The sequence below is a fragment of the Cupressus sempervirens genome, chromosome 7 (genome assembly GCF_028749045.1).
Source record: "Cupressus sempervirens isolate cs-2001-9-10 chromosome 7, ASM2874904v1, whole genome shotgun sequence".
Taxonomy (NCBI): domain Eukaryota; kingdom Viridiplantae; phylum Streptophyta; class Pinopsida; order Cupressales; family Cupressaceae; genus Cupressus; species Cupressus sempervirens.
Window position 1 is genome coordinate 810,391,444 of NC_143124.1, and position 72,089 is coordinate 810,463,532.

General features: G+C 33.4%; 2 pseudogenes; one reads left to right on the top strand and one right to left on the bottom strand.

Moving 5' to 3' along the window:
* Positions 1-17,089: 17,089 nt before the first annotated feature.
* Positions 17,090-25,134, bottom strand: LOC149549866 (UV-B-induced protein At3g17800, chloroplastic pseudogene; annotated as a pseudogene).
* A 204-nt stretch (positions 25,135-25,338) lies between these two features.
* Positions 25,339-36,881, top strand: LOC149549867 (putative UPF0481 protein At3g02645; annotated as a pseudogene).
* The last annotated feature ends 35,208 nt before the right edge of the window (positions 36,882-72,089 follow it).

A 72,089-nucleotide genomic window follows, 5' to 3' on the forward strand; every position in this document is an offset into this window, starting at 1 on the left:
TGTATTAATATCACTTTCTCTTGTTTTGTAGTCAAAAGTAAATCCTCAATCCTATCCTTCTCCTTTTCTTTCATTTCTTCTCTATCTTATGCTTTTGGTGTAGGTGCAAGATTGGCTTCCTAGCCTATTTGGACTATAAAAAACAAATTGATATAAGTATGATAAAAAAAATTCAATCATTGTTTTGTGACTGATGTCAAACCTACTATTTTCTAGTAAGACAAATGCTAGTATGATTTAAGTATTATCACTTATTTGATTGATGAAGATGATTTGATCAAAATGATGCAACAACAACACCTAGAGAAAAGGTTGGGTTATAATATGAAAAGGAGTAAAAGAATGAGCTAAGTCAGTGATATCATAGTGCATTAATAATCTACTTAAGGTTGCAAAGGTTGGTTACACTAAGCAAGTTCAGAAGAACAAGTTAAACAAAGTTTTTCTACCAAGCTTGACTAAATGGAGAAAAGGTATTGAGAAAAGTTAGTTCAAGCTAAGCAGAAAATCAATTGGAGCCAAGCAAAAGTCTATTCTAGTGTATGTTGAGTAAATTTTACTTGATGTCGAGAACCAGTAAACTTTAGTTCATGCCGAGTGATTTTATAGAGGATATCGAATAATGCAACTTGTGCTGAGCGTCAAAAGAAAGTTAATGTCGAGTGTTAGCATTATTTGAAAGATCATGAATTCAATGGATCTAAGTTGACAAGTTTGTTTTCTTGGATTGTGTGAAGCATTTGGAGTATAATATTGATGAGTTGGTGGCAAAGAATTTATGCTAAATTATTTTGAGCTGAATTCAAAGAGGATGCAAGGAGAAGTTTCTAGAAGGGATGAAATGAAATAAGGGTTAGATTCATTGAATCCTACCTAATATGTCCTAACCTTAAATTGTACGATGGAGAATGAACAACAAAATATCTTAATTCTCTATTTATAGGGATGGCTAGTCAGAAGAAAAGGTTTTCATGTGCAAGAACCTAAGGAAGACAAGGAGTCTAGGGTATTGCTTCATTTAGTGACCTAAGTGAAGAGTCTACATTAGCAAGTTAAGCAAGAAGGCTTAAGGGTATAGATGCTTGAAGGGTGAACAAGCTATCAGAACTAAATTGTGTGAAAGCCAAGTAGAATGGAGGACTGAAATAGAGATCTAAAATCTACAAATGAAGTTGTAAGTTTTTAGAAGATCAAGTCTTACTGTTACTCTCTAATAATTGTATCACTCTAGGGTAAATCCTTTGGATTAAGGTTCCCCTAAAAGTCATTTGTAAATCCTTTAACCGAGTGACATTCCAAGTGAATGGTGTAAAGTCCTCTAACAAGGCTCACTCCTAACAAGGTGATTGAAATCCTTTAACCAGGTCCCATTTAACAGTGTGCATTGTAACCTTTAACAGGGTTGGCCTTTCGCAAGGCATCACTTTAGAAGAGTGAAAAAGAGTAGCATGTTACTAGTGGTTTTTCCCAATTTGGGTTTCTATTCAAATCATTGTGTCAAGTGTTTTATTCAATCTATTATGTTTCATGTTTACATTTTTGCAAATTGATTTAATAGTAACCTAAATTTTTTAAGTGATTTCATAATCTTGTGGATATATGCATTATGATAAATGTTTGATGGGTTCACTAAGCTATGAAAAGTTTTATTTGTACATCTGGACCTTGGATAACTAATTCACCCACCTCTCATTTATTCTAAAATAAATCCAACAATTGATGTAAGTGCCATATGCTTAAGAGGACTAGTTTGAAGGTACTAGAAGCACAAAGATCAAGATGCCAAAAAGAGAAGTACCCAAGCTTAATAGATATAACTTTCTTGCATGGAAAAGTCTAGTGAAGCTACACCTTGGAGGACTTGGAGATCATGCACAATCTACCATTACTGTTTAGCATGCTGATCTTGCTGGAGCCTTAACTGCTAAAGATCTGAAAAAGAAGAAAGAACACAACCAGGCAATGTTCGAGATTACCTTTTCCATAAGCTATGTTGAGTTTGATGATATCAATAGTGTTGATAGTGAAAAGAAAATGTGGGATGATTTACACACCATCTATGGAGGAGACAAGAATATTCTAAGAGCCAACTCTAAGAGTCTCAGAGGTAAATTCAATGATACGAGAATGCAAGAAGGTGAAAATATTGCTCAATATTGCTCAAGGATAAAAGATGTTCTTAATGCAATAAGAGGAGCTACCAGTACAATAGATGATGATATAGTACTAAGAAAAGTTTTGAGAACATTGTTTCCTATATATATTATTAGAGTCTCTGCAGTACAAGAACTGAGATGTATACCAAGGAATGTTCTAACTCTTGAAGGTTTGGTAGGTAGACTCACTAATTTTGAGTTATCTAACTTTGATAATTACAAAACTGAAAAATATTGAATCTTCTTTCAAAGATAAGTTGTCATTGAAATAACCTAATGTGAAAAAGAAAAAGACAAAATATGTGTCTAGTGAAAGTGATACAAATTAGGAGGATGTAGATCAACTTGAAGCACTATTGACAAGGAGATTTCATAGAGCTAAAGGCAGGTTTAAAGGTAAACTACGTATCATTTATTTCAATTGCAATGAGATTGGTCATATTACTGCTAGATGTCTAGAGAAGAAGAAATACAAAGGTGGTGACAAGTACAAAAGTAGAAGAGATGAACATATCAAATATTACAAAGACAAAGGCAAGAATTCTTGCTACATTGTTGAAGAGGAAAGAAGAGATGAATCTGATGAACATGATGATGAAGTGGTGTATGTTGCAATGAAGGAAGAATTTGATGAAGATGAAGCGACTACACTTGTGTCTTGTGTGAACAAGAATGAAAGATGGATATTTGACCGTGGGTATTCACATCATATGGCTAGAGATAAAAGTAAGTTCATTGCCTTGAATTTTTATGATGGAAATAGTGTAAGATTTGGTAATGATGCACCGAGTTTGATAAAAGGAAAAGGTTCTATCAAACTCACAGAAAAGATTTTATGTGGCAATTCTTACTATGTTTAAGGAATTAACTATAATCTATTGAGTGTGTCAAAACTAAACAATTCAAGATGTAAGGTTGAGTTTGACAACAAGATTGCTAAGATATATGATACTGATAGAAAACTGATTGGAAAGGTTGATCAAACTAGAAGTAATATATTCTACCTTGATATAGAGGATGCTAATTGTTTAGTTGTAGAATTTGATAAAGTGTGGCTTTGACACAAGAGGTTATGTCATATTAATTTTGATAACTTGGTTGGTATCAGTAACATGAGAATAGTTAGAGATTTTCCTAAATTGAAGAAGCTTAATCATATAATGTGCAAACAATGTTAGTTGGGCAAAATGACAAAGTCAAGTTTTAAGAATAATACTCATACCTCTAATAGAATACTAGAGATTGTTCATACGAACTTGTGTGGACCAATTGAATTGAAAATGATGCAGGAGCATCTTGGGAGTAAGAGCAATCTTGCATCACCCAAAAATATGTTCATTTCAATTTTTTCTATTTTAATAAGGACTAGTAGATAGGGTGGTTACTATTTATGGAAACATGCTATTTTTAGTAAGTCTCTCATTTGAACTCAAAATGTTCTCATTTACTATATGAATGTTCATTACAACATTATAAGGCTACCATAAAAAATCTCATTGCTCCAGCTTAAGTATCAGAGAAGTTATTGAAGAATTTCAGTGAAAATTTTGTAGAAAAATCTTCATGCTCACCATTGGAGGCCTTAGAGTGCCCAGATGAGGTTTGAAAATATGATGGAAGTATGCTAGCACAATTTTGTGCTTGTAGATTAGGAGGTGATGTTTTTGAAAAGTGGTTATAGTAACCAATTGGAGCAACAGTTTGTGAGTTATGGCCGTCAGAAGTTGGGCTGCCAAAAATTTTATAATAATTTGTCAAAAATGTATTTAGCTGACTCTATATGTATTGTTAGGGTTTTTTAGCCCTAAGTATTAAGTTTGAGCATCTAGAACCTTCCCAGGTAGCATAAAATTGCCTATTTAAGAAAGGCCCAATCATTGTCTAGAGGAAATTTGGGTGATAGTTCATAGCACCGTCTTGCAGATTACTGTAATGAAGGTGCCCATTTGGGTTATCATATTGTAATTGAGAATTTTGTAATTTTGCATTTGCGGCGATAATAAGAAGTCCATATTTTATTCTCACATTTGTTGTTGTTTCTTTGTTTATGTTATGAGTTTATGGTATTAAGTGGAGTCCCCTACATCAAGTGGTATCAAATCCAGGTTTCTTGAGTGTGTGGATAGATTGTCGAATGTGAGGCAGTTTGCTCCAGGACTATGGTTTGGGCTGAGTGTGTAGACAGATTACTAATTGTGAGGTAGTTTGCACTAGGGTTTTAGCGGAAGCATGAAAATGCCTCCACAAAGAGAGCATGGCTGAAGAGCTGCAGGTGTTACACCTAAGGATTTTTGAGCCCTCCAAAGACAAATGCATAGATGAAAGAATCTTTCCATAAGACATGAAAGCGAGGATGAGGATGAAGTAGAAGAAAATGCCGAAGCAGAGGCAATTCTAAATCTAGAGGAAGAGAGGCTTTTTAGGGCTATCTACAAGATTGGAAAAAGACCTATGTTTGAGGTTCTCACATTTTTGAGAAATCTTAACCCAGAGGAGCTGATCGATTGGATCAATGAATTGGAGGAGTACTTTGAGTATGAAGATATTGAGGATCTTGATAGGGTCAAGTTTGCAAAGGAAAAACTGAAGGGACATGCAAAGATTTGGTGGCAGGAGGTTCAGTTGGAACAAAATCGAAAGGGAAAGGATAAAATCACTAAATGGGAACAGATGGTAGCTAAACTGAAGTGACAATTCATTCCAGTGGATTATGAGCTTGATCTGTTGAAGAAAATGCAAGCACTGAAGCAAGCAAGAAAATTTGTTCGAGTATATCGAATATTTCTATTGAGTTCTCATTAGAATTGGTCATGCAAAAGCTGATAAGGAGAAAGTGGCTCATTACCTTCATCGGTTAAGGCCAAGTATTCAGGATGAGCTAAGTCTGGTTCGAATGAACAATATTGAGGAAGCATACTAGTTTCCCTAAGAGTTGAGAAGAAACTAAGCAAGAAGTTTGACAATAAGAATAGTGGAAGAGGTCGAGGTGGAAGATCTAACAGACGATCTTATGGAGGTCGTAATGATGATCAAAAGAACAAGGATGAGGTTGGAAGTAGTAATCAGAACCAAAGGCAAAATAATCCCAATCATTTCCATGATCAAAATAATAGAGATCAGAGAGGAAGAGGTAGAGGACAAGGATTTGGAAGAGGAGGCTTTCGTGGGAAATGTTTTTACTACAGAGAAGAAGGGCATATAGCATTTGAATGTACCCAGTGCCAAGGAAGGACAAATTGAAGAATAGATGGCCAAGCTAGAGTTGCACATGTTGATGAAGATACCAGATCATCACATTCTGAAGATGCTAAAAGAGGAGAAGTCCTAGTTAACAGAAGAGTCTTGTTGAGTGGTGAGAATGAACCTGATCAAAGAAGGAGCTTGTTTCACACAAGGTGCAAATGTAAAGATAAGTGTTGTGATGTGATCATTGATGGTGGAAGTATAGACAATCTAGTGTCAGAAATGATGGTCACCAAATTGAACGTGAAGAGATAGAAACACCCGCATCCATACCATATTTCTTGGGTGCAAGATGACCACAAGGTCATGGTCAATGAGTAGTACTCTGTGAAGTTCAAGATTGGAAGCTACTAGGATGAGGTACTATGTGATATCATACCTATGGACATATGCCATATGTTTTTGGGTAGGCCATGGCAGTTTGACAGACATGAAGTACACGATGGGAAAGAAAATACCTACACTCTAACCAAGCATGGAGTAAAACATAAGCTAAATCCATTGTAGGAGAAAGAAGGAAAGGTATGTAGTGCTACTAGAATATGTGTTTTTGATAGAAAGGAGTTTCTCAAAGGTATGAAGTGTGAACATATGTGTTTTTTTTATAATTCCAAAAGATAGTAAAGAAGAAGTAGAGGAGGTACCTACAGAAGTTGCATATATGTTGGGAGAGTTTTTTGATATTGTATCAGATAATGTACCTGATGGATTGCCCCCAATGAGGAAGATTAGTCACCAGATGGATTTGGTTCCAGAAGCTAGTTTTCCAAACAAGGCAGCACATAGAATGACACCTATAGAAAGTGAAGAGTTGAACGGGTAAGTTCATGAGTTACTACAGAAAGGATTGATTCGAGAGAGACTGAGTCCATGTGTTGTACTAGTAGTATTAGCACCAAAGAAGAATGGAGAATGGAGGATGTGCATAGATTCTCATGCTCTCAACAAGATCACAATAAAGAATAGATTTCCATTGGCAAGGATGGATGATATTATGGATAGTTTGAGTGGAGCTAATTATTTCACAAAGATGGATCTGAAGAGTGGGTACCATCAGATTCATATCAGAGAAGGTGATGAGTGGAAAATTTCTTTCAAGACAAAGCTTAGACTGTATGAGTGGTTAGTCATGCCTCTTGAGCTAACCAATGCACCAAGCACTTTCATGAGGCTCATGAAGGAGGTACTAAAGGAGTTTCTAGGTAAGTTTGTCATTTTTTACCTGGATGATATATTGATATTTAGTAAGACATTGGAGGAGCATTTGATTCATATTTGCAAGGTGTTTGAAAAGTTAAGGGAAGAAAAGTTGTTGATAAACTTGAAGAAGTGTAGTTTTATAAAGAAAAAGTTGGTGTACTTGGGATTTTTAGTCTCAGGAGAAGGTCTAAAAATGGACCCAAAGAAAGTGAAGGCTACCCTTGAATGGCCTACTTCAAGGAGTGCAATAGAGGTAAGATCTTTTCATGGATTGGCTACATTTTACAAAAAGTTCATAAGAAATTTTAGTAGTATTTATGGACCTTTGACTGAAACAATGAGAGGAAATAGGAAAGAGTTTAAGTGGACTATAGGAGCATATAAGAGTTTTAATCTATTGAAATAGAAAGTTACTAAGTAGCCTATTTTAGCACTTCCTAGTTTTAACAAGGTGTTTCAAGTAGACTGTGATGCTAGTGGTACTGCAATAGGAGTTGTTTTGATCCAAGAAGGTAGACTTGTTGCTTTTTTTAGTGAGAAGTTGAATGATGAAAAAAGAAAATATTTTATTTATGATCAGGAATTTTATGCTATAGTTCAAGCATTGAAGAAGTGGAGAGACTATCTTCTTCCTAAGGAGCTTGTTTTGTATACTAATCATCAAGCTTTGCAATATTTGAATGGTCAAGGAAAATTGAACCAAAGGGATTTAAAGTGGGTTGATCTTTTGTAGAGTTATACATTTGTTTTGAAACACAGAAGTGGGAAGTCTAACAAAGTTGTAGATGTTCTTAGTAGAAGACAACTTTTGCTGACAGAAATGCAGATAGAGGTGTTTGGGTTCAAGGAACTCAGTACATTATATCCAGATGATCTTGATTTTAGTGAAGCGTGGAAGGTTTGTATAGAACCTGTTACACTTGATAGGACAAAGTGGTTGGATTTCATGATCCAGAATAATATGTTGTTCAAAGGAAGCCAGTTGTGCATTCCCAAAAGTTCAATGAGAGAGAATCTTATGAAGGAGAAGCATAGTGGAGGATTCACTGGACATTTTGGCAGAGATAAAACCATAGCTTTGGTTGCTAAAAATTGCTATTGGCCATAGTTACAGCAAGATGTGATGAAGTTTGTACAAAGTTGTAGAGAATGTCAGATGGCGAAAGGAGTGAAGTAGAATACAAGGTCATATCAGCCATTACCTGTACTAGAGAAGCCATGGGAGGATGTCAGCATGGGTTTTGTTCTTGGATTACCAAGGAAACAACATGGGCATGATTCTATTTTTGTGGTGGTTGACACATTTTCAAAGATGGCACATTTTATTCCTTGCAGGAAGACTAGTGATTTTGTTCATGTAGCAGAGTTATTTTTCAGAGATGTGGTGAGATTGCATGGTTTGCCAAAGAGTATAGTTTTAGATCGAGATACCAAATTTATTGGGTATTTATGGTGTACATTATGGAAGAAGTTGAAGATAGATTTGAAGTTTAGTTCATCACATCATCCACAGACTGATGGACAAACAAAAGCTATGAATCACAATTTGAGAAATTTGCTAAGATGTTTGGTTGGAGATAAACCAAAAGGATGGGATATGATTTTACCATAGGCAGAATTTGCATATAATAATTCTAGTAATAGGGGTACTGGTAGATCACCATTCTAAATTGTATATGGGAGTAGTCCCAGAAATGCTTCAAAATCAAGATAGTTGGATAAAGGAGAGATAAGTAGTGCTGAAGCAAAAGATTTTGTTGAACACTTGAAGAACATCCATGAGGAGGTGAGGAAGCACATCATAAAGATGAATACACAGTATAAGGCTAGGGCAGATGTGAAAAGGAGGTATAAAGAATTTCATATTAGAGATGATGTCATGGTTCATTTCAGGAAGGAGCATTTTCTAGTGGGTACATATAATAAGCTAAAGATGAAGAAGTTTGGCCCGTGCAAGGTAGTGAAAAGGCATGATTTTGGAAATGCTTATGAAGTGGAGTTGCCTATTAAATTAAATATTTCACTAATATTTAATATTTTAGATTAGACCAAGTACTATAAAGGAGGTGATGGAGATGAAGTTGTAGAAGTGCAGTGGAGCATTCTAGCAATGAGTTTAGCTACAAAGGAGATTGAAGAGATACTAGACAATCGTGTTGGTAAAAGTACCAAAAACAAGACTTATGAGAAATATCTAGTCAAAGGGAAGGGAAGACCAATTGAGGATTCATCATGGCTAGCAAGGGAGAAGGTGAACCATCTTGGTTTTCCTTTGAACACATGAGACGTGGTAGGGTCACTTCTAAAATTACCCTGGGTGTCTGATGCAGGAGCATCCTAGGTGTAAGAGCAATCTTGCATCACCAAAAAATATTTTCATTTCAGTTTTTTCTATTTTAATAAGGACTAGTAGACAAGGTGGTTACTATTTATGAGAACTTGCTATTTTTAGAGAGTCTCTCATTTGAACTCAGAATATTCTCATTTTCTATATGAAGGTTCATTGCAACATTATAAGGCTACCATAGAAAATCTCATTGCTCTAGCTTAAGTATTAAAGAAGTTATTGTAGATTTTCAGTGGAAAAATTTGCAAAAAAATCTTCAGGCTCATTGTTGGAAGCCTTAGAGTGCCTGGATGAGGTTCAAAAATGCGATGAAAGGGTGCTAGCACAATTTTATGCTTGTAGATTAGGAGTTGGTGTTTTCGAAAAGTGGTTATAATAGCAAATCAGAGCAACGGTTTGTGAGTTATGGCCTTTGAAAGTTGGGCTACCAAAATTTCTAAAATAATTTGTCAAAAATGTATTTAGCCAACTCTATATCTATTCTTAGGGTCTATTGGCCCTAGGTATTAAGTTTGAGCATCTAGAACCTTCCCGGGCGGCATGAAATTACCTATTTAAGAAAGGCCCAATCATTGTCTAAAGAAGCTCTAGGTGATAGTTCACAGCACTATCTTGTAGGCTACTATAATGAAGGTGCTCATTTGAGTTATCATATTTTAATTGAGAATTCTATAATTCTACATTTGTAGTGATAATAAGAAGTCCATATTTTGTTCTCGCATTTTTTGTTGTTTCTTTGTTTCTATTATGAGTTTATAGTATTAAGGGGAGTCCCCTGCATCAACAAAGCTATCAAGGAGATAAGTATATTATGCTGCTTGTTGATGATTATTCTAGAATGATGGTAGTTATGTTTCTAAAATAGAAATTTAATACTTTCTAAATGTTTAAGTGGTACTTAGCAAGGGTTGAAAAGGAAATAGGTAAAAGTCTAAAATGTTTGAGATCTGATAGAGGAGGAGAATTTAAATCAAATGAGTTTTAGATGTTTTGTAATGAAAAAAGAATCAAAAGATAGACATCTCCTACTAGAACCCCTTCACAAAATGAAATTGTTGAAATGAGGAATAGGTTTGTAATGGACCGTGCTAGGAAACTCATGATGGAGAAAATATTGCTTTGAGATACTAGAGAGAAGTTATAAGTATAACTGTTTATACCTTGAACTGTGTACAACTCAAGAAAGGTACTAATTCAACAACTTTTGAACTATGGTATGGATACTCACCCAATGTAAAATATTTTAAGATATTTGGAAGAAAATTCTATATTCTCAAATATTTTAGGAATGGTAAACTAGATGCAAAAAGTGAAGAAGGTATATTCCTAGGTTATTCCACAAGAAGTAAAGCTTACAAGCATTTAAATACTAACAATAACAAAGTTGCGGGAACTAAAAATGTTAGATTTGATGAATATATAGAAGTGTATGAAGCTGAACTTATGAAAAATCAAGTTACAAACCAATAACAAGTTTCAATGACTGTGGAGTCACATACTATGAATGTCGAGTTGTATTCAGGAACTGAGCTACATTCAGGTGCCGAGTTATAGAATGAAGTTGAGGCACATTCTAATTCTAAGATTAGTATACATGAAAGAGATGACAAAATACCTAATAGAGATGTATGTAGTGATTCAGAAGTTGAAAGACCAAATGAAGAAACCAGACCTAAACCAAGATTATCTAAATATGTTAAAAGACATCATCCTATTGCACATATCATTAAAGATAAAAATGCTAGACCAATGAGAAGGAACAAGTTAAGAAATGATACATGTTTTTTGAGCATGAAAGAACCCAAAATAGTGAAAGATGTGGATTGGAGTAAAGAAATGGAAGAAGAGATTGAACAAATTGAGAAAAACAAAACATGGACTCTAGTTCCTAGACCATAAGACAAAAATGTGATTGGTACCAAGTGGGTATACAAAAACAAGCTTTATGAGAATGGTGAAGTCACAAAGAATAGGGCAAGATTAGTCTGCAAAGGATATGCACAAGATGAAGGAATTGACTATGGAGAAACATTTTCCCCTATTGCTAGGTTCGAAGAAATAAGAACTCTGGTTGCTTATTCTGCATACAAAGGTTTCAAATTTTATCAAATGGATGTTAAGTCTACATTTCTTAATGCTATATTAGAGGAAGAAGTTTATATAGAATAGCCAGAAGGATTTGTTGATGTTAACAATAAAAATATGGTATGTAGATTACACAAAGCTTTATATGGTTTAAAGAAAACACCACGAGCATGGTATGAAAAACTTCATGATTATCTTGTGAAGATTGGATTTAAAAGGGTTGATGATAACAACAATCTGTATTTCAAGATAGAGAAAAGCAAAGGTATTTTGTTATCTAAAATTTTTGAACTAATGATATTAGATTTGGAGGTCAAGATACTTTATGTAAGGTTTTTGCAAATAAAATAAGGGAAGAATTTGAGATGTTTATGTTTGGAGAGATCAAGTTTTTTTTAGCTTTGCAAGTACACTAGATGAAATATTGTATATACATCACTCAATCAAAGTATGTTAAGGAGATACTAAAAACTTTTGGATTGGAAGATTTCAAGCTAGTAGGTACACCTATGGTAATAGGACATAAATTCTCAAAGAATGATGATTTAGATGAGGTGAAGCAAACATCATACAAGTATATGATTGGTAAATTACAATATGTAGTACATAGTAGACTTGATATTGCATTATCTATTGGGATAGTTGCAAGATTCTTTGCTAATCCTAGGGAGAATCATTTGATGGATATAAAGAGAATAATGAGATATCTAAAATGAACAAAGGAATATGATCTGTACTAAATATTGATGATAGAAAGAGCACCATTGGAGGAGCATTTTTCTTAGCCAAGGGCCAGAACTACACTTTTCAATCTACTATTGAAGTTGAATATGTTGTTGCTGCAATAAATCGTACAAACATTGTATGGATCAAATAGCTACTCAAAGATATGAAGGAAGAGATTACTAAACCAGTGATACTTTATTGTGATAATAAAAGTGCTATAAATATATTAAAGAATCATATGATGCACACAAAGACTAAGCACATTGCAATGAAGTATCATTACTTGAGAGAATTAGTTCAAGATAAAGAGGTGAAGATGGAATATGTTAACACAAAAGAGAAAATAGTTAATATCTTCACAGAAGCATTACCTAAGGATGCTCATAAGTATCTAAGAAGTAAACTAGGGTTGATACCCCTATCAAAGGCTATCTAAGAAACAAGAGGAGTGCCCTACATCAAACAAGTTGATTGACATATGTTACAAATTGATGTAGTGGATCTTACTTTAGGGGTTGCCTAAAGTAATCAAAGAGATGAAACTACAAATCAATCACAAGCAACATGACAAAGGAAGAAATTGAAGAAGTTCATATCTACATATTAAGATGATATGTCTTTGGCATTGTTGTCAAAGAGGGACATAGTAACTGATTAGAAGGGAGATTTACAAGATAAGGGAGATAGTAACTGAATAGAAGAGATATTGAAGATAGACATTGTTAAAGGAATTGAACAAAGAGGGAGAAATCCTAACACACAATATGAGAGAGAAATTTTGACTACTAAGAAAGAAAGTGTATCTGCTGATTACATCTACCTAGTAAGAGGAAGATAATGTAGAGGGAGATATAAGAAGTAATTCAGAGAGAGTCATAAGGATGAGTTGATTGTCTGTTGATCAAAACATAACAGAATTTTGTAACCTATTCAAAAGATGAAAGTTGTTGATAGAGGAAGACATTTCAATACAAGGAATTATTTTCTTTTTTTATATTTTGTTGGTCTTACTATTTAAACTCAATCGATTTGGTTTTCCATCAATGCCAAAGATGGTGATTGTTGAAAATAGATTGATATAAGTTTAATAAATTATGTGCTTCAATCATTCTTTTGTCACTGATGTCAAACCTTTTTTTTTTGGTAAGACAACTTATATGATTTAAGTACTATCACTTATTTGATCGATGAAGAGGACTTGATAAAAATGATGTAACAATAGCACCTATAGGAAAGTTTGAGTTATGATATTAAAAGGAGGACAAGAATTAGCTAAGTCAGTGATATCATAATGCATTAATAATCTACTTAAAGTTGCAAAGGTTGGTTACACTAAGCAAGTTCAAAAGAACAAGTTAAAGAAAGCTTGTCTACCGAGCTTGACCAAGTGGATAGTAGGTGCCAAGAAAAATTAGTTCAAGCTAAGCAGAAAATCAGTTGGAGCTAAGTAAAAGTATATTCTAGTGTATGTCGAGTAATACAGTTGATGTCGAGTAAAGTTTAGTTGATGTCAAGCACCAGTAAACTTTAGTTTGTGCTGAGTGATTTTACAAAGGATGCCAAGAAATGCAATTTGTGTCAAGCATTAGAAGCAAGTTAATGCTGAGTGTTAGCATTATTTGAAAGATCATGAATTCAATGGATCTGAGCTGACAAGTTTTCTTGGATTGCATGAACCATGTGGAAGATAAGATTGATGAGCTGGTGGCACAAAATCCATGGTAAACTATTTTGAGGAAAATTCAAAGAGGATGAAAGGAGAAGTTTCTAGAAGGGATGAAATGAAATAAGGGGTAGATTCGTTGAATCCTACCTAATATGTCCTAACCCTAAATTGGACAATCAAGAATGAACGAAAAAATATCCTAATTCTCTATTTATAGGGATGGTTGGTTAGAAGCAAAGGTTTTCATGTGTGAAAACCTAAGGAAGACAAGGAGTCTAGGTTATTGCTTCATTCATTGACCTAAGTGAAGAGTTTACATTGGCAAGTTAAGCAAGAAGGCTTAAGGGTATGGATGCTTGAAGGGTGAACAAGCTATCAGAGCTAAGTTGTGTGAAAGACAAGTAGAATGGAGGACTGAAACAGAGATCTAAAATCTACAAATGGAGTTATAAGTTGTTATTAGATCAAGCCTTACTATTAATCTCTAATAATTTTATCAGTCTAGGGTAAATCCTTTAGATTAAGGTTGACCTAATAGTAATTTATAAATCTTTTAACTGGGTGACATTCCAAGTGAATGGTATAAAGTCCTCTAATAAGGCTCACTCCTAAAAGGGTGATTGAAATCTTTTAACTAAGTTACATTTGATAGTGTGTATTCTAACCTTTAATAGGGTTGGCCTTTCACGAGGCATCACTTTAGAAGAGTGAAAAAGAGTAGCATGTTACTGGTGATCTTTCCCAAATTGGGTTTCTACATAAATCATTGTGTCAAGTGTGTTATTGAATCTTTTTTTTTTTCATGTTTACATTTCTACAAATTGATTTGATAGTAACCTACAAGTTTTAAGTGATTTCATAATCTTATTGATGCATGCATGATGATAAATGTTTTATGGGTTCCCTAAGCTGTGAAATTTTTTATCTATACATATGGACCTTGGATAACTGATTCAACCCCCCTCTCAGCTATTCTAAAATAATTCCAACAACTTGTGTCCCTTCTTTCTCAATTATTGTAATTGTTGGTACTGAAACATTTTGTAGCTTAGTGATGATATGTGAAGGCATAGTATCCTTCCTTTGATATACTATAATAGACATTTTAGGTTGCACTTTTGTAGATTGAGAGGGGGCAATAGATAATGCTTATATTTTCTCCCTTGCAGATGGCAATTTTGTCTTCTCAATCTCATCCACACTCACCAAAACAAGATGACTACATAGTTGTGCTTTGATGGTGGACTCGGTCAATATTTTTTGCATATCCTCTTTTGTTAAGGGATTGATGTTCTAAATGGTCGTATTAGACACATCCTTAACCTTTACTATATCTTCTTGTGGACTGGCACTCAGAATCTGTACTTCTAGTACATTTTGGTCTTGTTGTTTCCCTTCCTTAATGGTTTTCTCTATAGTGCCTTCCCCATGTACTTTCATCACAAATTCATCATTTGTTGCTTCAACTACCTCTTCCTCTTCTTTTTCTTCACCTGCTTCCTTAGGTGTTTGCTCAATAGCCTTTTGTGTTGTCGGCCCATAGATTACCTTAAATACATGTGTGCTCTACTGAACAACCTCTTCAATTTTGTTCTATGGAATATTAAAGGCTTGGTATTTTGGAGAAAATCTCCCCTAGTATTTCTTGTTAGCCTTTGTCATTTTAGATTTTTCCAACTCTGGCATGACTCTTGCAAGTGTAGTCTCTCTAATATTTCTCTCAGCTGTGAGACTATATTGCCACATTTTCTCAACTTTGTCTTATAGACTCTTGTGTAAAGAGTTGGCAATCTCAATTGGATTCTTCTTAAAAGTTTCCATCATGGAATATATAGATTCTTCTACTTTGTTCATATATATCTTCCCAAGTTGATCAAACTCAACATGTTTGAATCCACTTAAATCAACATTATTCTTGATATTTTCACACAAGTTGTCCAAATTAGAAGAGGGATTGTGACTTACCACTTTGAATTGGTTGTTGTCATCTAATTTGATCTCTCCTCATCTAATTCAGTTGGGGCAATATGCTTCAGGTTATTTATTTTTGCTCAAGTTCATCTTCTTTTGTAGTTGTACTAGCTCTCTTGCCTTTAGGCTTCTGAACCTCCTAAGTCTTCTTGATAGTAGCTCTTGTGCTAGCCTTGGTAATAGGAATTGTAGGATTTTGTTGTGAAGGTTTCACAACCTTTTTAGGTTTGCTTGCTGCCCGCTTTTTTTTTTTTTAATGGAAATAGGTGGTTCATTCGCTTCTTTTCCCTTAGCACCTTCATCAAATTCTTCTTCTTCTTCTCTTTGGTCCTCACCTTGGCCTTGTGAGAGAGAAAGTGGTGCTTGGGTAGGTGCATCTTTATCATCTTCATTATCTTCCTCTTCTTCTTCTTCATCTCCTTCTACCCCTTCACCAAATTGTTCTTTTAGTTTCTTCACAAGCTTATTCTTCTTCCTCATCACAGAAGTTGTCTTTAAGTTCATTGTGATCTTTGACTTTGCTACATCATAGTTTCCAAAAGTAGTAGCATTCTTATCTACTTCTTCTACCAGTAAAGAAGTGATGGTTGCAGATGCCTCATCAACATTAATCTCATAAGGCAATGGTCTGAGCCATCTCAACCTTGGAACAGTAGCTTGGACATGTGTGAAATCAACATCAACTAGAAAACAAACATCACTGAAATGCTTCTCAACTAGTGACACTGGAATCCTCAGTCTTTGTTTCATTGACATCATAAATTCTTCAAAATAGCTAGTCATTACAGTCTCAAAATTATCTCCAAGTTGCTCTATAAATTCACCAATCTGCACAACAATAGATTTCATGTCTACAATTACATTTACTCAATTTTAGTTTGCATTTAAATTACTCAACTCTTCTACCCTGGTTGGTGATTAATAAACTCTAATATTTGAACTCAGTTTCTAAGGCTATCAAACAACCAATTTAGCTATCTGAGATGAGAACTATTTTCATTCAAAATGTCATGTTTCCTAGGTCACTTGGATGAAGTGATCACAGTAGAATAGTTTTTTCAAATGCATCACTACCTTTTCAGCAAACGAGGTACAAGAGAATGATCTCTTATAATATATTACAATAAGGAAAAATATTCTCTATACATGTTGCTTCATCATCAGATTAATCAATGCCTCTTTTTGGAGTTTCATAGCTCACAAATATCATTGCAAAACATGTAGTTGCACACCTTAGAGAAAGTAGCAGATCTTGAATCTACTAATTAACAAAATGGTACCTTGAATCTATATAATTCTCAATATCAAGTAGGAAACTCCCAAAGATGACACCCTCTAGCACCAAACTATTCAACGATATAAAGCTTATCCTTATTATCTCATCCTTGGAAACAACCATTGACCCATCATGTGTAATCTGAATTTCAAGTCTCCCAAAAAATGTTTTTGCGTGCTTCTCAATAATGTTTACACCCTCCTTGAATCTCATTGTAGCATGTCTTTGAAATGTCTTGAGATCAAATGACGTGACATAATCCCTCAACTTACTGGGCTTAGCCTCATACTCGCAAGAAACTATAGGATTAGAATCTGGACCTGTAGGGACTGTTGCACTAGCCATTGCTCCAAGTGTTGCATTTGTTACTGCAGAACCTTGTGAAGTAGAATGATCAAGTTATATGAATAATCTTATAATTATGGTTGGGTACTCATTAAGTATTCTGCATCAATATCTTTATTTATCCTAAATAGAAGCATCTTCGTGTTCTTCTCAAGCTGAAAATGTTGATCAATTCTCCTAAAAAATTACCCATACATAACAGATGCCCCATAAACTTATCTAGCTTGTAGCCTGCTAATTTTAGAAATAGTAGCTAAATCTAATATCACATTACACTTTCCAAGAAAAAGATTTAGGAGCTCTTTTACCATCTCTAGAGCCTCTACAGAATGAATGGCTTCAAGCTCTGTATCCTGATTTGGTCATGTATCAACATTCCTAGAAGGATTATCATACATTGACATAGATGGTATCAATGAAACACCAGCATCCACAAACTTTTGAACAATAAGATCGTAGATGATTTCTTCTAAGGCCTTACATCTCTCTTTAGCCTTCAACTCGACACTTCTCCTATATAATACAATATATGTGCCACTTGTTGAAGGCAGTTCCTGCTTTGTAGAAGAATCTCTATTAGCTACAAGTGTCTCTAGTTATTGTTCAATTACAATAGGGTAAAGATGTTTGTGCCACTTATTGAAGGTAGTTCCCACTCTGCAGAAAAATCCCTATTAGTTGCAAGTGTCTGTAGCTATTGTTCAATTGTAGTAGGGAGGAGATGTGTATAGCCCCTAAGAATCTGAGACAAAATCTAGCCAGTTGGTGATTCCAGTTCAAGTGGGAAGACACTGCCAGAAGTTTTATCTTCGCTTCCATCAGCTTTCACACAAACATTTATTTTTCTTGAATTTCGTCAAAATGATGATTTCTTCTATGATTTGGAATGAAGAACCAAAATGGTCCCTGATGGGGCAATTTAAAAAGTCAGAGTAATTAAACCCATAGGAGACATGCACTCTACCATCTGAGCCACTACCAGTTACCAACCCACTGGCAGGCTTAACAATTCCACTTCTCTTACCAATAGCAACTAGGCCTTGCATCTTTTGAACTGAGGAAAGAAATCTAATACCTATCCATTAATCAACAGGAATTTGTTTCTTATTTAATGGATAATTTCAACTAAAGGAAAAGATATATATACTGATTGATCATTTGCACCAGGCCCAATTTTGAATCTTAAACCGATTGCAGCAGGTTTGGAGTTTACAAAAGAAAAAAGATCAAAATAGAAAAATTCTTGTCTATCATCAAGTATAAGTATGAGTAATACCAATTTTGGTCTACAATAAGACTTTTTGAAAGTAAGAAATATCCAAAATCAGAAATGGAAGAGCTTTAAAAATATTATGATGACATATATACATGTAGCTATAGTTATTGTTAATAAATAAAGTGATTGCCTACTTGGACCATAAGGATAATTTTTGGGTACCCCATCAATGAGGTTTTGAAGCCAAGACCGTATGTTTAGACCTTTTTTGCCCACTTCTTTGATTTTTGAGGCCCTCATGAATTTTTAGTTCCCCCTATTAAAGGAAGCCCTAACTTTCTAGGAGTAAGGTTTCTTCCTCTTCCCTTGTCCATATCTTTTACTTCCATGACAAATAGAATTGAAGCAATTAAGATAGTCCATAAGAGGAAAATTTCACAACAACAAAATACTTCTTTTAAATTTATTTTCATCCGCCCTCTAATTTTACTTTTCTTTAGCCACGAAGATTCCACTTCACTGAGATTCACAGAAGATACAGGGGCTTCTTCATCCATTGAAATGGCATAGATTTAAAACACTTTGGTTTGCTTCAGATAAGCCTTGACAAGTCACTCTCTTATGCTACTTTCAATACCATTAACCCCAATCTTGACATATACATGGAAGTTTAGGGGAATTAGGGTTAAAACCCTTGACAAATAAATGGCCTTATTATAGATTTACGAGCTTGACTAAGCTAATATTGTGCTTCAGGGAAGAGTAATGCCACACAAGGTTTGATGCCCAAGCAATGCATGATTACTAAAGAATACCCTTTCATGAATCCATTACGGGTTTAATCATCAACTAATTGGAAAACTCATGACCAACAAATTTGATTTGCAGAGAAATGAAGCCTAACTGAAGTCTATTGGAGTATTCTTTAAAGAAAAAATGTCTCTTTATCAAAGAAAATAAACTATGCAAGGGCACAGTGGGAGGAAAAAATACCTTCATGGGATAATCTTCTAGAGTAATGATAAGAAAATATGTCAAAGGACTGAATGCAATGAATATATCTTTTACTATTTCCACTGGCTAGCATTAACCGATTTAATCCCACAATTGGGTACTTTTCTCCATCATTGAGAAATCGCTTTCTTTTCGCCACTCGATTGTTCATGCATGGTTTCGACTCATTGCATCCTAATTTTTTGTGTGTAAATCACAGAACCCTTTACTCCCTCCCTATTTGTGCTCTCCCTAATCATGTCTAAAAATGTGATTCTCTTATGAAAACATTTCTAGTAATTGTCTTGAAAACATATTTCTTTCCCTCATGATGGTTCCCTCATTGTGACCTAGTGTAGAAACCTTGTAGCACTTCTAGTTTTGTGTGTATTGTGTAAGGACACATAAAATATAATTCTGTTGTAGAGAAGATGAAATAATGATTAATAAGATAAATTTAAATAATTCATTATTTTGAACTCAAATTTATACCAAATACAAATAAAGGTTTAGTGGAGGTGTGTTGAATAGTAGTGTTCCTATCTCTTCACCTAAATATACTTTCTATAGACTAAATGTTAACATTTAGACTAAGTCATATATGTTGAGAGTGGTAGTATGGGCAGAAAAATGGTATTGATAGTTCTTTTAATTTTTTCTGTTACAGAAAAAATATTTCAAATATGATTGGCTTAATTAATTTTGTGTTATGGGAACTATTTTTTGGCTAGATTTTTTGTACACATCTTGTTAATGATAATCTATTTTTTAACTATATAATTATAAAATATCTCTATTAACAATTTGCATGCCAGAATAAATATAATAAAATTGAAATCAATTAAAATTGATAATATATTATTGTTATATTACAAACAATCATATAATGTATCATGATTATACATTCTAAAATATTTCTTATATTAAACTTATAATATATACAATATGATAATTCAAAATATTTTGAAAAATATTGTTATGTAATATATATCTAGTACTAAATTATATAAGCAATTAATTTAGTATTCAATTAAATATAGAATTCAAAACTACTCCTTGGTACTACTTGTTTTTTTTATAATAGAATATAGTTGAGCTACTTGATTTCTCTCATGGGTACTTATAATCTACATCAAATTCATCTTTGTGCCATCTAAAGAAGTAAATTTAATTTATCATAAAATTTATCTATAGTTCAAGTGTTTTATTGTGGATCTAAAATTGAAGTCTAAATATTTTCATTCATTTTTTCAAAATTTTCTTATGTTTTCATGCTCTAATAATATTTAAATATTAATTAAAAAAATTAAATTCTCAAATTATATGCTATGGTAATATATATATATATATATAAACTCCATTCTTAATATTAACAAAGATAATTGTTGAAGTGTATAATAGATTTCACTTTCTTAATGTACTTATGAATCATTTAGCAATGTCTATTATAATTTTAAAAAAAAGTATTATATTTTGATATTATTATACAAATTAAATATCTCAAAAATGATTGTCTCAATTGATTTTGTGGTATAGGAGCCCCTTTCTTAGAAGGAACATAAATTTTTAATGATAATCTATTTTTTGTATGAAATAAAAAAATAATAATTATTATATTTTATTAAACTATAAAAATATATAAATATCTCTATTAACAACTTACATATCATAATATATTGAAATCAAAGTAAATTTATAATATTTATATATAGAGATAAGCAATATATTATTTTATATTTTTGACAATATTATAACATATCACTTATATTTCTTATATCAAACTTATAATATATATTTAATATTAAAATATGATTCTCTAACATTAAGCATACATTATCCTTGAGATTATATAAATTACAATATGAAATATTAACAAACTACAACAATTGATGTACATTGATCTAATTAATTCACTATACATGATATCTAAAGCTTCAAACAATAAAAAATGTAAATGCTACACACTAAATATTAAATAAAAATAGTAGAAAAAATTACAATTATAAATTTAGAAAATGTTAAAGAATGTATTAATTTGATAAAATATTCATCAATCATTCATTTAGTCATTTGTTTGAGTAACTGATTATGAGTGACCAAGTATTTTGTCATTTATTTGAATTTTGATTTAGTCACTCTTCCTTGTCTAACCTTGTGATTTTACTTGATGACTAAATTAGTCATTTCTTTAGTCACTTATATCTATAAAGTATAAAATATTACTTCAAAATTTGAACACTTTTAGTACATGACTAAAATTTTTAGTCACATAATCATTTATTTGTTACAATTCTACTAGTGAAAGAATTATTCCTTTGTCATTTTTATATAGCATCCTTGAATAAAAAATTTAAACCATTTTAAGATATAAAAACTAGATATAAAGTAAGAATATAACCCAATTTAAAGTTTGACTTTAAAAAATACAATGATCAAATTTTTATAGTTAAATTGAACCAAGTTGTATTGTGTGATGCATAATTGATCCATATAAACATAGAAAAATTAAATATTGAAACCAAATCCTATAATTATGGAAATATGAAATTAAACTATATATATATATATATATATATATATATATATATCAATTTTAGAAATATAAATACACTAGCCATACATTAATTACAATGTAAAGTCAACATAATTGAAATGTAGCCAAAATAAAAAATATTTTTAAAATTATTTCACACTTCAACTTAATACTAATAGCTCAAACAATTTAAAAGAAAAATAAAATTAACAATGCATAAAGAGGGATAAGAAAAATAAATATTGTAGAATTCAATATATTCAACCTACCTAAGCAACAAAGGAGAAAAAAAATTTATCAACAAGTTTGAGACCAAAAGTATTTTTCCTCTTATCAAAATAGCTTTTGATTTGTCTCTTTTATTGATAGTATAGAATGAATCTTTAATAATAACCAAGAAGATGAGATTCTACACCATAGCTATTATAAGTTGAAGTATTGAATTTTGAAAACTATAAAGAACTTTGTATATTCTTTTCTACAATTTTAAGGATCAAAAAACCTTTTTACCTAAGTAAACAATAACAAATAGAAATCTTTCTTAAAATATAAACAATCTCTCTAATGAAGAAGGTTTATATTTTAAATATAATCTATGAGAAATTGAGCCAAACTAGTAAAAGATAAATGCTAGATTAAAAGATAAAAGATTAATAGGCTCTTCATATACTTCAATACCATGTATATCTCATTTCTTAGACTTATAGAATCATTTCCTATCAATATCTGATACAATCATTGGACTTATAGAACAATTTAAATGAAAGTGCTAATATTAGTTCAACAAATAGATCTTGAATGACCATCAGTACACTTTTCAAAATGTTTAAAATAGTAAATTATTTACACACTTCTATCCCCATATTGAAATCCTAAAAAATGTCTAAAGTGGCTATTTACACTACAAATAAAGAACCAACAACAACTTGAAGACGGTAACCATACCTAGTAGCTACAAAAAAACTAGTGGACCCAACATCATAAACCCAAAAAAGGTGAGAAACGCCACACTGAGTGGGAGAAAGAGACCTTCATCTCAAAACCCTATACCCCACTTGAATATTTGATTGTTAAACCCCTATGTATAGGGTAAAAGCGTATATAAAGGAGATTTTTTTGAGCTTGTAAAGGAAAATTCAATTTTATTTTGGAAGAAAATTAGGTATTTTAAGGAAATAAGGAATTTTGGAGGTTGATGTATGGATAAAGACCTTTTATTTTGTGTTCCCTCAAGTGTAATTGGGATTGAAAGAAATTTTAACCCTGTATCTTGGATTCATGTAAAGAAAAATGCAAAAGAGCCTTTGGTATTGAGAGAGACTATTAGAGGAATCATAATGTTGGTTTGATGATTGGATGATGTAAAAAGTTATGTCAAAAATCTTTGTGTCATTAAAATGGCAATCCAACATTGAGAAGAAAACTGAGAGGCATAGCTCATGTTGATTGAACTTTATTATCAAGCTAGTGACCTCTCTCCTTATTTTTCTTATAATTCTCTTTCATTCCTTTCAATATTTGATTCCTTTTGGGCTCTAATGATGACATTTATGTCATTATTGAAAGTCACTAAATTTTGTTAAGGATTTAGTGAGATTAACTTTATAATTTCAATGGTGAATGAACATAACCATGCCCTATTGTAATTGGGCAAAGCTATAATTTGGGTTAAGTATAATTTATTTTTGTGAGCCTCTTAATTATGGATCATGAGAAGAAGTGGGTTTCTTATATAACCCTCAAACATAAATTGAAGACAAAAACATGAAGAGGGAAAATAAAAATTTACATTCCTACCAAACCATTGAGGCTATCCTCTAGTTCAAATTTTAGAGGTAACATTGTTGAATATGTTGACTTGGTCAACCTATCCCTAAGAATAGGATGACCACATTGGCCTATTCCCTACCCCCAGTAAATAAATAAGTTTTCCCCAATGTACTCAAGTTATGAAGGGATATCAAAATGAAAATAAAAATTAAATTTTGGAGTACCGAAAACAATTTTGAGATCCCATAAATGGTATAATGGGGCCTAACTAAGCATCTAGTTATAGGTTCTTACGATAAATAAGAGGGTATAATTAGTAATAAAAGTGAGGTTGAAGTAAACTTTAACATTCATTATAGACATTAATTTTGTTAGATAAGGCAACCTCAACAATAAAATTTAATAGAAATAATATTATAGAGGAAAATCATCCTTAAGCTCTTAATAATATCTTCCAATGCCAATTAGAGCTATATGTGATGACACTTTGAAGTATATAGATGCACATGTAGACATGTAGTAACCCTACAAAATATTTGAATCAACTAGAAAATTTATGTTGTGGATTCAATGTGCATTTAAGGGTAAAAAAGGGGTTGTTTCAAAGTGATGCCTGATATTTGCTTAAATATGTCCAAGTATTTGTGCACTGCAACCACCTAAAAAATAAGTGTGCAAATTTATGTTGTGAGTAGTAATACTAGATGTTGTGAGATACATTATGTGTTCAAGGGTCAAAAATTGATCATTTTAGAGTGTTGTGTGGCATCTACTTAAATATGCCACAATAATTATGCACTACAATTACTCAAGAATTACCATTACTTATGTACAAATGTTGCAATACTCACTCACTATGGGTACCAATAAAATTGTACAAATCTTCTAATAAATGTCTACAAATTTTAGCTACTAAGGGTATAAGTGTGCACTTATTGCCATATGCGAAATTTATTAATAAGTTGTTAGTTATAATCTTTTTTTGTTTCTTTAGAATTAGTGATTGGGAGGTTGAGAGAGAAAGAAGTGAACAATCATTAGAATATGGTCAGCTACTAAGCCCTTTGACCATTGAACATTCATGATTGTTTTTCTTTATTCATAAATTGAAGTATCAAATAAAAAATGATTAAAGATCTTGGTGACAATTCTTTGTTGGGAACCTTATGTTGGATGCGACTATTCTCTACAAAAAACAACACCTTCATATGCATCCCTACAAAATGTCATTTTTACATTCACAATAGATTTTTATGAATGCTTTACTATTTTGATCCTCATATTTAGTTTGCTCAATGATATAAAAATAGGAAAAAATAAGATAAAAATGTATTGAATTATGTTAATTTGTGTTTATCAAATGATATCATTATAAGTGGAAGATACAGGCTAACAATTACACCTCCTTTTTTCAGAAAAAATAAGATAAAAATGTATTGAATTATGTTAATTTGTGTTTATCAAATGATATCATTATATGTGGAAGATACAGGCTAACAATTACACCTCCTTTTTTCAGTGCATGTACATACATTGCCGTATTGATGTGAGATGCCAAATGCCCTCGATGCAAATTTCCAACCATGTAAGGTGTAGATTCGATCCATTGAATTCGGAGTGCATGGACAAATTTTGCAGCTTTAGTCTGTCTTATTTAAAGAGCGCCCGTACCAGAGACAGATATATGTGATCCAGCGAGCCCACGAGCATCTTCCACGAACAAGGAAAGCCAAAAGCAAGGAAGCGCTGATTATTAAGTGTCTCGGCAGAGAAGACAATCTTCCTAAACATTTCTGTCGGAAGTGGAAAATATGGAAGAATTAACAAAGCCTGAGAAGTTTACTGAGCACCATTGGGTTGTTGAAGTTGAATCAGAATTACGAAAGGAAGAGAGATCAGATGAATCCCATGATGGTCTTATTCATACCGTTCCAAAGTCTCTCATGAATGAAAAGACAAAGGTGTTCTATCTTCCTCAAGTCATCTCCTTGGGTCCTTACCATTTCGAAATAAAAGATCCAAGGTAAAATAAAGGAAAGGTGTGCTAATAATTTCAGCAGAGAAGGTGGCTTAAAATCGGTGATGGAAAAATTCAAGGAAAAAGAGATGCAAGATAAAATAAAGGAAAGTTATGCTAATAATTTTGAACTTAGCAGTGAAGCGTGTGCGTGGATGATAGTGAGGGATGCTTGTTTTGTTCTGGAAGTCCTCGATAGATTTGGAAAAGATGAAGATCAAGAGCAAAGAGTGAAGGGCTCCATTGATAGTACTCTTAGCAGGAAACGGCATCATCCTCTTTTGATAGAAATTGTGAAAGATATGCCCAAGATGGAAAATCAGCTACCATTCTGGGTATTGAAGGAAATCAGACATCATATTGTGCCATCAGACGATTATGACTGTTCTGAGCCGCGGTCAGAAGATTATGTCTGGGTTGAGTCTGCACTAAAAAAATTATCACCCATCGAAATGGCCGAAGTGGCAAAAGGAAGGGATCCGATTGACGAAGGAGATTCTCATATCTTGCAGTTGCTTCATGACAACATTATTGACAAGCCACGCGCCCCCTCCCCCAATAAACAGCCAGGTAGACATTGGATGACCGTCACAGCATTTCTGAAATTGGTTAAAGAATTTATTATTTACATGCGTCTATCCCCATGTTTATGCAGTCCTGAAAAATGTGTGAAGTGGCTATTTACACTTTTATATGCCATAGTCCTATTATTTCTGTTCCCAGTCTTTGTTATGTTTTTCGTTTGGCACTGTATTAGGATCTACATATCCCCTTCTGAGAAGGAGATAGGGAAACATGTTCCAACTGTAAAGGACCTAAAAAGAATGGGAGTTAGATTCAAGAAATTACAGGGTGATAAATTAGGAATTAGTCACATTAAGTTTGAAAAGAGTGATTCCATACTGTATTTACCAAAGTTCAAAGTAGATAAGAGATCAGAAGTTATACTCAGAAACCTGGTTGCTCTGGAGATCTGCTCTCAAGATGAAGAGAAACCCATTACAAGATACGCCATTCTAATGAACGATTTGATTAACACTAGTGGGGATGTGGGTATTTTGAGACGAGAGGAAATCATCACCAGCAAGCTCGGGAGTGACGATGAGATAGCACAGCTTTGGAATTCTATGATAACATCCACAGAAATGCCTAGATACAACCCTATTGATGAGGTTGCTGAATCCATAAGGGCCCATTTGGCAATGGGAATTCAAGTGGAATAGGCATATTTATATTCCTAAAATTTTGAATTTTCTGTTTGGATGCACCAAATTGGAATTGGAATAGGAATAAAATTGGAATACGTATTCCAATTTCGACCCAAAAATGAGGATTTTCTATTCCACCTAAATAGGTTGAATAGGAATATGTATTCCTATTCCAATTTTTTTTATTTTAGAAAACATAATTTTTTTAGTTTGTGTATTCCACATCAAATTCTGGGTGAACCAAATAAGAATAAGAATACGTAACCCCATTTTCTATTTGAGAATAAGTATTCCAGAATACGTTTTCCTATTCCCATTTTTATATTCTAGTAGCCAAACAGGCCCTAAATGCTTGCTGCAAAAAGTTGTGGAAAGTTTTGCGGTCTCAATTTATCATGGTTCATTGTTCAAAGCTATGGTTGTTTCTATCCCTTATGTGAGGACTTATTCTATTATTCTTAGGGTTTTCCTCTTTGAATTATATCAAGTCAAATAGACATTTTGTCTTCTATTCTACTAGGTGGTCACATGATGTCAAGTGTGGATGCTTAAACATCACACACTAAACTTGATTTCTAGACTGAAATTACTAATTAGTCAAAGTTGACTTAATCTTAGCAGGTAGGTGGATACTAAGTGATATAACTTTGTATGAGACATTATTATCTACAAGTTTTTAGAAGTTCTGTGTCACTAATTTATGTAGAATCTAAATCAAATGAATAACAAAACTTTAAGGAGATTTTAATGAAATTACATATTAACAATTAAATATGTCAATAAAAATGAGTTTAAATAAAATAAATTTTATTTAAATTATTATGAGACATATTTTTATTCACAAATATTTAATTAATCTTTCGTCTTGTTATTTTTTATATGTTAAGTAGTTGAATATTTATATCTCTATTTTATTATTTTCATTTCTCATCTGATACTAAAGGACTTGTAAGTGTTCTAATAATCTAGACACTTCGGAGAATCTAACATAGAAGAAAGCAATACGTGTATTTTTCATCTCTTTATTTTGAGTTATTTTGTATGGGTGTTTATATATATGATTCTTGCATACAATTTCTTTTTAGAGTACACTCCTTAACTCTAACTCTTTCCTCGCTCTATGATATTATACCACCTATCACAAAAAATACACTTGAGTTAATCTCAATAGCTTGCACTTCTTGAAATGTAGCATACATATAATTTGAAGCCTTGGATGACATTGTAGAGTTATACAATCTAAATTTCCACCTTCCAAAGTTCATAAGGAGATTTTTATTCACTAATATGAACACCATAATTCGTAACATGACAATCTAAGAGTGCATATTTAAAATAATTGAATCCTAGGGGAATTGCACAAATCCTCTCACAAAATTTTGAAATCAATTGGTTTGAAACATAATAATAAATATTTGACATTCATTAATGTCCTCACATAAGCACCTATGAATCAAAACTTGCACTAGTATCAGCTCACATAATATCTTTGCATTCAACTATCTTTAACATTATCAACACATAAGAAATTTTTACGACTACATGTATGTTTCTCATTATTGTGCAATCAAACTAGACATTGATTTAGTGTTAAGGAAGTGATGCAGAGAATAATGTAAATCCAATAAAGAACCCTAAATCAACTATAGAGTTCAATGATCAACACAATCTCTTCAACATGATAGAGACATGTTACCAAATGTGAAATAAACTCTATTTTGGTAATGCGAATATAATCATAAACAATCATCCATAACTCTTAAAATATTGATAACCACGCAAATCACACCATTCATATTGAATGGGTTAATATAAATCATTTCTCCAATTTATAGAAAGATCCAATTGTACAATAAAAGTTATGATTGTTTTCTCAAAACTAGTCACTGTGAATTAGAGTTTTGGGCCAAAACTTTGTTAACTTTCTCAATATTGCATGAAATCATCTCAAACCAAAAGAAATGGAAATATTATTCGATGTACTAACCTACCATAATACTAATACACTTTTTTCCATGTTGTACATGGTCATACAAGTCCTGAAAACAAGAGAAAAGACTTTCAAAACAACAAAACAATAGATTGAAACAACGAAAATGTGATACCAAAATATTTCCAATGCTTTCCAATTCTTCTCCAACTTTACATCATGCCTATTAATGACCATTATAGAGGTTTTTAGAGCCTTTACACCTTCATGTCAAAGTTACAACTACTCAATTGCCTCTTATGACCATCCAACTTCCCATTTTGTCTTTTTACAACTTACATTGAGAAGTTGCATTTTACAACTTTTACAATATTTGACTCAAATTACTTTACAACTTCATGAGAATATTCTAAACATATTAGAATGAAATAATAATTTATTTTATCACCATTTTATCCTTTCATAGGTATTTTATACAAATTTAACCAAATAACTAATTCAAGACCATATTAGGACAACTCATTAAAATAGGCTTGTTTAGGCTTACATAGTGGTTCATATTGACTCAAAATGACATTAAAAATGCAAATGTAATTGAATTTAATTATGAATGAGTTTTATCCCACTATAGACTCCTTTTATTCCTTTTTCTAGGCACTCTTGCACTAGAAAGATCCATATTTTAATAATTTTCCTTACATGTATCACATTTAGGTTTAAAAAAATTGTGAAAGTATCAAAGGTCATATTTTCCATGGAAAAAATCCATCTAAATAGATAGTGTCATCAATATACTCTAGTTTCAATATTTAAGTAACTTATAGGTATGTTTATCTAGGTCTATGATCCTCATTCCAATAATTTATGTTAAAAACTAATCGTTGATAACAAATTCCAGCCCAGAAGAATTTAATGGATCATTTAAATAGGCCATTTATGACATGGTATTTCTTCAATTTTATATTTATGAACTCTTGATAAGTAGAGTTTGTGACTTTTATAAATGAACTAGATGGTCAATGGTATTGTAGAATGGGGAAATATGAGCGATTAAGGATAGAATGTGATAATGTTGGTATGCCCATCATTGATGTCAACTTGTTTCTATCATTTGTAATTATTTTCTATAATTTGTCTTAATTATATTGTTCTCCATACTCTATATTCTCAAACATAAGTGATGAGATTTTAGCACATTTTTTTATTACTCTTTGGAGATATCTATTTCAAGATTTAGTGGTTCAAAATGAGATATAATGGAGTTGACATTAATTAGTATATTACTATGATTTATAGTAGTTCTATGAGAAAAATATGTTTCATATTTCTCTCCATGAGATTCTCCGATGGTGCACTCTTAGAAATGAGAATCTATTAATATCTAGGTTATCTACATTCATTTAAGATGACAAGATATTTTATTTCAAAGACACTTTCAAAGTTCATTATTGTTTCTACTCTAGGTATTGTCAACCTCGAGTATTTATGCTTTATTATTGATCTCGGTTAATGCAATATGGAATGTATTGTGTATAATAACATTTATAGTCCCTAATATGGTGTGTTTTGGTTCAATTCTCATTTCTTCCCACTATGAAAATGATTAGTGTTGGGCTATTTTCAAATTGATTTTGGTATTTGGCTTGGTTGACATTGAGAGACTTCACAAATTATGGATTAGTATTTATAAGGGATAAATCATTATTAATTTAAGTGTAGAGAGTGTAATTTGTGTACTTGGATAAGATTTTGTGCAAGTGCATACTTATGTAGAGATGACATATGAAAGAGGATTTGTCTACCTGATTGTTTGAGCTGAAAAGAAAAGTTTTTACGTATAGTGTGGATATTTGTGTGTTATCCATAATTATAGTGAAAATGAATTAGATGAATTGGTGTCGGTGTTGTTTATCACTACTATATTTATTTTCTTTTATCTTTCTTCTCCAACAATGAGTCATCTCAATTAAGACATTAAGTACTTTGGTAGTGCTCATATATTTTAGAATAATCTATGTGGTTTCCCTCTTAACAAGGTTTTCCATGAAAATATAGTGTTTTATGTGTTTGGTGACTTTTGTACTTTCATATTCTTAATTTTATGCTATTAAGGATTCCTATATGTTTCATGGAACTAGAAAGGTTATGTTGAGGATTAAAAATTTGTGGACTATTAAGGGTAGAAGCAAGAAGTTGGGACTCAAAAATTGTGGAAGTTAGCGGATTGAGATCATGCTCTTTTAGAAATAGGCACTCATTTATAAAAAAAAATGGGCACTCATATTAGGCTCAGTTACCTGATGCAAATTTTAAAAAATGGTTGCCCATTTTTTTAAAAATTGGGCACCCATATTTAATTTTCTAAAAACAAGTGTATGTTCCAAAAATAGGTGTTTGTTTTTAAAAAAATAAAAAAATTAAATTTTTGAAAAATGGACACGTATTTTTTAAAAATAAAAATAATGCACCAATTTTTCAAAAGATGGGAGCTGAATTTTATCTTTTAAAAATGGATACCCATTTTTTTCCTAAATGGATGCCCATTTTCAATTTTCAATTTTTATTTATTTTAGATTTAAAATGTGTTTTTAAAATTTGATTTTAGTTTTTCAATACGGGTGCCCATTTTTTGAATTTTAAATAATGGACGCCTATTTCTTACAACATGGAGTGAGAATTTTTTTCTCTCGCCTATGATTTTGGTTCAAGATAGGCTTGGTAGGACCTCTCAAGATTTGGCTAAGACATTGAACTAACAAATTCAGGCCTTGCCATAATTTTTAGAGGGTCTTCCCGATCAAATTTCTTGACCAAATGAAAACCCATTAGAGTTCTCACTATCCTGATTATAGAATTGTAAATTTTATAGTGTGATGATTTTATTTACTACTTTTGAATTATTTTCAATCAAAGATGGTACCTAAATGTAAAATAGCAAGGTTCACTAAAACTTTGATAACTTTTTTATTTTATGGGTTTTCTTAAATTAAATTATGTCATCAATCTACATACAATTGTTTTGAAGTTGAAAAAAATTTGAAAAGGCTGAAATTTTGATCAAATTATGGTGTTCGTACACAAAAGATTTTAAAATCTATCTTGATAGACAATTAAAAATTAATAAAACAATAATTATTGAATAATAAAATTTATTGAAAATATTCTCATCAATCTTTGGATTGTTAGGTAACTTCCTTTAAAGGGATTTACAAAAATTCATTTATTAGTGTCAAATTGTGGTGTCCATACACAAGTATGCTATGGTCCTAAAATAGGCATTCTAAAAAAGTGTTTTTAAAGATCCATACCAAAATATATATTTATCATAACGGTATACAAATAAATTACATATTCAAAAAATAGACTCCAAGCACTAAAATTTTTATTACTAAATTTTTTTTATAATTAATCGCTAAATGCCTCAAATTTTGACATCAATTGAAAAGAAATTTCAAAAATGGGAAAAACACTTCCACGTTTTGCCCAAAAGTGAGACCTAACTTCTCGCACTTACCCTTCAGTTATCCCATATTAATCGTATTTCATATTCAATAAATACATATTATTTGGCATGAGAATTAATTGAAAAGTGATGTAGGAGAATTTTCATATTTTTTGAAAAATATTCTTCCACCTGTGTACAAAATTTAAATAATACTTGAAGAAGGTGATTTATGACCCCTTATATAAAGGTTATTTTATTGAACTCCATAAGTTGACCCATACATGTGCTCACCCACCCACACACACACACACACACATACACACACACAAATGTAAATGGAAATAAAGGGAAACAATTTTATATGGGTAGGGAGTGAATGAGAGAACTAGAGAGGCCCTACCTATATAAAATTCTCTCTCTCTCTCTCTCTCTCTCTCTCTCTCTCTCTCTCTCTCTCACTCACTCACTCACACACACACACACACACACACACACACACACACACACACACACACACACACACACAGAGAGAGAGAGAGGTAAGGAGGGAATATAAGGGGGGGGGGGGGGGGGGGGGGGGGGGGTGGGTGGGTGGGGAGGGGGTCAGAGAGATCTAGAGAGGATATATATTAGGGAGGTAGATATCTCTAGAGTTTGGGGAAATAAAGAGAGAAAGAGAGTACTAATAGAAGTAAGTTGATTACTAAAAAAAAATCTATCTAAAATTTCTAATGATATTAAAAACTCTATAATCTAAATTATAACTCCTAGAGATCCAAAAATACTTTAAGAAATATTGGCAATATATACATGAAATATAACTTAAAGTGTAAGAAACAAAAAATACTTATGTTACATTTCATGTATATAATATTTCTCTAATATTGCATTTGACTTGAGTTTGAAGAGCTTGACCAAAGTGAAAGAAAAAGATAAAAAGGAAATACATGTTATCAATGCACAATTTAGTACATGTCATATATGTTTTTTGTTCTCGATTCTATTACTTAACATACCAAACCAAATGGTGTGAGCTATATAGGGTCCACTTCATATAGGCTTGGTGTGCACAAGCATAATGACCAACATGCCAAATCATATGGTGTATACCATATAGAGCACACACCACATGCTTTTTGGGGGACCAAAATAATGACTAGAATTTTTTTAGTCCCCCATCTTTGTGCATTTACCATATGGAGATAACAATATTGATCAATTATGACTAAAAATATTTTAATTTGATGATATTCTTGAAAATAATAGCTCTTTACTCTAAGGTCATTTGAATTGAATTTGAAGTGTTTTTCTTTCCCTGTTATGTTGAGTAAAGGTAAAGCCTTTTGGTACAATATTTATAGAATGGTTTGTCATGGCATTTTGATTATTTCTAGTGATTCATCTCCTCTCTCTTTCTAAATTGTTCTATTAACATGGGTGGAGAAAGCAATATGATTTAACCTACCTCATTTTTAAAAAGATAGGAAAGTTTCCCTATTTAAGATAAGTTATCAATGTGTAGCTCAACTAATTTCATGGAGAAGTTCTATGGGCATGATAAACATGTTACTAGAGAATTCCATAATGGGTTAAAGGATTCTATCTTGTAATTTTAAGGGGTTGAAATTTGTATCACAAAACAACTTATTGTGTAAGTGTTTAATATGATGGTCAAGGGAATTGTTTTTGTAGTAACCAAAAATCCTTTGATGAAGCTATTGATGCAGGAGCATCCTAGGTTTCCTTGTAATCCTGCACTTTTTGTTCATTCTGCCAGTTGCTATTGAGTTCTAGTTATCACCAAGTTCCACTTTCTAGTTATTATTGAGTTCTAGTTTCCAGTTATTACCGAGTTCCAATTTTCAATTGTTACCAAGTTCTAGTTGTTACCGAGTTCATGTTGTTACCAAGTTCTAGTTGTTATAGAGTTCTAGTTGTTACTGAGTTCTAGTTGAGCTACCAAGTTCTAGTTATTACCGAGTTCCAGTTGCTACTGAGTTCTAGTTGTTACTGAGTTCCAGTTGCTATCGAGTTCCAATTATTACCTAGTTCTAGTTGCTACCGATTTTTCTAGTTTATGCTAAGTGTCAGCATTTGGATGTGATTTATGCAAGCTGACTTGTGGGATTTATTTCAATCGTAATATTTATTTTAAGATCTTTTCTTGGGATGTGTCCTGACCGTTGTTGGGTCGGCCTTCCTATTTTGTATGTTCTAGAATGTTCTGTAAGCCGTTTTGGAAAGTATAATAAAGGTCTTGTTGAGTATTTCAGTAGGAAAGTTTTTGGGAAAGTAGTCTATGCAAATTTTTAAGAGCTAGGGCTGTGGCTTAAGAACTAAAGGATCTCTTGGTGGACCTATGGGTACAAGTGTGGATTCTTCTTGGTGTTCTTATCCAGTTGTGTATTTGGACTAGTTGAGATTGGTTGTAAGTTGAATCTTGTTGGATCTTGCAGAAATGATTTTGTAATTTTCTATTTGTATTTGGCCCTAACTTGGAAGGCCTTACAACCGGGCATATTGCATGTAATCAGTTATCTTTTATGAATAAATTATTGTAGTTTGGTATTAGATCTTGCATTATTGCTCCTTGTTGTTGTGTTTCCGTTGTGTGGTTTTATAGCTGGGGGCTAGGACATCTCCTTTGGTGATTCTCCTACCTTGCACTGTGTTAGGTTGTATTAGAGCAAAGGTTGTTCTTGAGTGTGTAGATAGATCACTAAAGTTGAGATAGTTTACACCAAGATTTGCACAAAAGGTTGATCTTGTAGCTGATTGAACTTCTGGATTAGTGGATTTGTTGCTTAGGGTTTGCTAAAATTTAGAAGATGCCTCCAAAAAGATTTAATCCTAAGGAAACTGATGATCTTAGTGATGTTGTGGACGAAAGGATCTTAGAGAAGGTTAAAGAAGATTTCAAATCTGAAATGGAGGAGGTTACGATAGAGTTTAGATCTCAGATAGCATTGATGAAGAGTGACTTGATTGCTGAAATTGTGAGTGCTTTAGGTTGTGTACCTAGACTTGTGGGTATTGGAAATGGTTATGAGGAAGTTGCTGAAGACTTTGAAATTGCTAGAGCTAGTGGTGAGGATAGAACTAATCGTGTGGAGAGACCTATTGGAACTAGGGCTAGTTAGTTTGCTAGACCTAGATCTTAGTTGAAGTTGAAGCATAAGATGGAGGTTTCTAATTTCTCTGGTACTTTGAATCCTGAAGACTTGATTGATTGGATTCGTGAATTGGAAGACTACTTTGAGCTTGAGGACATTGAGGATCCACTTAGAGTAAGGTTGACACAAACTAAGTTGAAAGGACATGCTGCTGTTTCGTGGAAGGAACTTCAAAGAGACAGAGAAGAGGAAGGTGAAATGAAGATCACTAGATGGAGATTGATGGTGACTAAATTAAAGGTTAAGTTCATTCCTACTGATTATGAACTTGAGTTGTTTAAAAAGTTGCAGAATCTGAAGCAGAAGGATATGACTATAAAAGATTATAAAGAGGAGTTTTACAAGTTGACTATTTAGTTTGGGCATAGAGAATTGTCAAAAGAGAAGGTAGCTTGATATATTAATGGTTTGAGATTCAATATTTAGGATGAGATTGGTATGCAAAATATTTCTTTAGTTGAGGATTCTTATCATTGTGATTTGAGAGCAGAAGAGAAGCTAAAGAGGAAGAATCAAGGTAGTTCCTAAGGGAAGGAGAAGCGGGATAGTTCAACACAAGCTAAACCAAAAGTAGAAGGTGAACCAAAACCTATTGAACAAAAAAGAAGGACAGGTGGAGGTGGGTTCAGATGTATCTATTTCAAGTGTGGTCAAGAAGGGCATAGATCTTTTGAATGTTCGATTGGTAGGATGGTTGCTGTTGTGAATTAGGTTGAAGTCAAAAATAGTCAGCCTGAGCAAGGAGAAACTTTGTTGGCTTAGAGAGTACTGGTTGGTGAAAGGGCATTGGATTCTTTTCAGAGAACTAGTTTGTTCAGGACTTGTTGTAAGTCTGGTGGTAAAGTCTACAAGGTGATTGTGGATGGTGGTGGTACTAACAACCTTGTTGCTAAAGAGATGGTTTAGAAACTTGATTTGAAGAGAATGAGACATCCTTATCATTATAGGATTGGTTGGTTACAAGGTGAGCATGCTTTGGTAGTGAGGGAGCAATGCCTTGTTGATTTCCAGATTGGGCAATATAAGGATCAAGTGTTGTGTGATATTATGGACATGAATAGTTGTCATGTGTTGCTTAGTAGACCTTGGTAGTATGATTGTAGGGCTATGCATGATTATGTCAAGAATGTGTTTACTGTTGATAAAGGTGGTAGGAAGTTTTCCTTGATTCCTTTGCAGAATGAAGAGCTTGGTAGGAGGAACCTGAGTATTGGTAGCCAAGAGGAGTTGGTAGATTCTGAAAAGGTTGGAGATCAGTGTGGAGAGAAGACCTATAGCACACCTCAGATGGATGTGAAGAAACAGAAGAAGAACAAGGGGAAGAGTGTCCAAGTTGAAGATTTTGAGGATATGTATGTAAAGAACTAGTTTGGGATTTATGTGTTGAATCCCAAGCGATGTTCTTCTAGCTATTAGAACATATTTTTGAACCTGGGGTGTTTGATGCAGGAGCATCCTAGGTTTCCTTGTACTCCTGCACTTTTTTTTCATTCTGGCAGTTGCTGCCGAGTTCCAATTATTACTGTGTTCCAGTTTTGTGTTATTACGGAGTTCCAGTTTCCTGTTATTACCGAGTTCTAGTTTTCAGTTGTTATCGAGTTCCAGTTGTTATCGAGTTTTGGTTGTTACCAAGTTCCAGTTACTACCAAGTTCCAGTTATTATTGAGTTCCAATTTCTACTGAGTTCCAGTTGTTACCAACTTCCAGTTGCTATTGAGTTCCAATTATTACTGAGTTCCAGTTGCTACCAAATTTTCTAGTTTATGCCGAGTGTCAGCATTTGGATGTGATTTCTGCAAGCCAACTTGTAGGATTTATTTTGATCACTATATTTATTTTAAGATCTTTTCTTGGGATGTGTCCTAACCATTGTTGGGTCGGCCTTTCTATATTGTATGTTCTAGAATATTCTGTAAGCCATTTTGGCAAGTATAATAAAGGTCTTGTTGAGTCTTTTGGTAGGGAAGTTTTTGGGAAAGTAGTATATGCAAATTTTGAAGAACTAGAGCTGTGGCTTGAGAACTAGAGGATCGCTTGATGGACCTACAAGTACAAGTGTGGATTCTTCTTGGTGTTCTTATCCAGTTGTGTATCTAGACTAGTTGAGATTGGTTGTAAGTTGGATCTAGTTAGATCTTGCAGAACTGATTTTGTAATTTTCTATTTGTATCTGGCCCTAACCCAGAAGGCCTTACAATCAGGCATATCACATGTAATCAGTTATCTTTTATGAATAAATTATTGTAGTTTGGTATTATATCTTGCATTATTGCTCCTTGTTGTTGTGTTTCCACTATGTTGTTTTATAGCTAGGGGCTAGGACATCTCCTTTGGGGATTCTCTTGCCTTGTACTGTGTCAGCTATGAAAAAATTGTTCAAGGACAATGAATTAGAGAAATTGAATAGAACCACTAATAGGAGATATCACCAAGTGACCATAAAATGTTTTTCCCTGCTAACTGTGTCTAACTCTGGATGACCATTTTACTAGTCTATATATAGTTACCATTACATGATTTTAAACTACTTTTTCCATGGAAAATATATTTATTTTCTCTTCTGCCTATTTTTGTTTCTTAATCGCAATGATTTAGCACCTATTTAATGAGACTCTTGCATTTAATTTATATTTCCCTCTTTTATCCTATCTCTCTTTATTCCTCCTAGATGGAATCAAGGTAGGATTTAATGATCTTCCTTATTTCAAAATGTAAATGTCAAGGTAGGATCTATCCATTTGGATCTTCCCCTCCTCTATGCTATCACTCAAAATCTCTTTTCCACACTAAAACTAAGTTTTCTCATAATCTACACCTGGTTTCCAAAATCAAGTGCCTATTTTGGGACCCTGAGGGATTCCTATGGATTTATAGACATGATTAGTAGGGAAGCAGTGTGTCCTTGCTCAGTTAGGGATATAGTGTTCCCTTGCATGGCTAATTAGGGATATATTATGTCCCTTCTTGGGCCCCATTTCGGGTCCCCTTCTTGGGTCTTGTTTTGGGGTTGATTTAGGGTGTTAATTTTGATACACAATCAGTCGATGGGAGAAATTTTATTCTCATTTCTATATAAGCTCATCAATTTTTATTTTTTTGGGGAATCATCTCATAGATTTCCATCATCACACACTAGTGCTCTAGCACTCAAGCACTCAAGTCTTCAAGTCTTCAAGTATTCAAGTATTCAAGCATTCAATAAATTTTCAAGTATATCCAAGGAGATCCTTTTGCAAGCCATTGGAGAGTAAATATCTTGCCTTCAAAGTGCATTCAAAGAGATCCAAGGAGTTCATTTGGGTGCCTCATCATCTATTCTACATTCAACCTTCTTCTGCTTGATCTGTTCAATTGCTAAAGTGAGTTCATCTCATCAATCTAGAAAATATTGCTTTTGTAAGGTGAATTCATGTATTTGCTTTATCTTTCTAGTATTTCAATTATTTTAATTTCAAGGTTAATTCTTGAAATGGGTTTTGACTAATGCAAACCCCTCATTATCAAAACAAGACCATTTTTCTTATAGGTTGTAGATCCTAGAGGAAAATATAGATTGCAAATTCAAATACCATTTTTGTAGAACTTTGAAAATCTAGAAACTATTTTGTGATAGGACACTATTGAGTAGGGGTGTATTGTGGCTGTTCCAAGTCAAAGTTATTGCCTTAGGTTGACCTTTCTTCCTTAGGTTGACTCTACTAGACAACCAAAATATTTCTAGGTTTTAGAGATCTCGCTATTTTCTATTTAGAACCAGATTTTCCTGCTCATTAGAGTTGCACAAACTTCAAAAAATAAAATCCAATATTCGTCCTCATTTTCAAGGTAAGTCATTAATTATTTCTTTATTTTAGAACAGCTACTTTCTATATCAATAATCTTAATTGCACTTCATATTTCTTCCTACACTAGGGTTTTAAGGGTCTTGCATTTTTTCTCTAATTATATAATTATTAGATCACTATTTGCATTAGAGCACCTTAATCATTTGGATTGTACTTATCTTCTTAGGTCTAATTACCTTAGATTTTGAGTTGAAATTATCTATCTCCTTAACTTCTCTTTGATGTATGAGGCTACTTGAAATATGGAGTAGTTTTACTCTTTTATGATTGCTTCACATTTTACCTTTCACACTATGAAATCTTTATAATTGTAACTTGATAACCAATACCCTCTGATGCTTGATTATCTGAACTTTCACTATTAATGATAACCTTGCAATATTTTACTAAAAATTTACATCTAGTTTTAAAAACTATAATTCCTCATTATATAGTACTCTTTTAACAATTAGGAATTCTCCATCTTCCTATTGATTCAAAGATCTTGCTTGAAAATAAATGTGTGTACTCAAATGCTCTATGTCATTCTCCATATTTGAAACAAGTACCTTTGAACAAATTGATATATACCACCTCTTCCTCTTTACATATGTTTCTATCTTTTGTTTAATTTAAATCCTCAACCTTTAGGAGAATTTGATAATATTTCTCAATATGTTAGATCTTTAAAAAGGTAATTTCATCTTGAATAGATGTTCTCAATTCATAAAGATACCTTGAAATTATTTCCACCCTATCATCAATATGTCCAAATACGTATAGAATTCTTCTATATAACCCTTCACAGAAGATTTTTTCTTTAATTTTTTCATCTTCTTCAATAGACTAACTTTATATCACCAAGTAAGAATATATCCTTCAACTTATTCACCTTATTATCGAGAAATACTTTCTTTTTTTTCTCTCCTTTGCCTATTGATTGTAAAATGTTACCACCATAATGATGCATATCCTTCAATTGAGTACTAGCAACTTTCATCTATTTGTATATATTCATACTCTCATATTCAATTTTTGGGTATGTGCAGGATCATGGTCAAACAAACTATGCCCTTAAGTGGCAATAAAAAATGAAAAAATTAGGGTTATGTCAAATTAAGATGCAATTTTCTACTTGTTATTAACTTCATATCAAAAATTTTGAGAGAAAAGAATCTCTAGCAAATTGAATCTAGTTTCTAATCTACTAGGACTTATCTCAAAAAAATAAAAATTGATAGGTCAACATTTTGAATTTAATGCAATATTACAAAATTTGAAAACAAAAATAAGAAGTAGGCATACGTCTGACCACCTTAATCAAAATCAAATGATAATATGTTTTAATAATATTCTAGATATAAGTAGTAGACTCATGCCTGGATGTGACACATATTTTTGGGTATTTTAATTCTAAATAAATAATAAATAATTAATATTTGACTCTAGTATTTTTGGAATATAAATAATCTTGTGTCTAACCACCTTGACTAATTCAAAACTCTATAAAATTCAATTTTTCATTTTTTTTCCTTATAGTAGAAGAAACATAAAATGTGATGCATCTTTTGGATTTAAAAAATGTTGTACCATTTGAAAGTTATAGTTTTTTTTCAAGTAGTGTGTCAGTTAGCACTTTATATGTAACTCCATTAGAAAATAAGTAATAATTACTTACTAAACTCATAATTTGACAAACCTTACATTAATGGAAAGATAAGAACATTCTTAAGAAACCCTTTTCATTGCATCAAATTTTGGTGAAAAAAAAGGCTGTCGGCTACATATTTGAAGTAAAAATCACATAAAAATAGGCCAAAAGCACATTTTTAGGATGTTTTTATAGTTGACCATATAGGTTTGGTATCAAAAAATATATTAGACCTTATAAAGATATTAATTGTTTTCATTTAGTATTAGGGTGGGTGGGAAAGAATTTGGAATAGATTTTGAAATGGTTTGAGATATTTTAGAACTACAAATTTTTCAGATCGCCACTTTTTGGCACACCATGATTATACTTTTCCATCTTAGCAATCCAATCATGCAATTTCTTTGAATCATTCTCACCATCATAATATGGTAAATTTAAATGTGATCTTCCATTAACTCTAGTAACACCTCTTAGAAATCTTCAATTCCATTGTTATAGTATAGATTCATTTCTTCTAGTAGCTTCTTTGGTTTCCTCATCATTCACATCATCAATAGGTCTTCATGTTCTTTGGGTAATTTTACTACTTCAAATCTAACCAATATCTATGTCAACATATCCATTACTATTGGATATGAATCCCTCCTTCCTTCAATCATCCTAGAGAGGATCTCTAATTATAGTTCATATCTCAGTTACTCTTCCATCCTACAACCAAACTCAATTAGGGCTTCACAACTTTAGATTCTCAACATAAGCTCACTAGGAGCACAACCTTTTCTCTAATACCACTTAACAAGGTCCCCGATTGGAGAGACCTTAAAGAAATAAGTCTAAGCATGTTGAAAAGCTAAATACAATAGTGAAAATAAGTATACATAGAGAACCAAGCAAGATCAATATTTATTAATAAAAAATAAGATGCAAAAGGTTCAAAAATAGGCCTTCTTACATGTCATTTTTTCTTACAATATTTGGTTAGAGATATTAGATCCAATATAGGTAACTTAATCTTGATACTAGGAGCATAATATATAGGCATTCTGAAACATAAGTTGTCCTCAAGATCCAAAATACTTTCTAGTTTAGAAAATGTATTACACCAAATAGCTTCCTTTTGAAATCATATGGAATGAGTGATATAGCATGTTTGTAAGCTTGCAGCTCCAAGTTTAGGTCCTCACATGATCTAATAACATAGATAATATACCACCAAATATCCATGATTGTATATTTCTATCACAAGATTTAAATACACTATTGATCATGAAAATTGGCAAGAACACACTACCTATGAAGGTACAAATCGCAACTCAAGCAATAGAGAGCCAAACAGGATACACTCTCACAAATAATAACTAGACTATATCTAGATCATAATTTGAATGTCATAAGTTCTAACTCAAATAAAACAAGGATCTCTAAAATGATCAATAGACTAAAATTTTGAAGAAATGGACATAATATTTTTTGGTTGACGCAAGATTGCTTTCACCCCAAGATGCTCCTGTATCAAAATTATTTAAAATAAAGGTGTATCATAATCCTACAGCAATGAAAAAATAAAAATGCACTTGTTTTGGGGTTCACATGTCTTTATTACTTAAAGAATAAGGTTGTGAACATCAATCATTCATTTTATATAATATATTTTTGAAAAAATGCATCTTATGTAAACTTGTATGAGCTAAAAATGTAACATTGAAGTTTATACTAGAACTTCATATTTAGAATGAAATCTTATCACAACCCTTGAACAACATAAAGTTATAAGTACTATTTTTTGCAGTGCACAAGTACCTTAGTTATTGAAGACAAAGACTATAAAATTTCTGACATTTCTTTTGAGATATCATCAAATTTGTGGAAAGAGCATTCTCAACTAAACTTGTTTAAATTAATAAACACATTGTGTAGTTCAAGCTAAAAATTATTGTAAATAATGAAATCCTATCACAACCCTACAACAAATTATAACTAAGAAAATAATTTTTTCTTTGTCCCTTGGAAAGAAAAGGATGAAATCCAACCATTTCTTCGAGGTAACCTCAAATGAGTAGTAAAAAATGTTATGCATCATGAACATTATTAGAAACATGTGTGTGTGTGTGTGTGTGTGTGTGATGTTTGTCACACACACACACACACACACACACACACACACACATGTATATATGTATGTGTATGTTTGTGTTTGTGTGTGTGTGTATATGTACATGTATATATGTATACATATATATCTACATATACATATACATATATACAACACACACACACATGTGTATGTATATACATATAGATATACCTATAGCTCTAACTCAAATCAATGTGCTAAATTACATGAATTTGATAAATATATTTTTTAAATTTAAACAATTTTAAATTATTCAAATGTATTCAATGATAGTTCTATTTTATAAATTAATTTTAGTCGAGAATTGTTATCTTCTTCTTTTTTATTGGTAAGAAGCCTAAGCCAAGATAATTAGTATTATGTGTTGTGATTAATTATTATTATAATTTATTAAGCTCAAGTAGCCTCAACCCCAAGACCTCCCAGACAAGAGGCTCACAATTTACCTTTGTGTTGTAGGATCTTACCTAAGAATTATTATCTTTTATTTTTTATCATTGGATTTAACTTTTTTTTATTTATAGAACTATAGAGCTTTAATTCATTAATTTAACCATTAATGTTTTGATTATGTAAAAATAGGTTTTAAAGGACCCAAAACCTTGTACAAAGTATCATAGAAACAAGAGCATAAAAGCTTAGACAACAAAAGGCCTCATAGCCAAAAGAGAAAAGAGAAATCAAGCCAAAAAAGAGAGGGCAAAACACAACTATGCATGAAAAGATAGAAAAAGAAAAGCAAAAAGAAAACCCCAAGATAGCTATATAGTCTTCAAAAGGTTTGCTGCTTGGTCTGCCAGGATGTTCATATTATCTACAGATGCTTTCATGTCATCCAGCTTTTTTTCTTCTGCACCTTCATTTTTCTTGGAATTAGCCCTTGTGTTCTTTCTCGAGCCTTGGTCCTCTTTCATAGCATTACAATCATGGTTTTTTCTTTGTTTTGGCTTGTCTAGCAAGGTGTTAAAGTTGTTAGCTACAATCCTCAATATATTGCAGTTCTGATCTGCCAATTTCTTAACCATTTTTTCCAAGTTACCCACTCTAGTAACCAACCCATTCATCTCATTTTGAAGGTCTTTACCTAGCTAGTCTAAAAAAAAATTTGGCTTCAAGTGGTGGTACATAATTGATCAAATTCTTTAGCTCTTCAATGTTGCCTATAAACTCAAAAAGTTTGTCCATGTGTTCACCCAATGTTCCCTCCCCCCTTGTCATCTTGCTAAGCTGATCCAAATGTTAGAATTGCTTTAGAATAACTAAGAGGGGAGGGGAGTGGGGTGAATTTGTTATTCAAGGTCCAAATGTCCTATTCAAACTTTTCACTAAGTGTACTAAACTCATTCAACCATTCATTCATCCAAACTTTAACTTATCTAATTAGCAAGTTATTGTAAATCAACATGCAAGCATAACACATAAGAAATCAACACATGAAACAATGATTTACATAGAAACCCAATTTGGAAAAAATCACTAGTAACATGCTACTCAATTCTCACCCTTCTGAAGTGATGCCCTATGAAAGGCCTACCTTGTTAAAGGCTTACAACACAATATTAAATGTGACCTTGTTAGAGTATTTAACCACCCTGTTAGAAGTGGGCCTGGTTAAAGGACTTTAGAACATTCACTTGGAATGCCACCCTATTAAAGGATTTACAAATGGTTGTTAGGCCAACCTAAGTCCGTAGGATTTTTAGATCTAATACAATTGCTAGAGAGTATTAGAGAATATTGACCTAACTACAACATACAACTTATCATGTAGATCTCAGATCACTTCTTAGCTTATACCCTTGCCTAGCCTTCAATCTCTACAACTCTTAACAGCTTGTCATCCTTTCAAGCTTTGTCCTCTTGAGTCTCCATACTCAATTCACCAGTACAGTTATCTCTTCATGTCCACTCATAGAAGTAGAACCTCTATGCTCCTCCTTGTCCTAGATGTCACCTCCTTAACACCCTATCAACTACTTCATAGATTTGGCTCTTCAACAACAATTGTATCAGTAATTATTTTCTTCTTGGTCTATGACTTCTTAAATAGAAGTCTTGGAGTTCCTTTTCCCACTCAATTAATCTTTTCTTCAATTTCAATTCGCATGGATTAGGTAGGATACATTGCATCTAACTCATATTTTTTTCCTCTAAAAACTTCTTGAATAATCCTTTAGAATTCACCTAAAAATGATTTACATAGGATTCTGTGCCAACAACTCATCATCCTTATCTTCCAACTTATTTACAAAATTCAATGCAACCACTAAGTCTACTTAGATTTGGTGAATCTTCATCATTTGAAATAATATAGCAGCTTGGCAGTATTGAAATACTAATGCTCAACACATACTGTGTTACTTGGTATCAACTAAGGTTTTCCTAATGCTCGACACCTGAAGATCACTCAGGACATGAAGATCACTCGACACCAACTAAAAATTTTCTGATGGTCAGCGCCTAATCTTCACTCGACACACACTAGATTTTTTTTGTTACTCGACTTCTACTAAGAATTTTCTCAACTTTAACTAACTTTCTCAACACCCACTAAAGATTTTAGTCTAAGCTTTGTAGTCAACCTTGTTACAACTTCTTCCTCCAATGTTTCTAATTGTGACCAACCTCTGTGTCTATGAGTATGTTATCAATACATTACTTAACCATTGTCTTAATTGATCCTTGCACTTCATTACAACATCATAACTCAACCTTTCCTTCAGGTTCTCTTATTACATCTTGTTGATCAAATCCTCTTCATCAATCAAATAAGTGATAGTGCTTGAATCTTATAAGAAAATATCATTCCTACAGATAGTAAGTTTGACATCAATGAAAAAACATTGATTGAAAATATTTTTTTACAACAATCTCCCTCTTTGATCTTCAACAACAATAAGCCTTTCAATTAGATTTCCAACAATCTCCATCTTTGTCATTGATGGAAAACCAAACTGATGAACCATCAGACTAAGTTATTCAACCACAAACTAACTAGGTTAGAACAATAAGTCAAATGCCAAAAATTAAATTGTAACATCACATCTCCTTCTACTATTATGATTGCTTCATTTTAGCTTCCCCCTCTTTGCTATTGTATCCTTGTTCTTTTTCTTTCTCCCTCTGTATTGTTTATCTTCTACTATTCTAATCACCCTCTAAAATCTCCCTTTATCTTTATTCGAGTTGTCTACTATCTCCTTCTTCTTTTCTGGTCCTTTATCTTCAACAGTTGTTGATTAGTTGTTCACTTCTCCCTCTTTGAAAACAATGCCAAAGACATATTAGCATCTTAATATGCAAATATAGCTCTTACAGGTTTAGTTAATGTCTCCCTCTATCACCTTGCTTGTGACTAATTTGAATTTTCAGCACTTCTACTACTTTAGGCATGGATCCCAAAGTAAACATCCTCTGCATCAATGTGTAAAATATTCAACATTCAGTTCATTTGATGCAAGGCATTCTTACTCTTGCTTCAAGTAGCCTTAGCTAGGGGTATTACCCCTAACTTACCTCTAAGATACTCAAAAGCATCTCTAGGTAGTGCCTTTGTGAAGATATCAGCAATCTATTCCTTTGAGCTAACATATTCCATCTTCACCTATTTGTCTTCCATTAACTCTCTTACATAGTGATACTTGATTGCAATATGCTTGGTTTTGGCATGCATTACAAGGTTCTTTGATATGTTAATAGCACTTGTATTATCACAATAGAGTATCAAAAGCTTAGTTATCTCTTCCTTCATACCTTACGGAAAATTTTTGATCCATACAATATTGGTGCAATTTATAGCAGCTGCCACATATTGAGCTTCAACAGTGGACTATGAGGTACAAATTTCCTTTTTGCTTGTCCATGTAATCAACGTTCTTCCTAAGAAAAGTGCTCCTCCACTAGTGCTTTTTCTATCATCAATGTTGCCTCCCCAATCTGCATTGGTGTAGGCTCTCAAGTCAAACTTCTCACTCCTCTTGTAGTACAAACCAAAGTCATCAGTTCCTTTTAGGTATCTTAGTATTCTTTTTACTGCCATAAAGTGATTTTCTCTTGGATTTGCAAAAAATCTAGCCACTATTCCAATAGCTAATGAAATTTTTGGTCTACTATGTACAACATATTGCAGCTTGCCAATCATTGACCTATACAATGTCTGATTTACTTCAAAAGATTCATCATTCTTGTATAGCTTGTGTCAAGTTGCCATTGGTGTGCTAATTGGTTTTGAGTCTTCTAGCCCAAATGTTTTGAGTACTTCCCTGATGTATTTGGATTGGATTACAAATATGCCATGCTTGAACTGATGTACTTGTAATCCAACAAAGAATTTGATTTCTCCAAACATTGACCTCTCAAATTCATGCTTTATTTGATTAACAAAATCTTTGCAAAGAATATATTTTTCTCGAAATATTATATCATCAACAAAGATTTCTGAAATCAAAATGTCTTTACCTTCTTTTTCTTTGATGTACAAATTATTGTTGTCATCTATTCTTTCAAATCCCATCTTCATAAGATATTTGTGCAACCTCTCATACCATGCTCTTGGTGCTTGCTTCAATCCATAAAGTGCTTTATGTAGTTTGCAGACCATGTCCTTGTTCTTCTCATCAACAAATCCCTCTAGTTGTTCTATGTAAATTTCCTCTTCTAGTATACCATTCAAAAAAGCTAACTTCACATCCATTTGATAGACTTTGAAACCTTTGTATGCAGCATATGCAAGTAATGTTCTTACTCCTTCCATTCTTGCAATAGGGGCAAATGTTTCCCCATAATCTAGTCCTTCTTCTTGTGCATAGCCTTTGCAAACTAATCTAGCTTTGTTTCTTGTTATCTCACCATTCTCATCAAGTTTATTTCTAAACACCCACTTGGTACCAATCACATTCTTATCAGTTGGTCTAGGAACTAGAGACCATGTTTTATTCTTCTCAATCTGATCTATTTCTTCTTTGATGGCTTTATACCAGTCATCATTTTGTAGTGCATATTTTATAGTTTTTGGTTCAACCTTGCTCAGTAGACATGATTTACTTCTGAGCCTATTCCTTGTCATGGGTTTGGCATCCTTGTCACCAATGATTTGATCTGTAGGGTGATCTCTTCTCACATACTTGGCTAATCTAGTTTCAGTCCTTCTTTCCAAGTTTGATCATTTAGCTTCAGAGTTATTTTTTTCTTCTTCATCTGCCATTTCATTATTCCTTTCTTGCATACTATTCTTAGAACCAGAATGTGCGTTTCCTACATTCTAGAACTTGGCTTCTGAATGTAACTCGACATTCACTAGTTGAGACTCGACAGATACTAAATTTTGTTGTTGATTCCCAACTTGATTTGTAGCATTGTTTTCAATAGTAATTCCTTCATAGAAGTATACAAAGGATCTATAATCCTCTATTTTCTTTGACTCATCAACTTGAACTTCTACATGCTCATCAAAATTTACATTTGCACTCTCCACAATTTTTTTAGTGTTAGTATTCAAACACTTATATGCCTTACTTCTAGTGGAGTATCCAAGAAATATACCTTCATCACTTTTTGTATCAAACTTACCATTTCTAGTATCTTTGAGAATATAACATTTATAACCAAAAAATTTGAAATGTTTAACATTAGGTGAATGACCATACCACAATTGAAAGGGTGTTGCATTTGTACCTTTCTTGACTTGAACTCTATTCAGTGTGTAAACTACAGTACTTACAAGTTCTCTCTAGTACTTTAATTCAACATTTTTCTCCATAATTAAGGTTCTAGCATAGTCAATCACTAACCTATTACTCCTTTTAGCAATACCATTCTATGGTGGAGTTCTTGGTGCTGATGTTTTCCTTTTGATACTTCTGTCATTGCAAAATATTTCTAATTCTCTTGATGTGAACTCACCTCCTCTGTCTGACCTTAGGCATTTCAGGTTCTTTCTTGTTTTCTTCTCAACTCTATTCAAATACCACTTGAACATTTGAAATGCATTAGATTTTTTCTTTAAGAAAATAGTAGTCATCATCCTGGAATAATCATCTACAAATAGTATTATGTATTTGTCTCCTAGGTAGCTTTGCACTTCTATTGGGCCACATAAGTCTGTATGAACTAACTCTAGAACTTCATTGGAAGTGTATGTTTTTCTTTCGAAACTAGACTTAGTCATCTTCCCTAGTTGGCATTGTTTACACATTGTGTTTTTAGGTTTCTTCAACTTGGGCAACCCTCTGACTTTGTTATTCTTACTAATGCTGATCAGATTATCAAAATTAACATGACACAACCTTTTATGCCACACCCACATATCATCAACTCTAACTAAAAGACATGTTTCATCCTCCATATCAAGATATAATAGATTACTCCTAGTTTTTTCACCTTTTCCTATCAAATTTCCATCATTATCATAGATCTTGGCAGTTTTGTTTCCAAATTCCACTTTACAACCTACATTGCTTAACTGAGATACACTGGACAAGTTGTAGTTGAACCCTTCAACATAGTATGCATTATCACATGGAATTTTCTTTATTAGTTTAATAGAGCTTTTTCCTTTGATTTGACATGGGGCATCATTATCAAATCTAACACTATTTTCATCATATTGAGTAAAGGTAATTAACTTACTTTTATCTCCTGTAATGTGATGTGAGCATCCACTGTCTATGATCCACTTGTCATTCTTGTTCACATAGGTAACCAATGTTGTTGCTTCATCTTCATCTTTGTCCAATTCATTCTTCATGGCTACATAAACTACTTCATCATCATTTTTATCAGAATCTTCTTCAACAAGGTAGCATCTTTTGCCTTTCTCATTGTGATCTTTGCTATCATCTTCTTTCTTGTTCCTATACTTGCTTCCTTCTTTGTAGTTCTTCTTCAATGTACATCTTGCAGCAACATGACCTACTTCATTACAATTGAAACATATGATAGGGAGCTTACCTTTGAATTTTTCTTTTCCTCTATGGAATCTCCTAGCCAGTAGTGCTTCTAACTGTTCCACATCTTCCTCATCTATGCTGCTATCACTAGATGCATGTTTTCCTTTTCTTCTCCTTTTGCTTGTTGTGTCCTCCTCGGTGTCTTTTATTGTCATCTTTTCCTTGAAAGCATATTCAAGGTTCTCAAGTCTGTAATTGTCAAAATTGGATAGCTCAAATGTAGTCAGTCTTCCAACTATTCCTTCAAAAGTTAGTGAGTTCCCTTGTACACACCTTAGCTCTTGGATGGCTAAAACTCTTATAGCATAGATAGGGAGAAAAGTTCTTAAGTATTTGCTGATAGTTTTTGCTTCTTCTAGCTAACCACCTAGACTTCTTATTGCACTGACCACTTCTTTCATTCTTGTAATGTACTTGGTAGCATTTTCACCTTCCTCCATCTTCATGTCATCAAACTTTCCACTTAAGCTTTCTCTTTTTTCTCTATGAACATTATGATCTCTTCCATAGATATTTGACAAAGTTTTCCACATCTTGAATGCAGTGTCATAGTCTTTGATGTCATCATACTCTGCATAGTTAAGTGCAAAGGAAATTTCCAACATTGCTTGATTGTGCTCCTTCTTTTTGTTCAAATCATCTGCAGTGAGGGGTCCTATTGGAGTTACATGTTCTGGTCCAATTGAAGTTTGTGCATAGTCACCTATTGATCTAAGGTGCAATTTCATCAAACTCTACCATGTAGAAAATGTGTCTTTGTTGAGCTTGGGAACTTTTCTTTTATACATCTTGATCTTCCTACTTCTAGTACCTTGAAACTAAATCAGAAAAAGGCTCTGATACCAATTGTTAGAATTGCTTTAGAATAATTGAGAGGGGAGAGCTGGTGAATCATTTATTCAACGTCCAAATGTCCTATTCAAACTTTTCACTAACTGTAGTGAACCCATTCCACCATTCATTCATCCAAACTTTAAATTATTTAATCTGTAAGTTACTATAAATCAACATGCAAGCATAACACATAAGAAATCAACACATGACACAATGATTTATGTTGAAACCCAATTTGGGAAAAACCACCAGTAACATGCTTCTCAATTCTTTCCCTTTTGAAGTGATGCCTTGTGAAAGGCATGCCCTGTTAAAGGCATGCAACACACTGTTAAATGTGACCTTGTTAGAGGATTTAACCATCTTATTAGACTTGGGCTTGGTTAAAGGACTTTAGAACATTCACTTGGAATGCCACCCTATTAAAGGATTTATAGATGGTTGCTAGGCCAACCTAAGTCCATAGGATTTTCATATCTACTACAATTGCTAGAGAGTATTAGAAAATCTTGACCTGACTACAATATACAACTTATCTTGTAGACCTCAGATCACTTCTTAGCTTATACCCTTGCCTGGCCTTCAATCACTGCAACTCTTGATAGCTTTCCCTCCTTTCAAGCTTTGTCCTCTTGAGTCCCCATACTCAATGTACCAGTGCAGTCATCTCTCCATGACCACTCATAGAAGTAGAACCTCTGTGCTCTTCCTTCTCCTAGATGTCACCTCCTTGACACCCTGTCAACTACTTCATAGATTTGCCTCTTCAGCAACAATAGTATCAGAAACTCTTTGCTTCTTGGTCTATGACTTCTTAAATAGAAGTCTTGGAGTTCCTTTTTCTATTCAATTCATCTTTTCTTCAATTTCAATTCGCATGGATTAGGTAGGATACATTGCATCTAACCCATATTCAATTTCCTCTAGAAACTTCTTGAATAATCCTTTAGAATTTGCCCAAGAATGATTTACATAGGATTTTGTGCCAACAACTCATCATTCTTATCTTCAAACCATTCACAAAATTTAATGTAACCACTAAGTCAGCTTAGATTTGGTGAATCTTCATCGTTTGAAATAATGCAGCAGCTTGACACTATTGAAATACTAATGCTTAGCACATATTGTGTTACTCGGCATCAACTAAGTTTTTCCAAATGCTCAACACCTGAAGATCACTTGGCACCAACTAATTTTTTTTTTATGCTTGACACCTAATCTTGAGCACACACTAGATTTTTTTTGTTACTTGGCTTCTACTGAGAATTTGCTCAGCATCCACTAAAGCTTTTTGTCTAAGCTTTGTAGTCAACCTTGTTACAACTTCTTCCTCCAATGTTTCTGAGTGTGATAAACCTCTATGTCTATGAGTGTGTCATCAATACATTACTTAACCATTTTCTTAATTGATCCTTGCACTTCATTACAACATCATAACTCAACCTTTCCTTTAGGTTCTCTTGTTACATCTTGTTGATCAAATCCTCTTCATCAATCAACTAAGTGATAGTGCTTGAATGTTATAAGAAAATATCATTCCTAGAAATAATAGGTTTGACATCAATGACAAAACAATGATTAAAAAAAATTATTTACAACAATCCCCCTCTTTGATCTTTAACAACAATAAGCTTTTCAATCAGATTTCCAACACCAAATCCCTTAATATATCCTGCATTTGCTGCTTTAGGGTACCAATATCCTTCATCATTATCAATGTGTTCCCTAAGATTCTGAAGGAAGTCCTCATACTCCCCTTGATTATTTCTATCTCACTCCATCTCCTTGAGATCTCTCTCAATATCCGCATCCTAAGAAAAAGCTTTTTTTCCTTTTTCTTTCAACCCTCTTACTTAAGAGTTCATCATTAGAAGGGACAAAATCTCCTTCAACATTCTTCCCCTTGTTTCCTATAGCCTTGCCCAAATTTCCTCTCTTCTCAATACCCTTTTTGTGCCCCTCCTCAAAATCATTTTCTTGTTCTGATTCCATCTCCTTTTCCTTCCTTTTCTTCCTAGATGAGCTCCCAAGATCACCTTTCTTTCTCTTCTCCATTGCAGTCTCTGCCATTTTGTCCTCTGTATCCTCATCAAATTCTGCCTTAGTTCCACTTCTTTCTATCTCACAATATAAAGATTTCTTACTCTATCGGGGCCTATCCACCTTTTTGGATTTTAGAAGGTTCATGATTAAAACCATTAACCCCTCATGACAAGCATGATCACCCTTAGGATCATTTTGAATGGCTAGAATAGAATTAACCAAAGATTTTTTGATGTAAAAGTTTAAATTTATCCTAACCCTATGCTTAAAATGGTTAACCAACATGAAATGGTGTCCATATATCTTAGTAAATCGGTAATCTAAAGTAAGATAATCTATCATCTCTAGTGACAAGAAATGGAGACAGGGCTAAAGTAAGAATTGCCTATTTTTACCAACTTGTTGTGTTCCTTGGTAAATTTCACAAACTCTTCAACCACTTGGTCTAAAAGCTTCCTATTCTGGTAGAAGTTAATACCCTCCATGTTGGGCCCTGTAGCTTCAACAATGATATCTTCAGAAAGCTCCATCCTCTAATTCCCCACTAGGATACTCCCATCTTTCCATGTTTTAATAAATTGTCATGTAATGGTAGGGTTAGTGCCTTTCAATTTCTTCATATAGCCTATAAAATTTCCTTGCTCCAGTATGTCCCAAATCTCACTCTTCTTCTTCCACTCTTTACAACATCCTGGTTCAATTCTCTTTCTCCTTCCTCCCATCTTCTTCACACTAAAATGATGGATCTCGCTTCTCAAAAAAACCCTCTACAAAAGAAGACCGGAGTCAAAATTGTAGCCAAGGATTTTAGTGGGAAAAAAGACCCAAAATCTGTGTGGTATTGAATGATACTACACTATCCTTCTCAAAATAACCCATTGCTTCTCAATCTTGCCCATATCATTATTACTCCTTGGTGGCATATTCATCATTAATAAAATAATTTTGTTTACTTCTAGCTTTTTCATGCTCAATCAATAAAAGCTCCTCAATAGGGATGATATCACTTTGATTCCAAATTATCTTTTCATCACTCTTGAATGCCACATTAGCCACCCAATCCGCAACTTGATTATTTTCTCTATAGTTGTGAGTGACAACATAATTTTCAAAGGACTTAATAAGATCAATGGCCTTGCCTATAATATTATTAATAGTCCAAGAAGGATTAGTAACTTTACTAAGACAATTAATTATATTAAGGGAATCCCCCTCAAGCCAGATATTCTTCAAATTCAAACTTTTGGCATGGCTATGACCATAGAAGGCCACACTTGCTTTTGCCACATGGCTAGTTTGAACCCCAATAGGAATAATCATTCCACCCGCTCTATCCCCATTCATATTCCTAATGATGATACCACAGTCTACTATTCCTAGGTTGACCTTTGAGACCCCATCAAAGTTAATCTTATACCAATCATTCAGAGGACAATCCCATCTTGCTAGATCCTCGAGGTCAGGATCATTTTGCATCAAACTAAGACCATTCAAATTCCAATTTTGAATCACTAATTCTTCCTAAGAATTTTGAGGTTGGTGCCCTTTTCCACAAGAATTGATATTCTCAAACACCATATTGTTAATCTTGTAGAATAGCTGACCTGGATTAGTTTCCTTATCCCTAAACACCCTATCATTTTTTCCTTCCAAATGGCCCAACAAAGGAACAAGAATAAAAAATCCAACAATCTCATAACTAAATTATTAGTAGAGGGAGACTTCCAACCATTGAAAAAATCTTGAATTATAAGGGGGAAGACCGAGGTAATATTCAACAATTCAAAAACCTTTTCCCATAATCTTCTAGTATAAGAACAATGAGTAGTCAAATGATTAACTAATTCATCAACTTCCTTACAAAATAACATTTGTTGACAATGATTAACCCTCTCTTCAACAAATTTTTAGTAGTCATAATTTTATCTTGCAAAGAATCCAAAAAAATATGTTAACTTAGGAGTCATACCTTTAAACCAAGCTTTAGCCTAGCAAGGCTCTTGATGTTCTTGAAAAGCATTAGCATACACCGAAGACACAGAAAATAACCCATTAGGATTATATTTCCATATTAGAGTATCCTCCTCTTGGCTTAGAAAGATAGCATTTTGAATCTTCTTGAGATCATTATGATTGTTATTCACTTGATTGAGATTAACCCAATCATTCTCCTCCCAATAGTTTTCAACAAAAAGCCTGAAGAGATTCTTGCATTGCTCCATAAATCCATTCTATCTTTGATGAAAACTAAGGGGATGATCAATAATCCAAATATCATCCCAAAAAAGAACATTCCTCCTATTTCCCACCTTCTGTCTGACTCCTTTATTTATCTGCTTATTCTTTTGAGCATGTTTCCAAATCATTGAACCCCCTTGTAAAGTCTCATTGTTAAGGAAGAGATTAAGATCTTGATTCTCCCTATTATATTCTTCATTCCAAATATCTCGCCATTCTCCTTCCTCTTTATGTCATTTCCATATCAATTTGACTAGCAAAGAATCATTCATAGAAGCAACTCTTCTAAGCCCAAGGCCACCTTTATTGAAAGGCATGCAAAATTTCTCCCATGCAATGAAGGCCAATCTTTTCTTTTTTTCCATACATGTCCATAAAAATAGCTTTTGATATTTTTCAATTGCCAAAGCAAACTTTCTAGGGATCATAAAAACACTCAAAGCATACAGAGAAACATTTTGTAAGACGGATTTGAGAACAATAATCTTACCAGCCTAACTTAGGAGGGACCCTTTCCATCTAGCTAACTTTGAATGGATTTTATCAATCAATGAACTCCAAAATATCTCAAGTGGATCTAGACAAAGGGGTAAACCTAGATAAGAGCCTGGTAAAGTATCAATCTCACAACCAATAATTCTTTTAATTTTATTCTGCCTATTATCATTAACATTAATGAAATATATCACACTTTTATTCCAATTGATAATTTGACCAAAAGCTTGCCCATAATCCTCAAGTGTTTTCTTGATATTTCTTGCATTCCTAACTGAAGCTTCTCCCATTACTATAGAATCATCAAAAAAATTCTAATGAGAACAAGTTAGATTTTTAGACGAAGGTTTAAGCCCAACAAAATCGCCGAAAGACACAATTTTCTCCACAAATCTACCTAAGCATTTAGCCATGAGGATGAAGAGGATAGGTGAAAGAGGATCCCCTTGCCTCAAACCATTAGAAGCCCAGAAAAAAGAAGTTGGAGAGCCATTAACCAAAATAGAGAAGATTGTCCTGGTAGACATGCATGCAAAATCAACAATATCAAATTTCCACAATCCATTTGTAATGCAAGTTCATTTTGGATTTGATTTTGTGTGTTTTAGCGTCATTGTTTCAGATCACTCTCTGTAATCCATCATCAACTGGATGAGAGAGTGCAGGATGCATGCAAAATCTCATATCATACGCAAGGCATGTGAACTATTTTATAGAATACCTAAAAAAAATTTACACACACGTGTTGGTAGAAATTTCTACCTTCATTGGTCAAAAGTTCTACCTTCAATGGTCAAAATTTTTGACCTTCATTGGTCAAAATTTCTACCTTCAATGGTCAAAATTTTTGACCTTCATTGGTCGAAATTTCTACCTTCAATGGTCAAAATTTTTGACCTTCATTGGTCAAAATTTCTACCTTCAATGGTCAAAATTTTAAACCTCCATTGGTCAAAATTTCCACCTTCAATGTTCAAAATTTGCGACCTTCATTAGTCAAAATTTCTACCTTTCTTGGTCAAGATTTTCTACCTTCTTTGGTCGAAATTTCTACCTTGTTTGGTCAAAATTTCAACCAATTCCTGACAAAACTTGCACAATGGCTATGGACATTTTTCAACCAAAGTATTGGTCAAAATTTTGACCAACCAGAAGGTTGGTCAAAATTTTGACCGAAAAAATTCCGACCAATGGGTTGGTCGACTTTGGTCAAATTTTGGTCGAAAAGTGGGTCAAAATTTCAACCAATAATGGTCAAAAAATAGTCTTAGATGTACTAGTGTCTCAGAGGCATTCTACTCACTAGAATAAGTTTTAAAGGAGGTTAGAGTTCAATAATTCATAACTTACCTCCATGGCACATCACTAGCAGGCATCCAATCTCTTTCCTTATCTTCATAAGTCAATACAAGAACCATCCAATGTCTACTAGGACAATCACAACTTAAACATATATATGTTTAAGTTGTGATTGTCCTGGTAGACATGCATGCAAAATCAACAATATCAGATTTCCACAATCCATTTGTAATGCAAGTTCATTTTGGATTTGATTGTGTTTGTTTTAGCATCATCGTTTCAGATCACTCTCCGTAATCCATCATCAACTAGATGAGAGAGTGCAGGATGCATGCAAAATCTCATAGCATACGCAAGGCATGTGAACTATTTTATAGAATGCCTAAAAAAATATCGACAGTAACTAATATGCTTCTTCATTAATATGCTCGATACAATAAGAAAACTTGGGAACTATGCACAACAAGTTATACGCTAAAAGGAAATCATTTAGGAGATACAAAATTTGAACAACCATATGTTAAGATTCTACAATTTGTATCACTTGCCTGAGTCTGACAGTTGAGAATAAGTTCATCATCCTCCCTACAATATGTTCCAATCGCTTGCACATCCACAAAAGTTCCAGCATCTCAAATTTGTAGAATATGAATTGTCACTCTCCAGGTCAGCTTGCCAAGTCACTCCCACCCAGTCACCTCAGTGAGTTGACTCTTTTAGTCAGCTCACCAAGTCTACTGTTCAAGTACACATGCCAAGTCGGCTCGCCAAGCCAGCCCACCAAGTCATGTCACCAAGTTGACTGCTCAAGTACGCTCACAAAGTTGACTCTTTAAGTTTTCTCATCAAGTCACCCCACCAAAGTACCTCATCAAGGTTAGTCTTTAAGTCTACTCACCAAGTCAGCTCGCCAAGTCGACTCACCATCTCGCCTCACCAAGTGGACTTGCTAAGTCGGCTCGCCAACTTGCCCCACCAAGTCAACTGTTCAAGTATACTCACCAAGTTGACTCTTTGAGTTTGATCATCAAGTCACCCCACCAAAGTGCCTCATCAAGGTCAATCTTTAAGTCCACTCTTTGAGCTTTCTTACCAAGTTAGCTTGCCATGTCGCATCTCTAAGTGGCCTTGATAAGTTGGCTTGCCAACTTGCCCCACCAAGTTGCCACTTTAAGCCCACTCACCATGTTAGATCGTCAGGCTGGCTCCCCAAGTCAGCTCACCAAGCTGATAATTGAAGTACGCTTACCAAGTCGACTCTCTAAGTTCACTCACCAAGTCTACCCCCTAGGCCAACTCTCCAGGTCAGCTCACCAAGTCACCCCCACTTGCCCCACCAACTCGCCACTTTAAGTCGACTCACCATGTTAGCTCGCCAGGCCGACTCCCCTAGTCAACTCGCCAAGCTGACAATTCAAGTATGCTCACCAAGTCGACTCTTTATGTTCACTCACCAAGTCTACCCCCTAGGTCAACTCACCAAGTCACAAACTTATCTTATCTTGTGTAAACATGGTTGTTAAGTTTTGTTTTGCCAAGTCTTGTACTTGTGCTTATCTAGCATTGTAGGAGATGTTCATACTCTTGACTAACTTATTTGGGCCTAGAATGACCAAAAAAAACAATTTCAAACTCCTTTTTCCAATCGCTTTCCAAACTAGTTGTATATTTCTTTCTAGCCCTTTTTGTAATTAGCCCTCCTATGTAGGTTTTTTATCATTATCTTGCAAACTTTCATTAACAACCTACAAGATAAACAACAATTTAGGATACCCATTTGGACTATGTAAGGGGTTTTGCTGGTTTAGACCTTTGATACTGCCTGTACAACACATTTCCCAAAAATAAGGGTTTTGTGGCTTTACAAAGATCTTTGTTGTATCCTGCAATTCTTTTGACCACTAATTTCAATAAGTCATAATATTAGTAACAATTATGAAGCTATCTGTTACTGATACTAACTCAAATAAAAACCAATGCACCAGAGAAGACCTATGAAGTATACTTAAGAGTTCCCTCAGCTATTTTTAATACATTTGAGGACACAGAGGAATAGAAGAGAAGCATAAAATAGATATCTTCACTGCTACTCATAATAAACAGAAGACATACTCAGCCATGGTTGCATGATATAATCACAAAGTTACTCCCATTAATAAATAGTATGAAATGCTTGCTATAACAATAATTAATGTTGCCTCAAAATAACCAATATTTAAGAGAATTATATGAGAGCTTCTAAAAGAAGAATGATTTTTCACCACCCACACCGCCCAATTAGCAAAAGGAAATTCAATGTAATAATGTGATCAAATGTATATAGAATGGAAATCTCTCCAGACTAAAGGAAGGCTTACGGGTTACAACAAAAAGAATCTAACGCCCACACTTATTCTCAATATGGTAGAATGAGTTGCAATCAACTTTGTCACTCTGATAATAAAACTTCCTGGAATAGACTAAATTACTCAGAAGTTTCACAGACATCAGATTCAGTAGCTGTATAACTATTATTTAAAAGGAAAAGCTTATAATGCTCCAACAACAAAATTTACAATATCTTCGTATTGATTGGTATCCATGTACATTTAAATGAAGAACATAAAATGAAATTGTTACATATAAGAACTTCTAAAGCTGAAATGTATACATCGAGCACAATATAATTCTAACTAGTTCCAATGGCACACCCCCAACATCACTTGAGGAAAGGCAACAAACAATTAAGTATGCATACATCACAGACTTAGGAATTAAATTGTAATACAATAGTCCCATAGAAGAACAACCATGCACTGAGTCATGTCAATGAACCTAGAAATTCCTTGTGGTAGTGGCAACGCAGAAGATACAAAATTCAGTTGATTTGAGAATCCATTTGCTGAAGGGTTCACTGGCTGGCCTTGACTCTGATTTGTCTGATACTGTGGTACACGTTGTCACCTTTTCTGCTCCTGATTCTTGGGCTTGTCACCTGAAGGTGAACTTCCTAGTAGTCTTTGAGAAGCACTAGGTGAAGGTTGAGCCTTTTTTGCTTGATAATAATAATTGTTTTGCCTGTGCTGAGGATATCTATTTGGGTAGGAACCATTTGTCACTGTCGCCCATTGCTGAAGTTTATGGAAAACTTCTTCTACAGGAGGAGTGGAGGAGGCATCTTTTGGTGCCTATATCAACAATCAGCTCCATTCAGACAGATACCATGTTTATACCTATTAAACAGTAAAATTAAACATTCATTCAGTACTATTACCATTTAGGTTCCAAATATATGACAAAAAAATTTTAATCACTAGCATGAATGTAAGAAATATTCTTAATCAATGATTGGAATCATAGCACAATCAAAGACCAAAATGGTAATTCAATATATTGTACACAATTATTTCTTAATCAGTCCTTTCTTGTAATTATCTCTGACAAAATAGGATAAGCCATATTCTTCAACAAGACACTAGCAGAAAACTAATATAAAATTTAATGAAATACTCAAAATAAATTATCAGCACATCTAATGATCTGCTGGTAAAAGCTATGAGTGCTAATTAGAAAACATGCTACCACACAACCAATTTATTGAGTACAAAACAAAAGTTTAGATTAGAAGCTAAGATTGTTTGAACATAGCTATATCAATTTAGGTCCATAGTTTACAAACACATAAAGTTCTTGTTGGAGGTGTGATTTTTCCTACCAGAGACTCATGGATCAAATCAGTGGAAGAAATTCACAGTTTTCTCAGTGGGAATCAACAAATTTTTCCAACTTATCTCATGGTAAATAGCACCACAAATCTGCAAAAAAAACAATTTTATGGTTCTTTTCATATTTGTCAGATCAAAAAGTAATTGCATGTCAAAGAGGGTGAAATATTCCTTCTAATAGTTCTTACTTGGAATATTAAAAAGTCATAAAACTATCTCAAACAAAACCCATTTTTCACAGTCATGAAGGATTTATGCATCATGCAAACATTTCTTAATGATAATACCCTTGTTGGCAAAATAGTCAATTACTTCTACTAGCTAGAAATATTCTGACAGAATTACTGAATTTTTTAAGTGACTAATACAAGGGGTAAACATAGAGATATAAGATGTGAAAGCTGCAACATACCAACCTACACCTACTTATTTATCATTAAGTGAACTCCAAGAATCCACTGGCAATGCCCAGCTGGCTGTAAACATAGTGGGTTTACCTATAGTAGGAATAGGTCAAACATGCAGCAATTTCTTTTCAAATTGATTCTTCAATAGCACCTTGAAAATTGGGAATTGTTTGACCTATTCTGTCTGGAAATTGTTATTGCAATCCTTTCCCAAATATTCATAGATAGATAGATGATTTTCCCAACTCCAATTGCTAACTTAAAGAAAAGAAAAACATTAAAGGCAAAATTCCAAAAAGAAGTGATTTCTATTGGCAACTAAGATAATTCCCAATGTTTTATTCATAGATTTTAATTATCAACTTGGGTTTGCATCAATCCTTAGTTTTCCAAGGGTTTCGCCTAGAAAAGCAGTATCTAAACTTGCAAAGCAAAATTTATAGATAGATAGATGATTTTCCCAACTCCAATTGCTAACTTAAAAGGGAAAAAAAAACATTTGAGGCAAAAAGTTGTGGTTTCCATCTTGGATGACAAGAAGATGTGATTTCTATTGGCAACTAAGATAATTTGCAAAGTTTTATTCAAAGATTTTAATTATCAAAACAACACTTCCTAGTTGCCATAACATTGTAATGAAAGGCATGGTACCACCAATCGACATAATGAGCAATTAAAATAAGCTTGGATCCTGAGATAGTGCAGAAACGTTGTTGAATATCTAAGGTATGCATTACTTCATCAGCTGAATTTTAAATAAATGTGTTGTAATTAGAACATTGGGGATTAGGCACTGTAGGATTACCAAGCAATGAGATATAATGGACAGGTTCTGAAGAGAGAGCATGTTTGAAAAGATAGCCAAGGACATCAACTGCTAAAAAAAAAAGGAATGACCTGGGAAGCAATAGTGGCAGACAGAGTTTCTGTGAGTGGCATTGGAGGGGCAAGGTTTTGTTGACAAAAAATCTGGCATTATCATCAATCAGCGTGATCTAAAATTCTGATAGTAAAATTGGAAGTGTGTTGTCATTCTCAAGAGCTTCAACGCAAATCTTGTGGTTCATAAAAAGTCCATTTTCAACTATTGATGATTGACAATAACAGTAATGTTCCTTGACAAAAAAATTGGGCATTAGCTTCAATGGAGGGATAAGGTCCCATTGACAAAAATACTTGGTATTAACATCAAATGAAGAGGCAAAATGATAAAGGGGGCAGAAAAACCAAAGCAAATAAATGATAACCGATTAAAAGAGAAAAGGAGATTATAAAAACAAAAATCAAAGAACATGAAAAGTGGTAAAATACTAAAACATGATATGGTGGGGAAATAATAAGGAGATTGCTATGTTGCAAATAATACACTGGAACAAAATGTAAAAATAAATAATGGAAACATAAACTAACAAGATTGAGATTACAAAATGGATATAAAGACTGAGATTACATGATGGAGATATAGATGATTTCTCCTTTTAGTTCAGTATACATGCACAATAAATGATTTCTTCTCTTCATATCCTCTTCATAACATTTTTTACAACATTTACCATTCTTTTAACATATTTTATATTCCCACTCTTCCTCAATTGGTTATCAGCTGTTTCCTTAGGTTTCTGTGGTTCCACCACTCATTTAGCATCTTGTGTATACATATGGCTTTTTTTGGCAACCTTTTTATCACAGTCTTTTCATAATGATAGATTATAAAGTGTGAGGCAAAAGTTGATAGTAAATTTTCAAGTGCATGGTTACTTTCCATCTATTACCATTTTTGGTTTTCTTAATAGAGGGCTTTCCATACCCAAGTCATTTTTGCAACCTCATTCAGAAGCACAAGTCTAAGATAATCTCTTTAGCTAAGAGTGAGAGATTGAACAAAAGCAATTCTGCCAACGTTGTCCTTTTAAGCTTTACAGCCTAAGAGTTAAGGATTCAAATGTACCCATTTCACAAAAGTTTACCTTTTAGACTAAGGGCCTAAGAGTAAAGGATTGAAAAGTACCCATTCTGCCAAAGTTGCCTAGGGCATGATCCCAGCCTCATCACTTATTGCATTGAGGGCCTCATATGTGATATTTGACCTCTATTGAGCCCATTCCCAAACATTCAACTACAGGGTGGACTAGAATATTTATAATCATTTAGCAATATCAACTTAGGCACATAGAAGTTAAAATCCATGGCATTAAAACAAAAAGCTAAAGTATCCTTAAATGGAAGATTAGAGTTGTAAAGGTGCCTTTTAGTGTCTTAGCCTTTTGGCTTTAGTTTTTTAATATTTCTCCTGTCTCTTGCTCATTTTTCCTAGCTGAATCTTACTATCAAGACTCGGAAAGTCTGCTCATAACCCAAACTCCAATACAATTGCATCAGAGTTATGATTACCATAATACCTGCTTGGTGTGCCACCAGCAATATTTACTCTTCCCTTCAACATGGAAACCTGGATATATTTTAGAAGATTTATGTCAATTGATAACTAAAAGCAATAATATAAGACATTTAGGAAAATTGACAATCAATTGCAACATCTTGTAAAAGTTCAACCCACATATAAAACTAAGTAGATCAGATATTTATATCTGATCCAAAACACAATTTGCAAAAGGAAATGTTATCACCAATAAAAGGAAACACACGTGCATATGCATGTGCTTGAACTTTGTATATACACTCAAAGACTTAGGTCTACATTTAAACAAGAAATTCAAAAGCCTTCTGAACAAATCAATCTTATCTCAATTTAGATTATGAAAATGAAAGCACAACTTTTACTTCTTTACAATGACTGATACATATCAGATCTATCCATTCAGAATGGAAGGCAAATAAGCCTTTTCAACGAGGTAATATCAAATAATTTCTAAGTATTCAAACAAGAAAATGAGCTACCTTACTCTATGATTTGAAACAGTGAATATCAAATGAGCCATATAGAACAATCAATGAAAATGTTCTAAGTGGTCAAGCAAACTGTCAAAACTGCATAAAGATCAATGGTATGTAATAACCCCAACTGGGTATTGCTTCAATAAGCACCAATTTCCTTTCCAATTTAGTTGTTTGAAATTTCATCAAACACTTTGACAATGACTAACCCTCACTGTTATGTAGTTTCTTATGGGATTTTTAAGTGATTCTTCTAGTTTGAATTTTAGATAATATGTTGGAAAGAAATGGCAGTACTAAAACTTCATCAAACTAAGCCAATTCTAAATATCAGAATCAAATTTGTAATGCTGAATGTACCAATGAAACTCATAAAATTGAAATGTGAATAACTGATATCAGGAATAGTGTAATAATCCCTCCTTGCTCTGATCAAGGAGATCAAGTTTGGGCTAGAAGTATTTTGTCAAATAGTTAGCATGTAACCCAAGTCTTAAGCTTGGATACTACTATAAGAAATCAATCATGGGAACATAGTAACAAAACCAAAGGAATGTGCAAACAATATGAAAACTCAAGAGATAACAGTTTTGAATTTTTATTATTCTCCACTACAGCAGAGCTCGTACAACATTTAATCTATCCAAAACCATGAAGGAGCAATCACTGACTGTATCCCAAGAAACTAATCTATGTTTACATTACTAACACAAGTTACCAACACAAAAAAATGATAAAGAGAACCTGGTATAAATCGTAGATAATAGAGGAACTATGCTGCTATTTACGGCATGTCTTTAATGATCTCAGTTCGGGGCTCCTAACTCCCAGTTACTCCAATGTGCACTAGCTACTATTAATCTATCACAACGTGGTGTCTTTGACCTGTGAAATCTTTCCAACTAAAGCTATCTGTGCAGTGTGTCTCTTGGAGAAGCTTGGAGTGTCGGCCAACTAGTACTCTCTCTTTCTCCTTCACACACCACCCTTTTAATGCTACAAGGTTTTGATGCTGCACATGACTAATGAAAAGTTTCTTTGTGGAAAATTCTTCTTGTCCTTGGAATGATTTGGAAGAAAGTTTCTTTACTGCCACTGTGGTTCCATCATGAAGTACCCCCTACATTGAGAAAATACATGAAGAAAATAATTAAAACATTAAACAATACTAACAATAGAAGCTACAAAATTAAAACATCAAACAATACTAACATAAGGCAGGGGTAAAAGATAGTGGAACCACAATGAGGTTGAGGATTGGGGAGAAGGATTCAAGATACAAATAAAAAATAAAGAACATAACTTGTAGTGAGTCACCATAAACATGGCAATGAAATTAGACAAATGTAGCGCTCGGCTTGGTAACAATCAAAGACTACTGACAAAGAGGCAACTAAATTGGTCCAAGCACTAGAAAAACACAAGGAGTTGTCTCCAACCAAATTCGTAGACAATTAACCACTGATTTTCAGTCAATAAGGATTAACTCCTTAAGTCCTCTCACCAAGTTAGCTCTCCAGGTCATCTCACCAAGTCGACTCACCATCTCGTCTCACCAAGTTGGCCTCTCTATGTAGGCTAACCAATCTGCCCCACCAAGTCGCCTCTATGTAATGGTCTATTCCCAAAGCATTGGTCTATTCCTTCTAATAAAATCAACTTTGCCGCTTGGTATTAGGAGATGATTTCATAAAATTTATCTATGAACCAAAAATGTGATAACATGACAAAATAATTAGCTCCTCTGACTGGTTTGGAAAATTTAATTTAAACTCCTTATACAAAAATAAATTTTATAATCAAAATCTAGAAATCACGTGTATTTGTTCATTGAGATTTTCAAATTAGAATATGCTCAAGAATGAGCATTTACAACTATTAAAAATATCTCTAGCCCATGTTAAGCATAATTATCATAGTATTCAGAAAATTGTCAAAGGTGGGGCTGTGTAATAGACTACTTGGGTTGGGAATTCATTAAAGATGATAGATTTGCAATAATGCATTAAACATTGGAACCTTTGATTATTTTCTTCTTTGGAAGGTGAAAAGATCTAGCAAGTGACCTTAAAATAAACCTGCAACAAGATTATCCATCAACACATTTTATCAACATTGGTTAGGATGAAACATAAAATAGGGTTTGAGTTACTTTATTGGGTTTTGCTTTGACTTACATGAAAGTGCGTCTATTTGAAATCGCATCTTCATCTGCAAGCTTGAAATACCCAAAACTCACAATGTATCCGTGCTTTCTATAATTATTATAAACTTTGGTATATATAGAAGTGGTGATGTGATCAGGCTGATAAGGATTCAATGGCCATAACTCTTCTCTTCTTCCTATTTTTCTCAGAGTCTTGAGCACCATCTTCTGATCCACAGACCCAACAACTATTATCTTGTGCATGCTCATCTCTATGTCCACAGTTTGCACACCTGCAGAGTTTTATGACAGAATTATCAGCTAAAGTTTGAATGATTTAACATATCTTATTTAATACCCTCCTTCCTTAGTTTTTCCATATTGATATTTTCTTTAGCAATAGTTCAAACAACAACAATTTTCATTCCACACATTGTAGCACTTGAAGGATTCATTCCATGAGCTGAGATAGTAATGATAGAAGTTTTGATACCCATCTCCCCTTGCTTAATGATAAGCATATAACCTTTACAATATCAAGGAATGGAGCATCCTCAACATTAACAGTGCCCAATTTCTTTAATCCACTAATAAATGCTCCCGCCAAACCATGTACACATTCTACATTTTTTTTCAATTCTTCCAGACCATGATAGATTGCATACATAGAAGATATATTGTAATTAATGCTTGTATCATGTAGATATTTCTAGTGGCATTATCTTGCCTGATGTGTTGCTCCCTTGTCTACATTTCCATCCTTAGCATAGGATTCCTATGGGAATCCACATTAACTCCAATAATCCTCCCAGACATCATTCATTTTTACTCTTAAGATGTAACCAAGCAATATAAATGAGGGGCCCCCATAGTCCAGGGGGACACCAAATCTTTGAGAAGACCCAAAGATGATATCCACCCCAAATTGTTTTGTGCTGGTCTCATTTTTAGCTTGTCGTATGTTTCCCCAGTAAGACTCTGTGTTGCCTCCCATTATGACTCTAGTGCCCATCAGATAATGCATTGGTTTTTGGGAGATCCTGGGTTCATTCTTTACTTCCTTCACAGTCCTTGACCCCAATTAGAATCAGTTGTTGCCTTGTTTTTTGAAGACACCAAAAATTAAAAATTTTCAAGTCATTTTCCCTCTGTATGGGGAAGTTTATAAAAAATCTTAACTTTCACACTTATCCAACCTCAAACCTTAACTTTCACATGTTTGGAGCATTGATCAAATTGGTACACTTGAGATCGTTGCCTTGGCAATCCTTGGTGAAGGAAGGCTCATTCCTTTAATTGTGAACTTATTGGTTGGTTGCAGACCAGCCACACCACTTTGTAGTTTGCCATAATAGTAGAGAGTTGGCAAGTTCTTCTTGGCCAAGGTAGTGAGAGTTCATAGTCTCAGACTCGTGCAAGCTTCTTCCAGCCACTTCTAACGCAATCTAGACTGAGGCATTACTCAAAATTCATGCTAAGACTATAGACCACTCCTATGCTTCGAATAGAGTGTTGAAATTGGTGATATCAGAATGTATTTCACAAATTCATGTTATGGGCAGCAGTAGTCGTGGATCATTTTAGACCTAACACATGCAAAGTGTCCATTTTATGTTAGTTTGAGCTTCACTTGGTTTCAAGAATACTATAATATTCTCTACTTAACAAGGCCAACCACGTGAAGGTGGAAGCTCATCTGGCCTCACCCCCCTCCCCCTAACATCAATCTAAAGTACCCATTATCATCTAATTACATACTTCATTTATTCATTCATCCATTTATGAACTATAACATTCAATCAATACAATCACATAACATTCATTAATATGATATAAAATTCATTAATATACAATACTAATCAAGACTTCATTAAGACATAACAATATTCATTAACATAAAATAAAAATCAGTATTAATACGCATCATTCATACATAATTACTTAAAACAAAGTTCTTTCATTATCCAACAAGGTTTATCAAACAAGATTTTTAAAACATCATTTCTTCTTTTTGTTTTTCTGAGCTCTCTTAAGAAAAGCGCTCATAGGAGCATCCATATCTGCATCATTCACCTCCTCTTCTGGCATGTGTAATGTCAAATTATGATGGCTCTTTCTCTTTGTAGGAGCAAGAGGTTGTTGCACTAAAGGGGGCTCTGTTGCAAGAACAAGTGAATGGGATAAATTGGCATACTCTTTTTCTTTTTTTAACTGTTACTAGTTTATAATTAAGTGCTAGTACAACATAACATGCATTTTTCTTACCTGACAATGCCACATCATGTACATTAATATTTTCATCCGCTGCCACGTCAACATGTTGAACACTTGGAACATGTTCCACTCCTTCGGCATGATGTTGAACATGCTCTGAAATATTCGAAAAAAGGATACACGTCAAATTGCAATTGAAGATGTTAAATTGTATTCATAATTGCATAGTTAATTTCCAATAGCAAATTAATACCTCCACCACTATAATACACATTATGGCCTTCGTCACGAGCAGGTTCTATGGTAGGATGTGAAGGCTGCAATAAAATGTTATGCAGTCAATTTACGTTCAAACTAATACCAAAAAAGAAAAGGATCAACTATTCAATTTCATTTACTTTTCATCTAACCAATTTACCTATGAGATATCATTTGGTGAACTAGATTCTTGGGCAAGGCTTACAGATTCTTCATGTAGGTGTGCAGCCATGACTTTATAGCCTTCCTTCAAGGCAAGTTTTCTATCTTCATCTGTGACCTCCACATTGAATTCTGTGCCCTGTATTTTATGCTTAATATCATCAGTTTTGTATGTATGGTTTCACTAGACAAAATTGTTTGCAACATTATATTTAAAAAAATTATTTCATATCATTTCTCCTACTTACAACTCGAGACTAGAGATTCATATAGCCACCAAAGCCAAGTTTGTGTTGGCCAAACTTTTCTAGTCTCGCTTTTGTAGCCACGGATGTGTCCTGCAATCTATGAACAATTTCAAACATCTTAGATTATATATTTACAAATATTAATAATTAGTGCATGATTACAATGTACTTAATACTATCATGACATACCTCTTTTTTCCCTGTGTTGCTTCATTATCTCTATCTTCACATAGCTTTTTCTCCTTTGCATCTTCTACTATTTCATTCCACTCCATTAGTGGAATCATAGCAGGATGGTCATACTTTGGGTTATCCTTAAGAGCCTTTCTATATTGATCCCTCATAGTCTTTATATGCTTTGCTACTCTTTTCAGAAGTAGGCCATTGTCAAAAATGTTTTTTCCAAATTTCTCGTCAAAAGATGCAATGAGCTGATTTTTTAATTCCACGGCTTGTAAATTCCACCTTTTTAAAAACAAATAGATTGTTAGATCAATAACTTTAATATATTACAATAAATGGAAGGAAAGAAAAATTATGTAGCAATGATATGAAACTATGTACCTTTTACGTTTGGTGGGTCCGAATAGTCTCAATGTCATATGAAAAAGATGGTCAAACAAAACATTATTACCTACAAAAACATCAAGGATTTATCAGTCCAAAATGAGTAATATAAAAATAAATTAAATTTACACTTTAAATAAAAACAATTTTAAAGCGCCTGGAAGCTTTCGTTCTTTTAACAGAAATATAGTTTTCTTATTCAGCAATAATGCCCCTTCATATGAACCAGTACTAATCACACAAACTGCTACAGGAAATGGATCAGCTTCAGCAGTACTGCTCTCTGCTGGTCTATCAACTGAAACATCGTGACAATTAAACTAGACACCAAATGAATTAAAGCACACTTATGGATATAATCAAATTGAAGAAATTGATTAGCAAAAATGTTTTTTCCTTGCATTCCATTAAGGATTGCATGTCTTAGACTGCATGTCCTGTTTTTAACAATAAGATTTTGCAATATTTTATAAGGATTTTATGAGCAGTTAGTTCAGAAGAATTCATCTCTCATGAATGGAACATATAGCAATCATTGCATCTAAGCAGGGTCTTCATACGAATGCAAAACATGTATGTATGTATGTATGCATGGTGTGTGTATGCATGTGTTTGTGTGTATGCAGGCTTCTATAGACATCATTTAAGCACTGATATGCTACTTCATTGTTCATCAACTTGTACAAATACATTACAAAATATAGAAAAAAAAGGTTTTACCAATTGTAGTGGGCATAGATGAGGATGTCTGCATGCCCCTTGTTGCTGACGATGCACTAGGCAATAGTGGACCAGCAATTGAAGGAGGAGTCCGCACTTCATCATGAGCTGAAGAATACAATATTGTTAGCAAAGACATTTGCAATGGATAAAGATCAAATGGAATACTAGCTACAAATGTCCACGAAAAAAAAGTAAGTGTTATAATGTTGATGAAAACAAACAAAGTGCTACTTACATGAAGGTTGTGCGCAACGACCATCACCATGTTCACCATGTGATGTCACAAATGGCACAAATGTCTATACAAGTAAACATAAAATTAGAGATCATGATCCATAAGATAGTATAAAATATTCATATCTATTGAACTTCTATTATTGCTTTAGTTGAATTATTGCTTACCTGCAAAGATTGGATTCTACGGCCCAATTCTGTTCTCAGTGCCTCTTTCTCCTCACTTCTGTTAGCCTCAATGATAATGTTAACAAGTTCATCAGTGTATCTTTACTTGATTTTCTAGGTGATGAACACAAGGTCAGTACTAAGGGTGATGTTATGTAGATATGAAGCCCATATTTTAGATCGCATTTGATCAGCGGTCATTCTAGCTTTTTCCTATCATTTGTGACATCAAATATTAGTAAAATTTCATCAAAAAAACTCCAAAGACATAAAGAAAAGAACATAATAATATGACATTTGTTTCCATATTAACATTAAAATTTACAATATTTAATGTTTACCTGTACTGAAGGTGTCTGAGATGGTGCATCCATATCACCTTGTGAAAAAAATTAGTAAGTCTTAGAAATTAGTAGCGAAATTAAAGTAATAGACTTACCAAAAAAATATATTAATAATAAAGTAGATTGTATATGTAAATCATTTGTCTTAAGTTAAAAATTTAGTGTAACTAATGTGTATATTTAAAAAAATATTTGACATGTTCTACTTAATGTTTATATGTGCATATATGGTTTAGAAAAAAAAGTTTGGTTGTACAAGACCCCATCATAGTTGACATTGATCCTAGCTAGACATTTCATTGATCATCACGATCTTTATCCATTTCATCATCATCATCACCATCATCGTACTTGTCACTTTGATCATCGTCGTCACCACCACCATCTTCATCGCCATCATCATCATCTTTATCACCATCATCATCATGACCATCATCGCCATGATCATCACCATGATCATGATCGTCATCAACATCATCATCATCATTATCACCATTATCATCAGCATGACCAAAATCATCACCATCTTCTTCATCTTCATCACTGGGTAATTGTTGTTCCTAATAATCATTTACTTCCTCTTCTACTTCTTCAATTTCTTCTTCTTCGATCACATTATACTTTACCCGCCTTCCTCTTGGGTCATGTCTAACAACAAATGACCAACTTGGTTTGTGTGGAACACCAAAATAAAACACTTGCTCGCATTGGCTTGGAAGAACATAGGGCTCATCTCCGACTGGCTCAAATTACCTTGTATTAATCATAGTAAATCCACTATCATGTTCAATAACAGTCCTATCAGGATCATTTTGATTCAGTCGTAACTTGAACCATTTGATGACAAATAGAACTATTTGGAATGAATTAAAGTCGCACTCAAGTATATCATCCAAAATTCCATAGTATCGATTTTCAGATTGTTGAGGATGTATGTCAGTTCTAGATGAAATATTGGTGACCGCAAAGACAACACTTATCGCAGAATCACACATTTTCTTTGTTTCATCTAACTTTTTTGTGCGAAATTTATAGCCATGGTAGTGCATATCTTTGTGGTGTTTGACCTGCAATTATTCAAACATGTCAAGATTATTTGCATCGATCTGTGAGTTGATATTAAACTTATGTGTGATGATTAGTAATCTTATGCGTACCTTTGTATCTCTTAAGCCATATATTAGATCAAGTACCATTTGTGTAACATTGGGATCTCCATTACGATGAGCTTCTTTAACCAATGATACAACA